Source organism: Manis javanica, chromosome 6 (assembly GCF_040802235.1).
Source record: "Manis javanica isolate MJ-LG chromosome 6, MJ_LKY, whole genome shotgun sequence".
Classification (NCBI taxonomy): domain Eukaryota; kingdom Metazoa; phylum Chordata; class Mammalia; order Pholidota; family Manidae; genus Manis; species Manis javanica.
The window spans coordinates 148085399-148156989 of NC_133161.1; the positions used below are offsets into that span (position 1 = coordinate 148085399).

Here is a 71591-nt window from a genome sequence, read left to right on the forward strand (position 1 = left end):
TTACTCTATGAACTTTCTTTTGTTCCTCTTGTCTGCAATATTGGAGGACTCACACCGGGGTGGCAGGCCGAGCATGCTCCCCACAAACCTCCGTTCACCTCCTCCTAAACGGATCTCCTGCCCATGCAGCTCAGAGTTGGGGGGGGCAGGAAATCTCCGTCCCGCATCATGCCCTTAAAGTGTAAGGAGCTGACAACCCTTTCATCTTGCCAGAGGTATTTGCAAATTTAAAATAGGGCTTTATTATTCCCACTTCCACTTTCGTCTCCCTTAATCCATTCTCCATACTGCTGTCAAAGCGATCTTTTGGAAACATGAGCCTCATCATTTCTCTCCCCTATTTAAAACTCTTTTTTAACTATTTCCCGTTGCTCTTAGGATAATGTCAAAATTCCTTATCCAGGTTTACGAGGCCCTCAGTAGTGACGCCTGCCAAGCCCGGCAGCCCTGCTGCCTCCGGTGTGCCCCCAGCTCAGCCCGTCTCCCACCATACTCCTCATTTCTCTTCCTGGACCATCCCAGGATCCTTCCAACTTGCGGTTTGCACGTTCAATGCTCTCTCGTCAGAATGCTCTCCACTTACCTGTCTCTTATTCATTCTTTAAATGCCCTTCCTTCAGAAGGGCCTCCCCAGTTCCCTAGACTGGCTTTTTGCTCCTGTAGCATCAGTAAAGGCAAGCTATTTCCTCAGCTCTAAGAATATTAAATGTGTAAATAGCGTCTCTCTGGAGAAGCTTAGCAGGCCCTGTGGTAGAGAAAGAGCAAGATGGCTTTGGTACATCCCTCCCTGTATCCTTGCGCTTGAAAGGCGTCTTGGAGCTGTTCCTGCCAAAAGGCAGAGTCCGTGTTCCTACTCCTTAATTTCAGGCTGGGCCTGTGACTTGCTTTGGCTACGGATGCAGCGGAAGTGGTGATGCGTCCATTTGAGCCCAGGCTTCAGCAGACTGCATGTGTCCACTGGTTCTCTAAGAACTCTGCCAAGGTGAACAAAGTCCGGCCCAACCCGCCAGGAAGTTACAGCCCACGGTGCCCCGTCGCCTCTCACGTCCTACTCAGAATCCACAGACCCACCAGAAGCACAGCTGCTGGCCGACTGGCATCCGACCATGAGTGAACCCACCCAAGGCCAGAAGAGCCACCCAGCTGAGCCCCACCCAAATCTCCACCCTCGGAATCATGAACTAAATAAATGGTGGCTGCTTTAAGTCAGAGTTTTGCAGTATATTAAGTAACATAACTGACCCAAGCCTTTTGTAGGAAAAGATAAATAGATGCATAAGCAGATAAGCAACCATCCAAGACACTGCGACCTAAGTCTGCTAGGAGAGGACAGACACCAGCGTCCAGAGGCACAGAAAGATCACCGAGGGCAAGTTACTCAGACAGGACGATTCACTCAGGTACATTATTTTCCCAGGCAGCCTGTAAGCTCTCTGAGAATATGGAATACTCTTAAAATTATTCTGTACTTTCTGCAACACCTAGCTTAGTGTAAGCCTCAGCTTTGAACTCAAAAAGTACTTGATGGGTGCCTTACAACAAGGCCAGAAACTGTACCTATCTTGTTCATTTTTATGATGCCAATAACTGCACAGTACCTGGAATATACAGCACTCATTAAACACGAATAAGTAAGTCAGTGACAGACATGATGAGCATCTTTCCAGGTGACCCCAGGCATTTATAGATACAGAAGGTGAGAAGAAAAGGGCAGAAACCTGGGTGATGGTGAGTCAGCCGGCTCACCAACGTCCGTGCTGCCGTTTGTACCTGCCCCACACAGTACAGGGTACGTCTCCCATTGTCCTCTTCTTACGTCTCTTTCTGCTTCTCACCATCTTTCTTTCTGTCCACCTGCTCTTTCCTTCTTCCAGTCTCTTGTGCTGCCTGTCCCGATCCCTTCTGAGTTGGCCACTCCAGTGCACAGTGGTGATTGAGTTTAAGGTCATGGCTCTCTGTTGGAAGGGACTGGGCAGAGGCAGGGCCTCTGGGGCAGGTGTAGTGTGTTGTGCAGTCTCAATGCCCATCCGCTTCCCCTCCCAGAAACCCAGATAAGGATAAGATGTGGGGACAGGATGAAAAGGAAAGGGCATATGTGTGCAGTCTGTGACTGGATCAGTTCTGAGCTCTTCCTCCAGATCTAAAATTGCCACCTGAGAGCCACCTCCTTATACACTGTGCGCACCTGCACCTTTGCACAGTCTTGATAACTGCCTCCCTTCTCTGTGGCACGGAGCCAAACTTTGGGGTCAGGACGCAGTGCCGTTTGCAGGTCACTGCGCGAGTCCACCCTTTAGCCATACACCCTGGCCTGCGGCGTCATTTGTATATGTCCTCTTCCCCTCAGCCCTCTGCCGGCTCTTCCCTCTCGAGACCACCTCCTCCTTCTCAGATCGGTCCGTCCCTGCCTCTTGGAAGCTTCCTGGGCTTGCCCCAAGGCTTCTTGTGCTCACTGCATGCTGCCATGCAATAAATAATCTTACGACACTTCTCACTGTAAGCATCGCCCTAACTCAGCTCCTGAAAGGAACTGTCTTTCATTGCTCACAGAACGAGAGCAGCCGTAGATACACAGGAGGACCTCAGAATTCTTTTTCCAGTGAGCGTACAAGTGCCTGTCACCCTGGGAATGGCTGGTGTGTTTTGAAAGCCTTATACCTTTAAAAACAGTTACTTTTTAATATGCACCCACTATGTGCCAGATATTGAACTAAGCACTTTCTACGGGCTCTGTGACGTACTCCTCATGAGCGCACAGTGAGGTAGCTCCTGTCACTATCTCCAGAGCTGGGACACCAGAGCACAGACACCCATCCCAGCCCGCCAGGTTCTGAAGAGCCACTTCAGTCCCCCAGTTGAAGATTACTTCCTAGAGGAATCAATCGCATGAAGGTTGTAGCAACAGCAAAACATGTAGTGTGCCTTCTTCGTGAAGATAAATGGGACATACTTCAAGGGAAAATGTTTTCCTTTATGAGGCTCTAGGCCTAACAGGTCACCTGGTTACTAGACATCTGCAATTATTTCATGTGCATTCATTTTGTTTACCCAAAAAATAATTATTATTATTATTATATAATAATAGCTACCACATATTACCATATATCAGGCACTACACTAAACACTTTACATTCAATATTTCATTTACTCTATGCAACAGCCCTAAACATTGATATTATTGTTATTATTATTCTCTAGGTGGGAAACTGAGGATTGGAGGTTGGGCGGCTTCCCAGTTACGCAGTCAATGCATCTGAGGCTTCTATTGAAACCTCAGTCCCTCCTGCCCCAAACTGTGTCCTGAATACTAAACAGCTGAATTCCAAATTTCAGTGTCATAAGACTCTCCTGGGAAGCTAGTGGAGGGCAGATGCCGGGCTCCACCTCGGGGATTCTCGAGAATAGCAGCTGTGTAGTGGTGTCTAGAATGTACCTTTTCAACAACTATTTATAAGAACCTAGTGCACTTTGTCCGTGGTGCACTTCACCACGCCACCTGCCCTCCAAGGGGCTGGAAGTAAAGTCCCCTGCAGGCTGTTCCCAGATGTCTGGTTTCATCATGCCGCCCGTGAGAGATGCAGGCACACGTAGTGTCCAGGAGCTTGCTCTGAGCCCACCTGCACGACCAGGGATTCAGAGGGTGGAGGCTCCTTCTCAGGCACCCATTCTGCCCTCCACGCTCCCTTGCTCCCTGTTTTGGGTGGCCGGGCTGGAAACCTTAAACACCCTGCTACCCTTATTCTTGAAGGCGTAGCTGATGTGAATCTCCAGCTGGAAGCTTCCTTCTCCCTGGATCCCGCGTTGACCCCTGTCCCGCCTCTCCAAGTTGCGCCGCACCCAGAGGCGTCCCCAGTCCCAGGAGCAGGCACAAGGCTCTCCCACCATGTGCACTTCCGCCCCAAGACAATACCCCTCCCTTCTGAGAAAGGCATGAGCGGGGAATTCACGTAACGGCCCTATAGTTTTCTTTTCTTCACTGGAAATTAAAGGTTGTTTGCAAGAGTTCCATATTGGGTCTATCGTTTCAGTAATTTAATTAATTTAAGCAACTATTGCTGCCTCTCTTGCCCCAAGAGACATCGTTGAATTTTGGGGAGTCCTGCCTGCTCAGTCACAGGGCTGCCTCTCCCACCCTCGCCTGTGTGGCCTCTGGGGCCCCATGAGGCAGGCGGCTCCTTCCTGAATGGGTTTCACGAACAGTGAGATGCCTGCAGAAGCGATGCTGAGCAGCCCAGAGTGGCCAGACTCCTGTGAGCGGCAGGCCCAGGTCCAAGGTGCTGTGTGACGTCCAGCCGGCCCGAAGCAGGTGCACACATTCATTGGAACGTGAGCCCCCTGCCTCTCCAGGGAGAGCCGTCCTAATAGGAAATGTTCCTCCTCCAGCAGGGCGCACTGCAGGGCCTTCCTCACTTGTGTAATGGTGCCGAGACACGTTTGAGCTGCAGCAGGGGCTGCAGAATTAGTGTGTGGTGACTGATTCAATGCTATGTTGCGTAAATTTAATTCCTCAAAATACAGATGCCTGTGCCATCCCCAGGCCCCGTATAGAAACATGAAGCGGTGGAGCACCTCTGGATTTCATTCACAGTTCTGTAGACCGTTCCTTTATCCATTCATTCAGAAATATTTGTTTCACATTTATTGTGTAACAGGCACTGTGCTAGAAACGAAGGCCAAGTATTTGAGTAAAACAGGGATCTTCCCCGTAAGGTCCTTGCAGTGTGGTGGAGGAGATGGAAAGATTATCATGTAACGTGCTCAGGGCAGTTTTTAAAATGTGCACGGTGTGCACGGTGTGCTATACGACCCCCAGAAGAGAGGGTCGTATCCTCACGGAAGCAGGAAGAAGAGGTCAGGGGAAGTTTTGTAGAAGGTGCACTGGAAATGAGTATTCAGAGACCAAGGGTATTTGGTAAGAAGGAGGTGGAGAGATACAAGGGGGTGGGGGGAGGATTAATGGCTTCATCTTCTCCAACTGTCAGTCAGTCCTTGCCTGTTGTCCAGGTTTTACTACCTGTCAGCTAAAACTTAATTGAGAGAAATCTCTCATCAAGAGGTTAATTGGGACATGGAGTCCCGTACCCAAGGGCAAAATGCATCACCTGGAACAGTCCTGTCTGTTAGCAAAATGAAGATACTTTCCATAGTTATTTCCAGTCCCCAGGTTCTTGCTAAGCTTCTTACCTTCCCTAGAATATACTCACTCTGTGTGTAAAACCTCTTGGCATTCCTTCCCAAATGGATTGAGATCATCTCCACCTCCCTTGGACCCATTTCCCTGGCACCCCAACCCTGAATTGAAAGTGTTCTCAAGGACACAGTATCCAGAAGAATTTTCAACCCAGGAAACTGGAAATTCACCAGGCTACATCCATGGCCTCCCTCCCGCCGGCAGTCGCAACCTTCTCTTCTTCCTGTGTTTCTCCAACGCCAGAAGGACCCCAAAGGCCCTTTCTCTCTTTCCCAACAGTCTAGCCACTGTTCTGGCCTCTGCTCAGGGAGTCCTTCAATCTGTAGCTTCACCCAGTATCTCCCTCCTGGCCTCTCTCCTGCCCACCCTGCTCTTCCATTCCCGTCCCTAATGTTGTTCCTGTTTGCTGAACCTCTATTCTCAGATGATACGTGTAAATTATGTCCACTGACTTTTGAGATCCACAGGGAAAAATGTCAGGCTGCCTGGTGCCTAAAGAAAGTGTGAACAGAAATAGTTCCTTGATGAGTGCAAACTTAACATGACTCTTAATCATAGATATAATTTTTATAAGAAGAAAAGAAAAAATTTCCTTGTGATGAGAACTCTTAAGATTTACTCTCCCTTTTTTTTACTCAAGTATAATTGACTTACAACATTATATTCATTTCAGGAGTACAACATAATGATTTGACAATTATATACAATGCAAAGGATCACAATAAGTCTAGTTACCATTTGTCACCATACAAAAATACAGAAAAATTTTATTTTCCTTGAGATGAAACTTTAAAAGTTTACTTTCTTAGCAACTTTCAAATTTATAATACGCTATTACTACTGTAGTCACCGTGATGTACATGATTTATTTATTTTGTGACTGGAAGGTTTATACATCCTGATCCCCTTCACCTATTCCGCCCACTCCCCACTCCCTTCCCCTCTCACAACCACCAGTCTATTTTCTTTATCATAACCTCTGTTTTGTTTGGTTTGTTCATTCACTTTGTTTTTTAAATTCCACAAACAATTGAAACCATATGGTATTTGTCTTTGACTTATTTCACTTAGCATTATACCTTCTAGGTTCATCCATGTTGTCTTAAATAGCAAGATTTTATTCTTTTTTCTTTTTTCTGGTTGAATAATATTCCACTGTGTGTGTGTGTGTGTGTGTGTACACACCACATCATTATCCATTCACCTACTGATGGACACTTAGGTTGTTTCCATATCTTGGCCACTGTAAATAATGCTGCAATGAACCTAGGAGTATCTGTATCTTCTCAAACTGGTGTTTTCATTTTCTTTGGATAAATATACAGAAGTGGGATTGCTGGATCATACGGTAGCTCTATTTTTAATTTTTTGAGGACCCTCCATTCTACTTTCCATAATGGCTGTACCAATAACCATTCCCGTCTTCTGTGTACGAGGGTTCCCTTTCTCCACAATCTTGTCAACACATGTTGTTTCTTGTCCTTCTGAGAACAGCCATTCTGTCAGGTGTGAGGCGATTTCTCATTGTTTCCACTTGCACCTCCCTGATGGTTAGCGATGGGGAGCATCTTCTCATGTGTCTGTTGGCCATCGTGTGTCTTAGGAAAAGTGTGTATTCAGACTCCCGAGCTATTTTCTTAATAGGATTGTTTGGGGGTTTTTTGTTCTGGTTATCAAGCTGTGTGAGTTCTTGGTACAGGCAAACGTGTAACATCACGGGTTTAGTTCCAGACCACCACAGTAAGGCAGGTATTGTAATACGGAGTCAAACGAATGCTTTTGCTCCCCAGGGCATATAACCGCTATGTTCATACTATGTGGAAGTTATTAAGTATGTGATAGCATCATGTCTAAAAAAATCTGTATATACCTTAATTTTAAAAATACTTTATTGCTAAAAAATACTAACCATTATCTGAGCTTCCAGCAAGTCTTAATCTTTTTGCTGGTACAGGTCTGGCCTGGATGCTGAGGGCTGCTGACTGATTGAGGGGCAGCTGTTGAAGGTTAGGGAGGCTGCAGTGATTTCTTAAAATAAGACAATGAAGTTTATCACATCGACTGACTTTTCCTCTCCTGAATGATTTCTCTGTAGCATGTGATGCTGTTTGACAGCGTTTTACCCACAGGAGAACTTCTTTCAACGTTGGGGTCCGTCCTCTCAAACCCCACTGCTGCTTCATCTACTGCTCATGGAATATTCTAGATCCTCTTCACAGCATCTTCACCAGGAGCAGAGTCCATTTCAAAAAACCATTTTCTTTGCTCATCCATAAGCAACAGCTGCTCATCGCCCACATTTTATCATGAGATTGAGAAAAACTCAGTCACATCTGCAGTGACTAATCCCAGTTCTCTTGCTGTTTCCACCACACCCGTAGTTACTCCCTCCTCTGAATTTCTGTATAAATAAAAGTCACCCATGAGGGTTGGAATCAACTTTTTCCAAACCCCTATTCATGTTAATACTTTGACCCTCCCCATGAATCACACATGTCCTTAATGGCATCTAGAATGATGAATCCTTTTCAGAGGGTTTTTAATTAACTTTGCCCAGATCCATTGGAGGAATCGCTATCTATGGCATCTTTAGCCTTGTGAGATGTATTTCTTAAATAATTAGGCTTGAAAGTCAAAATGACTCCTTGATCCATGACTGCAGAATGGACTGTGTTATCAGACATGAAGACAACATTCACCTCATTGTCTGTTTCCATCAGAGCTCTTCGGTGACCAGGTGCCTTGTCAATGAGCAGTAATACTCTGAAAGGAATCATTTTTCTAAGCAGCAGGTCTCAACAGTGGGCTTAAGACATTTAGTAAGCCGTATTGTAAGGAGATGTGCTGTCACTCCAGGCCTTGCACAGGCAGAGCACATTCAGCCTCGTTCTTAAGGGCCCTGGGAGCTTTGGAATGGCAAATGAGCACGGATCCCGCTTAGAGTCACCAGCTGCATTAGCCCCTCCCAGGAGAGTCGGCCTGTCCTTTGAAGCCGGGCATTGACTCTCCTGTCCAGCTATGACAGTCCTAGACGGCATCTTCCTCCAGTACAGAGCTGTTCGTCTACCCTGGGAATCTGCTGTCCAGTGTAGCCGCCTTCGGGAATGATGTCGGCCAGATCTCCTGGGGAACCTGCTGCAGATTCTCCGTCAGCACCTGCGGCTGCACCTGCCCTTTTCTGTGGTGGAGACGCCTTCTTCCCTCAAACTCATGAACCAGCCTCTGGCAGCTCCCGACTTTCCTTCTGCAGCCTCCTCACCTCTCAGCCTCCATACGACAGAAGAGGAGGGCCTTGCTCTGCCCTAGGCTTTTGCTTAAGGGAATGTTGCGGCTGGTTTGATCTTCTCTCCAGATAACAAAAGCTTCCACCATATCAGCGATAAGGCTGTTTCACTTTCTTATCATTTGTGTGTTCACCGGAGGGGCTCTATTAATCTCCTTGGGAAACTTTTCCTTTGCTTCACCACTTGGCTGACCATGTGGTGCCTGAGACCCAGCCTTCAACCTATCCTGGCTCTTGATGTGCCTCCCCCGTAAGCTTACTCATTCCCAGCTTTTGATTTAAAGTGAGAGATGTGAGACTCTCCCTTGCACTTGAACTTTTAGAGGCCGTTGTAGGGTCACTGATTGGCCAAAGTGCAACATTGCTGTGTCTCGGGGGAAGGGAAGCCTGAGGAGAGGGAGGGAGAGAGGGAGACGGCTGGGCAGTGACGCAGCGCAGAACACACAGAATACTTATTGATTAAGCTCCCCATCACTGTGGGCATGGTTCACAGAGACTCAAAACAATTCCAGTAGTGACATCAAAGATCACTGATCACAGACACCAATATAATAATAATGAAAACATTTTTGAAACATTGCAAGAATTCCTAAAATGTGACACAGAGACATGAAGTGAGAAAATGTTGTTAGAAAAATGGCACTGACAGACTTGCTTAATACAGAGCTGCCACATGCCTTGTTTGTAAAAAAAAAAAAAAACAACAACAACAAACAGTATTTGCAAAGCACAATAATGCAAAATGCAATAAAATGAGGTTTACCCACGCTTACTGCCATTTTGCTAATTATTTTCTGGCTGTTGTGTAGGTCCTCTCTGTTCTTTTCTTCTCTTTTCTCTTCCTTGGTGGTTTGATGACTGACTGTAGTGTTGTGCTTAGATTCCTTTATGTATTTGTCTTTGCCAGTGAGATTTTACTTTCATATGTTTCTTGTTACTAATTTGTGCCCTTCTTTTTAGCTTAAATAAGTCCCTTTGACATTTCTTGTAGGGATGGTTTAGTAGTGATTAACTGATTTAGCTTTTGCTTTTCTGGAAAACTATCTCTCTTTCAATTCTGAATGATAATCTCACAGGGCAGAGAATTCTTGGTTCACAGTTTTTCCCTTCAGCGCTTTGAGTATATTATGCCACTCCTTTCCAGCCTGCAAAGTTTCTGCAGAGAAATTTGCTGATGGTCTTATAGAGAGCAGCATGTTGTTTTACCCTTGCTACTTTAAGATTCTCTTTATTGTTAACCTTTGATATTTTAATTATAACTAGCCTTGGTGTGGGTCTCTTTGGGTTCATCTTCTTTAGTACTCTCTGGGTTTCCTGGATCTGCATGTTTGTTTCCTTCTCCCAATTTGGGAAATTTTCAACCATTATTTCTTCAAACAGGTTTTCTGCCCCTTCCTCTCTCTCTTCTCCTTCTGCTTGATGTTGTCCTATAGGTCCCTTAAGATATTCTCACTTTAAAGTTCTTTTCTCTTTCTGTCGTTCTGTTTGGGTGAGTTCCACTGCTCTGTTTTCTAGATCATTAATCCTTTCTTCCGCTTCATCAAGTCTGATGTTGAACACCTGTAGTGTATTTTTCAGTTCAGTTACTGTGTTCCTCAGCTCTGTGACTTCCTTTTAGCACTTTCTTATATTTTCTCTCTCTCTGTTGAAGTGCTGTCTGTGTTCATCCACTCTTCTGAGTTCAGTGAGCATCTTTAAGACCATTACTTTGAACTCTTTATTGATAAATTACTTATCTGCCTCATTAAGGCTTTTTTCTAGGGTTTTATCTTGTTCTTTTGTTTGGAACATGTTCCTCTGTTTCCTCATTTTGCTTGACTCAGTGTTTGTGTCTATGTGTTAAACAAAACAGATATCTCTCCCAGTCGTGAAGGGATGGCTTTGTGTAGAAGATGAACATTTTCATTTAACTTTGCCCTAGTTCTTGGTTGTCTCTCAAGCTGTCTTTCCAATTGCTTCAGATCCCTGGGGCCCAGAAGACCCTTTTGGCACCAGAGCCCAGTGCTCAAGGGCTATCCCCTGTGGGCTGTGCATGCCCACTGGCTTTGGGAATTTGTGGGAATGAGGGGTAGAGTGCTCAACTGCCACCTCTGGTGGGGTCATGGTAGTCACAAGGGGCACAGGTGTTAGAAGTTTAGAGCAAGAATGCAGAAATAGCACCTGCCAGCACTGGCACTAGCAAGGTGGAAAGAGAACATAGAAATGTCACTTGCCAGAATCTCTGTTCCTGGAAAGAGTCCCAGTGGGCTTTTGCCCCTCTGGTAGATGCTTTGAGATTAGCAGATGAATCTCCACATATGGTCTCGGCTCTTTTCAAACTGCTGGGCCCAGGGGTGAGGCGGTCTGCATGTGAGCCCTTTAAGAGCAGAACCTCCATTCCCTACAGTCCTATGGTTCTCCTGGATGTAAGCCCTGTTGCCTTTCAAAGCCAGACTTTGGGGGGCTTGTCTCTCCAGTGCAGGTCCCAAGGGTTGGGGTGACTGATGCGGGGCACAAACCCTTCATTCCTCAAGGAGAAGTTCTGTATTTGTGAGAGATCTTCTGATTGGGGTTGCTGCATTGAGGGTGGAGAGCTCCGTCTCTCCTACCCATCTCCATGTGGTCTTTTCATTCTTTGTTATGGAGTAGCTTTTCATCTAATTCTTATGTTTTGTTTCATAGGGAATTGTTCCATTTGTAGCTGTATATTTTTTGTGCCTGTGGGAGGAGGTGAGTTCAGAATCTTCTTAGCCCCCATCTTGAACCACTCCTAATTCTATAAACTTTTCAAAGAGAAAGTTGAAATAAATTAAGTAGTCAGTAGGAAGTAGGTAAATCAAAGTACCCAGGAATTGTATGAGCCACACAGGTAAAACCTCCTATTTGCTCTCTAGGGAGGGAAAGGAACGGAAGGGAACGGAAGGGAGGGGGGAGGGGGAGGGGGAGGGGAGGGAAGGGGAGAGGAGGGGAGGGCTGTGTGAAACCCTGCAGAGCAGTCCGGGCACGTTGAGCAGGGATGGTATGGCTCATCTGAGAGTGGAGCTTTTAAAACAGAGAAGGTGCAGATGTCACCAGGAAATGAACTTGTTAAGTCCAGGATAGGTGTCAGGTGACTTTACAGCATCCCAGAAAATCAGAGCATTCTCACTGCAACAGGAAAGCAGTGACATTCTCAAACAGCAGGTGCTTGTAAGCAGAGCAAGCTGGGTCAGCAAAGGCAGGGTGTCAGGCATGGAGAAGCAGCGGCTGTGCTCTAATCCAGCTTCTGCCCTGGATGGCTGTGGAAAGGTAGACCAGTTGCTTAACTCCTCTGAATCCCATTTTCCTCAAATGAAGATGAGATCATAAAGCCTGCCCCAGAGGTTTATGATGTTGCGTGTGGAAACCCCTGGCTCAATACCTCGCTATCCAGTGGCACCTATTCTAGCCTTACAGAACAAATCCAGGTGAAACATTAGAACTTTAGAAACAGGGAATTGACTTGAATTTTACTTTGATTTCAACACACTCATTAAGTAACTACTGTGCACCAGACTTGTGCAAGTGCCCAGGATACAAAGATCAAGACAGCACCGGCTCTTTCTCAGGAAGCTGTCAGGCTGGTGGGGGGAAGGCACAGGGACAGAGTGGCAGTGCCAGGTGGTGAGTGCTGTGAGAGAGAGGTGCAGGTTTGGTAGCATGGAGACTGGGCAGGGGGGCGAGGGAAGGCATCACAGAGGAGGTCACAACTAAGCTGGCCTGGAGCCAGCAGGGGACAGTTGTGAGTGAGCTGTCAGCCCAGTCATCTGCCGTGGGAATACAGAGCAGCGAGTGGACTGAGCCAAGGGTGTCAGGGCGGCAGTGACCCAGTGTGACAGCCCTAGGAAAGAATGTCATGTCCCTTAAGGCCGCTCGCAAAATTAAGACCCCAACCATGTGCAGCTCCTTCGCACTCACCTCATCTGTCATTGACAGACCATTGGCAACCCTTTCCACTGAGACAAGGCAGTATGAGAGGGTAATTAGACTGACTAATTCCTCAGCCAGGGGAGCACTCCCAGGCTCCAATTTCCCCATGGTCTTTGCACTCAAATTGCTTCAGAAGTGAGAATCAGAGGGGACCTGGAACAAAGGGAAGGCAGTGGAATAGAGGATGGACACGAGTCAGGGAGGCGACCAGAGGGCCTTGTACTGAACACAGCTCATCCTAAGCAACTGCCCTTGGCTCCCTACCCCCGTCTCTACCAGCCCATCTGTTGGATTAATTTAGTAACCAGCTTTAGTACATCTTCTGGCCTAAATGTTAACAAGCCACACATGAGTCATCATGCTAGTTTCTGCAGAAAAGCCTTGGACAGGTCATTTCTTCCTTTCTGCATCCAGTTTCTCTGTCTTTGGGATGGGGAATTTGACTGACAACAATCTCTCTGTATCTGTCCAGCTTTTGTGTCTAGAGCTACAGGTCCTGGGGGAACACAGGTCCCGGAGGGAAGCTGGGGAGTGAAGAGAAAGGGCTTTTCATTCAGGGGAACTCACACACCAGGGGAGCGGCGAAGCGCGTTTGCAGCCGGGACACCGGTCAGTGGCAGCCCTAGAGAAGGGTGGCTGCTTCCCAGGGTTACAGGGTGCTCTGTGTAACCCAGGCTCGGTGTGGGCAGTACTGACCCTTCTGAGTCACATCTGTGTCCCTAGCATCTGGCACGATGCTTGGCACATCGTCTAATCAATAAACGCTTATTTTTGAGCTGAGCTGAATGTCCTAATCGCCAGGGATCCAGGGGAAAGACAGGGAGTGGAGACAAAGGACAATCTAGTCCTGCCCGTGGATTTCCCTGCAGGTGACAGTATAGAATCCTCGTGGCCAGTGCTTAGCTTTCCTCTTAGAGGTGAGACTGATTTCCAGTCCCTTTCCCCTGTGTGCTGAACACCTTTGCTCTTGGCTTGGGGTGGAGGTCTTCCCCCTACACCCTGCCTTCCTTGTGGTGGAGGCAGAACAGAGCAGGGGGCTCACAGGACAGGTCAGTTTGTTAGCATTTATTACATTATGTTATATTTTGTGATTATATATTATATTTTGTTATATATAATGTATTATATATGTAATTATAAATTATTTTTATTACAGAACATATTACCTTATCTATTGTATTTAAGGTAAGTATTTTACTTTCAGCAGTTTATGTCCATGCATCTTAAGTTCAGGCAGGCCAGGCGCCAGAGCTTTCGAAAGTGTTGGGTGGTTGACAAATCTATTTAGATAGTAAGATGCAAAAGTCAGCATGGGTCAGCCTCTCTGAGGAGGCTATTCTTGACCATCTGCTTCTGGGAAGGAGATTCCTCTCTCCTAAGCTGAGAAATGGAGTGATAAAAGTCCCCTGTTCCCTCCCTCCCCGTCTAAGAAGAGAAACAACTTGGCCCGAGCTCCCCACCTGAGGTGCTTGAATTCAGGTGACCCTAGCAGCAAACAGCACCATAGCCCTGTCCTCGTGGCGGTGTTGACAGGGGACCCTCTTGTTTGGAAAGTCCCTAACCTCTGTTACACTGAGGTACCCTTTGATAAACTTCACATACGATATACATCAGACTATATTTTGTTGAAAGGCAGCCAGATCTAGTGAGAAGAGGATAGAATTTGAAGACAAAAATTTAACTTCTAGTTCTGATACTTCTGAATTCCAAAGCTCTTATCTGTCAAGAGGAAATAACCACATATACTTTAAAGTAATTGGGGGAATTAAAGGAGAATATTCATTTATTAGTTCCACAAACATTCATTAAGTACTACACTTATTGGTCAGGATAAATAACTCTGAGGCCTCCATATGTAAGCCCCTAATTCTCAGTGGTGCCACATGACAGAAGGCTGAAGGGTTTGCTGTAGGCTGCTTGGGGGACCCCCTCATCGAGTGACTCAGGGATCCAGGCTCCCCCGTCTTCCCATAACTCACTGGCCAAGGGTGCTGTGGCAGGGAAGACAGGTGAATGTGAGGTGAATCGTCTCTTCTGAGCCTTGGGGCAAAGTCACATGTCACATCTACTCGTGTCCCTATTTGCCAAAACTTAGTCATATGCTTCTAGTTCAGCTCCAAGGGGAACTGGGAAATGTTTCTCCATTCTGGCCACGGAAGAGGAAGCTGTGTGCAGAGCAAAGAGCATCTAGTACGTGCCAGGAACTGTACGGAGTGATGGGGACACAGATATGGGCAACCAAGCCCCCGTCCTCAAGAAGAGCACAGGCCCGAAGTGGCTGTGTCAGCACTAGTAGCTCTTAGGATGGCTCAACTCCGCCCTTTAATTCTGCAATTATATCCATTCAATTCAATCCTGAATTAAATTAATTTCTGCTAGAACAATCACTTATATCCTAAATATTCTGTATTCTTAAAACTGTTTGCCATGCCTGTTGGTTTCCTGTGAGTCATTCCCACCTCCCTCCATACATGGTGAATCCCTAGGGCTGGATTGTGTCCTGGTCACCTCTCACCCACGTCCTGTACCACACACATGGCAGAACCTCCTGCCCCTGATTTTGTTAAATTTCAGTCTCACATTTGTTTCTTCGTTTCTTTGTATCTCCCTTCTACCTCTGCACATGGCTTTGCCAAGGTGCCCGTCTTCCCCAGACAGACAGGTGCAGGCTCAAAGAGGAGAAGCCTAGTCTCTCAAGCCAGCTCCTGTCTGGCATCGGCTGTCTCCAGGGCATAAGAGGTGCCAGGAGCTCCCACCCTCCCTCTGCCCCTGGCTGCCTGCGGACTCTCCCCCAGGACTAGGTTTGAGCTCACCCTGCCTCTTGCTGTTGGCAGGGGCACTTACAGTGGACGAGTCAAGGAGCTGGCAGGAGATGCAGACGGACACTGTGGTCACTCAGGGAGCTGCCCCAGCCTACCTCACTGGGGTCCTTCCCTCGGAGGTCGCCTTCCCGCACCCCCTGCCAGGGTTGGGGTGGGCAGCCCCCCAGAAGCTGGTCACGCTCCGCTCCTCCCCGCCAGCGCCTGGTCCAGCCAAGCTCAGTGCCCTTATCGTGATGGCAGCCGGGTCCTGCGGTGTTGGGGAACAATAACGGATTCGGCCCCCGTGTCCATCATTACCCCGCACCTTTAATCAGGAATGTTATCTCCAGCTCCTGCCCAGGCCTCATTTATATTTCTTGTTTGCAGCAATAATACCCTCTTAATATGCTAAATGAGTGAGCAAATGAGCCTTCCTCCACTGGCGAGGCTTTTAAATACCTCCCTTCTTTCGAGGGTGAAGGGCATTCTCTGGGCAGATTATACTTAACTAGGAGGCCCTGTTTATTGTCTGGGGTCACTGCTGCGGCTGTCGCCGCATATTAAAGAGCCCAGGATTGCTGGGGCCAGAACAATGCTGCGAGGTGGGCACCGTAGGAGGGGTAGCCCTCGCCTGGTCGCCTTCCCTGGCTCCGCTTTAAACTCCGCAGCCGTTATTAATACTTTAATTTGTAGTGCATTAATGAATTCTAATCCCCATGATGTGTTGAGCAGATGGGCCTTCACCAGGCTCCATGCAAGCCCACGAGTCTCAACTGCAGGTTAGGCAGACTCACAAACGTCCTGAGCCAGCAGCAGGGGGGCAGCAGGGGTGCTGGCTTTCCACCACTCAGTCCCGGAGGGGCAAGCGGATGCAGTGAGACCGTCCCGATGGCCTGGCCTGACACTGGCCCCCCTGTGCCAGCTCCGCCTCTCGACTTCCCAGTGAGGGGAACCGATTCTCCCTACTCCCCTGCTTCACATCCGCAGTCGGCAAATGGGGTAACAGATACAGTCAGCGCCAAGCGCCCAGGACACTGAAAAAATGTTCGTTGTCGGTTCCTCCCCTGACCAAGCCTCCCCAGTCCCCTCCCAGCAGGACAAGCAGCAGACGGCAGCTCCTCCTTTCTGGCACTTCTCATTTGCCTCTAGCAGCCCTTCTCCACCTGCAGAGGCCTTGGCTCCTGAGGCTGACTTCTCCCTGAGAGCAGACGCCCTGAGGGCAGGGACTGTCCTTAGGGATACACCCCCCACCTTCCCATGTCGAAAAGCAGGGGCCCCACAAAGCTTGCTGTGCAGGGTATTGAATAAATGGAGGATGCTGGGCGGGGCTCCCACCTCCCTGGCTCAGGACCACAGTCCTTCCACCTGTCCTGGAGGACAGCCTGCCGAAGCCACAAATCTCTTTCCTTGGTGAGTCTGTTCTTACCCATCCTGAGTGCCTGGCTCAGTCCTCCTGCCCCAGGAAGCCTTCCTGGGTTACTCCCGCCCACCGTTCCCTCTTCTGATCCCTAATCCTGTTCCCGGGGCACCGTTTGATCCTGCCCTTCTCTTAGGCTGCACAGTAAGCCTGAAGCCAAGCCCTGGGTCTCACACTTCACTCATGGTGCCTTGTACAAAACTGTTCAAAAGTCAACTGACTGGAGGGTAGCCTGGAAAGGGGGGCCTGTGCCCAGGGACCTTTGCTCCTCTTAGACAGTGAGCAGTCTGTTGGCAGGGAGCCTGTCAGACTTGTTTATCTCTCTCATTCTAACCCTCTCCCAGTGCCTTGTTCAATTTAGGAGACATAGTAATGGCTTTTTATCAGCCTTACCCTGGGTCAGGCACGGTGCTCAGCGCCTTACTTATGTGATGCCACTTGATCTTCAAAGGAAGACTGTGCTTTGCAGGCATTGTCATTCCCAGCTAAGAGGTGACATGTCCTCACTCCGTGGCCTTGCTCTGTCACAAGCCTCCTAGAGTCTCTTGCTGCCAAAACGTTGAAGTTCCTTTGGAACAGACACGTCATCTTCAGTTAAGGTACCTGACACTCAGAGAGGTTTAGGATTTTCCAGGGTCTCAGCCAGTCTGTAACGCAGCCAGTCCTCACATTCTTTCCCCCTCCCGCCTTTCCCTGACAGGGCTGGTGATTGCACAGGGTGGGTCATCTTGCTCTAGGAACGGAACCAGGTGGAGCTAGCAGGGACGCAGGGGCCCCAGCTGCGCTGGCCAGGACTTCAGGGCCGAGAGGAGTGGAGCCAGGTCTGGTCAAGGTGCTCTGCTTTCTGCATTTCCTGGGAGATGAACGCCTTCACGGGGTCTGCACGGGCCTTGACACAATTTGGCAAGTCCTTGCTGAACACGTGCTTCGAGGAAAACCCCCAGCTGGAAATCGGAAAGCCTGGTTCCAGCACCTGCTCAGTGACCAAGCATGTGTGGGCTCTCAGTCGTGAGCTGTGAGTTCCCGGCCTGCACCACGATGGTTTGGCCCAGCGGGTACCGATACTCGACATGGAGGCCTCACGTGGCACCCTGACCAGCCCCAGCTCACCTGTGGCTGCAGCCCCACCTTGCCCCACTGCCTACAGACTCCATCACATGCCCCTCTCCTGCCTGCTTTGTGTCCTCTCAGGACCCAGGGCCCCATTACGGGAAGAGAAGAGACACGCCTGCTATGTAAACACTCCCAAGGCGTTACATGCCTCCTCGAGCCTCCAAACTGTGAGAAACACTGAGCCTCTTTCTTCCATGAATGTGGAAATTTTCTTAGAGTCAGACTTGGCTGTCAATGGCAATGGACAAATGACTTCCGTGGTCCTCTCTGCCACCTGCCGCACAGCCCAGTGTGTCCCAGCGCTTCTGCGGGCAGAGCTTTAATGGATGTGCAGTTCGGGGCATCAGTGGTCAAAAGACAAAAGCAGTGACCCTGATGGATTGCACTCTGCAGAGTCAGTGGGCCCCCTGGCCAACTTGCTGTCCTGCTCTCTCCTGATGGATCAGCCTGAGGTCACCCAGCCAGCCTCGGTCTCTGCCAGTGCAACCTTCCCTTGGAGAGGGACCAGCTTCTGTCCCCTGTGCTTGGGTGGGCGGTTGGAGGAGTGCAGATGGGTGTGACAACATGGAGAACATGTGAGTGGTGTGTATAGGTGACACGTGGGGGAGCTGTATGCAGGAGGCCATAGGAATAATAGATGTGGTTGGTAGGTACATATGCACAGATGGAGGTTAGTTGCGTGTTTATTACTGGGGACATAGGAAGACCATGGGCTTCTGAATATGTGTGCAATGAAGTCACCTTTACTGTTACATGAGTGCTTGAGGTCATTGAATGAGATGGACGTACTCATTGACAGGTTTGGGAATCTGGGTATGGATGTGAACAACAGCAGGGTGTTGGTGTGTATGTCTGAATGAGAAGGGATTTAGGGTGTGTGAACATGGTGTGTGTGAGTGAGTGTATTATAACTGAGGTATATGTTTGTATTTACACACTTGGCATCATATGAGTTTGAGGGCATCTATGAATTGGAATGTGAATGTTTATATGATGTAGCAACATGTGCTGTAGACCAGGGGTGTGCACAGACAGCTAACTGTGTGTGAACATGGGCAGATAGGAGTGTTGTGGGTACATGCTAGAGTGAGGGTCACGTGGAGAGGCTGTTCGGGGACATGTGAATAAGTGGGTGACTGGATATGTACAGAAGTAGAAAATAACCTGGGGGGTTGCTGTGTACAAGAATATACAGGAATATCAGAAGCATGCTGGAACAGTGTGTGAGAGCTGATTGTTACGTTTAGGAATTTTGCAAGATGGCTATTAAAATCAGCCCTTACTAAAAACAAAATTGCATATTCTTACAACAAAGTAAATTATATAAAAAATAAAAGTAATAATTAAAGCTCATCCCTTCCTGGTTATTGTACATTTTACTCTCATCTATGCCATCTTGTATCTGTCTGGCGGGAAGGTGGGGTACGGCTCATCCCTTCCCAGCTTCACATTCAGTGACCTCTCCTGGTAACTTGGAACTGGCTGTGCTGGTAGTATTCACTCCTCAGAACTTAGCAACGGCTGCAAATCAGGGCCTTTCGTAACCTGGAGAGCCGATGTTAAACACATACCCTCACTCAACTGTATATGAGAACATTGGCTGGGTATTTCTGAGGTGGGATTTAGAAGTGTGTGTCTGTGTGTGTGTGTGAACTAGTGGATAAGTGTGAGTGTAATAAATGCATGTGCATACTGCTATATGAGTACATGTCCTAGGTAAACTGAGGCAACTGCTAACCTGGCACTCCCTGAATCTCCAAGTGCCCATCGAAGGAATTCAGAGGGTTCAGGAACTTGAATGGGGAAAAAGTTTAAATCTTTATATTTTACTGACTTTTAATTGAAATATGCCTTTTTCTCCAATATGCAACAATCCACGGTGGTATCAACAGTTTCTGTGGTTTTGTTATCAATTAGCAATCACAAATATTTTCATATTATTTCATAGCTCCCTGCCCAAAGGGGGTGGCCCCTCATGAAGGCTCTCAGCGCCAGATCCCCTGGCAGGCTGCCCCTGCCCTGAAATTAAATTATTTCATAAAATTGAATTATAGCTCCCAAAATGTCATATATAGTCACTAGAACATGAGTTATAAGGTCCTTCATTAGATATTATTTAAAGCGTTGATAAGGAAGCACACATATTACCAAGCTACAGATTTGTTTTAAAGATATTTTGAAAACTGAACTTTGGTCTAATTGTTTTCCTTTGTTATTGCATATATTTTATTTTACATGCTTAAAAACAGTTTTCTGTGGTTCATGGTTTCATCAGCCTGCCAAACGGTCCATAGCTAAAAAACCCATTCTTCAGATGTTTTATGGAGGTTGCGGTCCGCGGATCAACAGGCAGGTGCCTGTGTGTGCGTGGTTATGCCCTGGGACGTGGGCGTGGGCGTGACTTGCAGGCATTAGGAGTGCCGGTGACTGCGGGCAGAGATGTGATCCGCTCCCCAGAAGCGGATTCCTCTTTTTCCCTAAGGAGACCCTGGGAGCCTGGGGTCGGGGGGGGAGGGGGGGGCGGGTAGAGGTTGGGAACGTTGCACCAAGGGTGGGCGCAGGCTGAATCCTAAACCTCTTTCTGCTAAGACAGACTTATTCCAAAGTCCTTTTATACAACTATTTTTTGCAGAAAATAAATTTGTTTTCTGAATGCTGGCTGCTTTGCTGAGCAGGGTCGGGGTGGCATCTCTCACCTGATTGACGGAAGCCTCCCTTGTCCCCGCAGACAGCGTCAGATCTCTGGTCACGGGCACGTCAGCCTCAGCACGGGCCTGGCACTTCACTTGTTCTGCTCCAGACACACTGAAGCCCACCCTGGCCTGCCACACCCAGCCCTCACTGGCGTAGCTGACGCACCCCACTCTCCACCCCACACCTTGCACACGCCCCGGGCCTTCCCTCACGTGGCATCGCCCCCCAGCTCTGCTTCCTGCCTGGGGTGTGTGCCAACCCGGCTCAGCCGGGACAGCATTAGGGGTCCCAAGGAATCGCTTTGCCAGCAGGGGAGGAGGAGGAGGGGCTGGGATGGCACTCTAGGGCTCCCTGCCCGAAGGGGGTGGCCCCGCGTGAGGGCTCTCGGCGCCAGATCCCCTGGCAGGCTGCCCCTGCCCTGAAATTTAAAAAGTTAATTCCTGACACTGACTGGGCTTTGATCGTGTTATCTATTTGTCGCGGCCTCCTGGCTGAAGGGAGGGGCAGAGATGTGCTCTTTTTCTGGGCTTGCAGTCCACCCCCTTCCTCCAGGTAATATGCTCTCAGTTTCTCCCAAAGGACAAGCCCATGGACATGCCCAAAGAGGAAGCTCTTTGCCTTGTGTAAATCAGCTCTCACAAGACTGCCTCAAAGCTGCCCTGACCCCAGGTCCCTCCGGCGGCAGCACGGCCTCCTGAGCAGCCCCCGGAGGACACAGAGCAGAGCTGTGTGGTGTTTGAGTTGGAGACATAGCAGCCAGCCTCTTCCAGAACGAGCCAGGAAGCCAGACTGCCTGAGAGCGGTGCTGGGCGCGACCTGGAGGTGGTCACGTGCTCACCTGGGCGGGGTGGGGAAGGGTCTCTGAATAGACCCACGGTTCGGCTGCCGCTGTCTGTGCCCTTCATAAGAATGGGTGCCCGATGATCCCGGCCTGGGCGAGGGTCCCATCGGAGGCCAAGTGCACAGCAATGCTTCAGGCCTCTGGACATCACTTGTATAGGAGCCATAACCAGAAATGAACCAAAAAGGACCTCAAACACTGACTGTGAGAAGCATGGTGTTACATTGTTCCTTACTGCATACAAAACTCCCCTGAGATTGAGGTTATTTCTGGAATCATAAAAGGAGCTTCTCTTGGGGGTAAATACTACAACCCAGCTTTGTCCTCTAAGCAGCTCGTGTGGACTGCGACCTCCCCGGAGGCACTGGTCTGACTCACACGCCCCTCGGTCCATGCTGCACACACAGGCTGGTGTGCTCTGCGTGAGTCACTAGAAGCCGGGCCAGGGTCCTCACCCTGCATGTCTAATTCAGGGCTGAGCTAGAGAAGTTCCGACTTCCGCTGACAACGCCTTTGTCCTCGGCAGGTGCTGCTGGCTGGAAAGGATTCCCTTTGCTCTGGTTCTGAACAATCCCATCTAGAAATCCTGGTGAATCCCTGAGACCCCGTCTCAGGATGGGGAGGGCGAGTCTGCTGAGCGGTCCTCGTTCGAAGTCGGACTCTCAGGGAGCCGGGACGTGAGGCTCCCATCTCTGCTTGTTCCCCTTTGGGCGGAGGGAAGTGGTGGGGAGGTCACAGGAGAGGCTGGCATGGCGAAGGATGGGCGTTCAGCTGCCCAGGGCCAAGGAGGGGCGCCTGGGGGCCTTGGTGCTTTCCCACGGGAAGCTTGTTGGTATTCGTGTGCCCCTTGCTCACTGAGAATAAACACAACCTTGTATTTTGAACATGAGATTCTTCAAGTGTTCAACCACCCCCATCCTGCTGGGCTGGGAGCCCCCCAGACCTCTTAAAAATGAGCTGCAGTTTGTTTATGTTGATATTTTGGGACCTACTGCCCACACCTTGCTAACTGGAAGTGCTTCTTTTGAGATAGTATGTACTTGCTTTCTCTTAAGAGTATTTGTGCCAATCACCATTGATTTTGGGGTGTTTTGTGGGGTGTTTTGTGTATGTGTATATTTTATGTTTGCTAATGTATCTCTGCAGATTTTTCATATTTAGCCCAACTTTTTCATTCATCTGATAAAACCATTATTTTTGTATGCAAATGGTAGGTTGAAATATTAAATTGTAGAATAAAAATTCTGAAAAAAAAAAGTAAAAAAAAAAAAATGAGCTGCAGCTGCAGAGTGCTTATGCACCCCTCCTCTTGGAGGAGAAGCTAGGTAGACTTTGTAGGCAGAGGGGAAACTCCTCGTCTTATTTGTCCAGGTCCTCATTCCTACAGCTGGGCTGTGGGCAAGTCATCTCCCGGCTGGGGGTAAGCGGTGCTTACCTACCCACCACCTCTGCACCTCCATGCTGTCTGTAGGGAAAATGGAAGCTCCTATGGCCAGGATCCTCGCCTGACCCTAATCTACTCGAGATGTAATTGGCCCACTGCTGGGCTAATGCTTCCACACCCACAGGCAATAAGCCCTAATGTTGGTGTCACTATACAGAGAGCTCCACCCTGGGCTCTGTCCCGAGGCAGAGACAGAGACAGATGCAGAACTTGCTAGAGGCAGACATGATTCCAGGACTGACCTGCCACTGTGAGAATAAAGCTTGGCATAAACCCTTCTATGCACAGCATTCTGTTGCTGTTTGGTCTCACTGAATCCAGAGTGAACTTCCCCAGGAGCCCCCCCCCTCAGGTGGGACTCTGTCCCTTTCCTGCTTATGAAGTGTTCAGGTCGCTTAGTTAAGGACATAGGCTTATGGGCCTCTAATACCAGGATCAACAGTTATTACTCTTGTCACTTTGCAAATTACCCAACCTTTCCATGCTTCAGCTCCACCTTTTCTACAGTGGGGATGACGACATTCGTCTGTCCCATAGTTGTTATCAAAGCTGAACTAAGGCCACATAAGACAATCAGCCGGAACCTGGAAGTATTAATAATCTATAAGCATCATCAGAGGTGGTGTTATGGTCCTCCACTCTCCTGGACCCCAATCCTTTGTCATGGTGACTGTGTGCATTTCCATGGGGCTTTTGTTCCATTCTCTGAACCCACATTCTTCGGGGGAAGTTGGTGGAGACAGGGCGTGGTGGGATAGCACCCCAGTGGGTGGTCTGTGCAGATTGCTACAGGGTCCCAGGAGATATTTGCTTTGTCGGCACTTGCGGGGGTCGGGGAGGCCCGAGCGGCCACCCCCATCTTGGGCAGCCTGTGGCGGGCCCCTCAGAATGCTGCCAGAGAGACATGCAGCACGAACAGGCTGGGCAGCACCTGGGTTAGAGAGCGTTGGCTTAGAACAAAAATACGGTCCATGCAGCCTAAGCAGAGCTCAGTGCCTCAGGAGAGGGGCCTTTCTGTTGTTGTGGAGGTGCATACAGTGAAATACACGAGCCTTAGTGTACAACCTGATGCATTTTGACATGTGTACACACTCATGTAACCATCACCCAGATCAAGATATCAAGCATTCTCACTAATCTGTTTCCCCTTCACCAATTTCCATCTGTTGTGAGAAATGAAATCAAGGGATGTGGGTAGAGAGGGGCCTTCTGTACCCACGGGAGGCACATGGGTATGTTGGTGAAGTGGGAGGGGGAAGACACTTCCCACCCCAGGCAGGACGCGGCCACTTTCCTCTGGTCACGGTGCCCCCACGCCAGCTATTTCTTTGCCTAGGGTCCTGCGTGTCCTCCCCTCCATTTTTATCCCATTCTTATTCCACCAAAGCTTCCTTGGGGATAAACCATCCTTTCTTGGTTGTTACAAACATGGGGACTGCTGATTCTAAGCAGCTTATTTCCTCTCAGATTACTTAGCAGCCTATGCGGGTGGCTCCAGGTTCCTGAGGAACACGGCTCATGACAAGCCTCTTCAGGATTCTGCGAGAGCATCCCTAATGTCGGCAGCAACCCCTGCCGAGGGTTCTTAACCTCGTCTGAAAAGAGATGTCAAACAAATCTCTCTCTAGTCACACACAATTTGGTGGGAGTAAAGAAACCACAGAGTAATCCTCCTCCTTGGCCTGGGGTGTGCCTCTCTCTAAGCTGGCCTGGGGGGTGGGGTGCGGTCAGGGACCCTGCACCTTACAGCTCACTTCCCTTTACACAGTGTCTTCATGGAAGGTGTTCTGGGGTGAAGACTCACTGAAGGAAAACAGGACCCCCAGATCTCCATCTCACAGCCATTTGGAAAGCAGGACTTTGCAAATTTTTTTTTAAAAAGGCAAATTGAATAACAAACAGAGAAACCACCCATAATGTAAGAACTAATCACCAAATTGGAGTGAGGGAGGAAGAGGTTTGGGTATAACTTTATGGGAAAATTTTAAAGACATTTTATGTTTAAAGAAAGAGGCAGGACTTTGCACAGCTGGTGAGGACCTTCTGGAACTCCTTATCCCATGGGTGGGCTCGAATTGAAAATTTAAAGACATTGCAGAAGTCAGTGAATTTTACAAGGTCATTAAGCAGAGCTGTGTCAAAGCCAACATTTATTTAGTATCTAACATGTCAGGGACTTTACTAGGCATGTGATAGTCTTTGATTTCATTTTCACAATAGCTCTGAAATGAGGTATTATTGCTATTCCCATTTTATAGATAAGACTCATCTGGGTTAAGGAACACACCTAATTGAGATGCAACCTGGGAATCAAATTTATATTTCTCCATCTCCAAAGCCTGTGATATGCCAACTATTCTACATTATTTTTCTAAAGCAGGTGGAAACATGTGGAGCAGTCAGTGGCTTAGCTTTGTACAGGATAAGATTGCCATGCATTTATTCATGCTGTCATGCATCCCTGTGTTCATCCCTTTAACAAGCATGCAGGGAGTGGCCACTCTGTCCCAGGCACTGTGTGCTTGGTCAAACAGGTCCCTTGCATCTGTGATGTAAAACAAGCCAGTGGTTAATACCTAGTATAAGGAAATATTTTGCTGTCCTGACTCATATCAGATTAGTAGGAAGAGATAGATACGAACAGCCAGAAATCCCTGTGTGCTAGGCTTATTTCTGTCTACCCAAGTCATTCAAATTGCCTCATCAGCATGTTTTCTAACCAGGGATGCACCCCTCCGCCCCATGGGTCCTGGTGTGGTGGGCATGGTTTCTCAGCGGCCAAAGACTTCTAAGTTTCTATCCCGGGAGCTGATGTCTCTCTTTGCCGAGCCTTCCTGTGGGCAAAAAGTCATCTGCATATAAACGCACAAACTCTGCCCTTTGTCTAGTAAGGAGCGTGGAGTACCTGCGACCCCGGGCCGAAAGCTGCCTCCCCGTGCTGGGACCCAGGGAGCTGGGACTCTGCCCGTGCTCACTCCCACCCAGAGCATCCTCGCCTCCTCTCCAAGCATCATCTTTCTCCTCTCTTCTAATTCATTGTTATTGGCATTCATACATGCCATGATTTCTCTTGTATTTTTAGAAAAAAACCTCCCTTGACCCCCCTCCTTTTACAGTCACCTCCACTGTTCTCTCCCCCTTTACATCAAAACTCCCTCGAAGCGTTGTCTGTTCATGTTCTCTCATCTCTCTCCTCCCATCTCTATTTAACACGCCCCAATCAGGATGATTTTTCTCCTGCCACTTCATCAAAACCTCTTACTGAGATGGTCCTGAACCTTACAGCCGTTTCTCACACCTCACACTATTTGCCCTGAGAACAGCAACATCTGAGCCGACCAGTCCCTCCTCCTTGAACCACTTCCTTCACGTGGTTTCCAGGATACCAGTGATTTTCCTGTAAATTTCCCATCTGCTTTGTCTAACGTCACTGCTGTAGATTCCTTCCATCTGGCCAGTCTAACTGCTGGGGCACGTCGGGGCTCAGCCTCCAGAGTTCTTCTCTCTTCTGCCCACACACACATTGCCCAGGGGAACTCACCCAGTCTTGTGGCTTTGAATATCACCCCGATGCCCTCCTTGCCCTCTGTGCCAGAGCCACACGCCCGCCGCCTGCCTGGCCTACTGGACAGGCCTCAGAGCCAGTGGGTGCAGACACGAGCACCCGGTCTTCTGAACCTTCCCTTCTGCACCGCCAGCAGCTCCGTTCTTCCCTGGGTTCTGGCTTCAGGTCTTGGTGGGACCTTTGACTCTCCCCTTTCCCTCACTCACCACATTTGCTCTGCCCAAAGAAAAAAATCTCCTCACTGCTACTTTCAAAATATACCCAGAATTCAACCACTTCTCATCACCCCCACTCCCCCCACGTTGGTCCAAGCCACCGAATGCGTTGCCTGAATTACTGCATTAGCTTCCTGATTGTTTTCCCTGATTTGTTCTCCATCCCTCCCGCTCTACTGTCGGTACTGCAGTCAGCGTGACCCTGCTCGGAACCCTCTGATGCTCCCGTGCCCCTCAGGGTAAGAGACCAAGTCCTTGCATCGGCCCAGGGAGCCCAGCGTGACCTGACTCCCCATTTCCTTTGGGACTTCATGTCCCTCTGCGTGCTCCTCATCTCTGCTCCCGCCACACCCATCTCCTTGCTGTCGCTCAGATGCACATTCCACTCCAGGACCTTTGCACTTGCTTATCTTTCTATATAGAATGCTCTTCCCCCAGGGAGCCCCATGGCCAGCTTCCTTCCTTCCTTTCAGGTCGTTACTCAAATGCCACTTTTTCCATAAGGATTTTTTAGACCAACATCTCAGTTTTTATCCTCTGCCCCCACATTTTTGTATCTCCACTCCCGCCTTTATTTTTCCCCCAAATAACATGACGCCATCCACTACAAGACACTTTACTTCCTTATCTTGTTTGTGTTTGGTCTCTACCCATAGAACAAAAGCCCGGTGAGGGCAGGGAATGTCGGTGGTTCTATTTATTACTGTAGTTCACACGTGGAAGGGTACCTTCTGTGGAGCATATTCTTGAAAGTAGCAAGTAAATAAATTGGACATTGAGAAAAGGAAGGAAGCCTAGACTGGAGAAATTGCCAAGGTTGAAAAAGAAACCTGAAGAACACAAACATATGCAAAAAGCCACTTCTAAAACCCTAACGCTGAAAACTTACTAGATACCAGGTCTTGAACCTCTGAATCTTGTCTGTAAAGTGCTTAATAAAGTAAGATATTTGCTATTCTCTTCTGGGCACTGGGACAGGTAAAATTGCAAATATTGCAAAAGTGCAAGGTGAAGGCCAATGATAAATTAACTAGGATACTGCTTATAGGGCTTTAATATCGGCAACAGTAAAACACAGTACAAGCCTTGAGTCAAGTGTCATCATGGGCTTTCGAAAGGAGGTGATAAAGCATGAGGCTGCTCCCCAGTATGGGGGCCGTTTCTCTTCTTCAGGTCAGTTCCACATCAAGCAATAGGCACATTCGCCAGGTGGATCTGAGCAGTGGGCGCTGCCTGTGAAGACTGCCAGCAGCCAGTGGCATCTTGTGTGAGGCTGTGGGCGCGGGGATAGTGAGAGCCAGAGAGCCAGAACTTTACGTGAGGGGTTCCCAGGGTGCCGAAGGGGGCTGACACCCAGGCTCTGCTCCGTAACCCACCCTTACCCGACTGCACACCTTGCAGCTGGCAGTCAGTAAAGGCAAGGCTTCTGTTGTGGGTCCTTAACCAGCCGTCGTCCACACTTCCTACCTCTGCTGTCCACACAGCTCTACTCAGCTGCTGGTTCTCATCGCCCACCATTTGTTTCACTGGCCCTACACTTCACACTTACTGGCTGCCCTTGATTTCCCCGGTTTCTACCCAGGTGCCATATAAGGACTTTAGGGTCAGGATCTTCCCACTCCCACCCCCTAAACAAAAGACACCTAACTCCCTCCCTCCGCAGCCCTGGAGCCCAGGTCCCTACAAGGGAAAGGAGAGGGAAGCCCACACCGGGTGGTCCTCCAGCAGGGCTCCGCGCACACACCTGCGGCAGGGAGGGTGTGTAACTCGGGCCGCAAGGGCTCCTCATCTCATCGGCATCTCCGCGTTCTGTGTCTAATCCAACAACCCCCTGCAATGCAGGTTTGCCCAGCCCGCTCAGCCTCCCGACCTCACTGTGACAGCCCTCTCACTCGGCTGGGGGTGCTGGGAGCTCCCCCCTCTCCCAGGAGCTTCCTGCAATGCCCCCATCTCGCTGCAGCAGGTGAGGGAGCCCCTCTGGGACAACAGAGTGGGAGATTCAGGCCTGTGGGGGGAGCAGTGGGGCCAAGTCTGCTCTTACGGGAACACTGCCCTAGAGGCGGGTGAACTGTTCAAGTGGAAGAACTGAGTGTCTGTGGACTCTTGCTTTCAATGAGAATCTAACATAACGGGTAATCTAAAACTTATTTAGTTTGGGGGCAATGGATGCTCACGTCACTAGGGAACCTCCTGACAGCTAAGTGTGAGGATGCAACCCCTGTTCGCCCTGACTCATAACCCGACAGAAGTTTACATGTGGGTTTTTGGGACCTTTCTCCCCAGACTAAGGTTTCTCTGGCATGACAAATAGCCATAGTGGGTATTAGGAAGATAGTAATCGGCCATTTCACAGGCCCACTGATTTATGCTGAACCTTTTATCATTATTCTTTTTATGATAAATATTCTTTGTATTGTTTTACTATCTTTTTTATATTTCTAGGGCTCTAGACACCTGTGAGGCAGTTTCTCGTGCACCATCCCTTTTGGTGCTCACGGAGTCCTGGAAGGCGGGCAGAGAAGGTACTGGGGGTAATGAGTCTCCCCCAAAGCGTCACACCATCCTGCTGAGAGGCCAGTGGTCCCTGGCTAAGTGCCAGGACCCAAGTGGACCCAGGCCTCAGACTCCAGGGCCAGTGTTGTCCCACCAGCCGTGCCATCTCCTTCTGACTGGGTGTCCTGTGGTTCAGGAGGAGGTGGGGCCTGTAGAACATGTGAATGTGAACAATAATGAGACGGGTGATAACAGAGCCCTGCACTGCCATGCACGCTGCTCAGGGACATCAGAAGGCATGAGTCTCACCACACCTCTGCTCCTTTCTCTTCAACAACCTCCCCTAGACGCACTCAGTCTCTCCTGCCCCTGTTCTCGTGCACCATGGGTTCAAAAGTGCTCAGAAAACACCTATAAGATGATAGGGTGGATTGGTGTTAAAGGGTGGCCTGGCTGAGACTAGACAACTTAGAGGTTCAGCAGCAGCCCCCTGGCGGCCTTCCTGTGCTCTGGGCAGAGAGAACCACTGCAGCTGTCATGAAATGTCCAGGGACCCATTTACAGATGTCAGCAACACCCTGATTTCCCTGGGGCCTGGGCGCTCCATGGGAAGTAGTCTGACCTTCTACTTTATCTGGAATTCGGAGCTTCGTAGAGCCACCTGACGGACTGGATGGGGAGGGAGAATGAGCAAAGGAGAGAGAGTGGGCAAAGAAACCCCTGAGTGAGTAATGAGTCTGGTAAGGAGCCAGGCTCAGCCACAGACTCTGAGGGCTGAAGGGACAGGAGACCCCGGCACAGAGCAAGGCCGCCCTGGAAGCCACCTCCACCTAGTTACCCCCAACCTCCTCCAGTGAGTCTATGGTGCTCGCAGGAGAAGGGAGCAGACAGGAGCCCTGTGAGACTGCATGTCCTGTCCCTCTGCTGTGGGCCCGCTCGGAAGGGTCTGGGCCCTGAAAGGGTGCCCCTTCCCCACCACCTACAGGGAGAGGCAACCAGCAGAGTTCGACTGGAGGAAACCTTGTGGAGCTCCTGACTGCACCACGGAAGAACATGCAGCTGCCCCAGGGCCATCCCAGCCTGTGCGAGCTGGCCACTCGCTTGGTGGGCATCGCAGTGAGACACTGTTAGAGGCATCCTAGTCCCAGAGACCTCCAGAGAAGTAAGGACAGGCCTGCTCGGCCCAGGAGAGTCCGCGGCATGGCTCACCTGTCAGACGGCCCAGCTCTGTGGCCTCATTCGTGTAGAGACACCAAAATAAAGAAGACAGAGGCCAGTGGGTCGGAGGCAAAGCCCGGCACCAGGAGATCAGAGGACCTCTGAGGACAGCGAGCCACGATGGGGCCAAGGAGCTCCGCCAGGGGGCTTACAGGGTTTCTCCCTCGTCGGCGGAGGCTCCCAGGCAGAAGGCAGGTCCTACTCCCTGCACAGATGGAAGGTGCTCAGCAATGATCACAGATCCTGTGTCCAGAGGGACGAGTCTCTTCCAAGCCTCTGTGTGTGGCAGGGGTGGGGGTCAGGCGCCTAATTAATCAATTTTTACTGTGGTAAAATATTTAAAATAAAAATTTACCATCTTCACCATTGAGGAGTATACAGGCCAGTGGCCTGAAGTCCATTCACATTGTGTGTGGCCCACCCAGTACCCGTCTACAGGACTCTCTGTATTTTGCAAAACTGAGATTCTGTGCCCATTAAACAACAACCCTCTGGCCTTCCTCCCCACAGCTCCCAGCAACCTCTGTTGCACCTTCTGTCTACATGAATTTGACATTCCTTCGGCACCTCCTGTGAGTGGAATCCTGCAGCATTTGTCCTTTTTGTGGTGGCTTATTCCGCTTGGCGTAATAGCCTCAAGCTTTGCCCAGGTCATAGCAGGTGTGAGAAGTACACCACCTTTTGTTTATCCATTCATATGTCAACGGACACTTAGGTTGCTTCCGCCTTTTGGCTGTTGTGAACAATGCCGCTGTGAACACAGGCGTGCAAGTATCTTCCTCTGTGTTGTTTTGCCCATTATGCCCCCATCCCTTCACCCTCTCAGTTCCCTCCACTGGCTAACTTACCCGTCCGTCTGATCACACCTTCAATGCCACTTCCTCCAGGGAGCATTCCTTGACTCTACAGACCAACTGAGCTGCCTCTGCTGGGTTCCCATGGCCCAGGTCACTGTTACTGCCTGTCTGTCTGTCCCACTGGCCTTTAAGCTTCTGTAAAACAGACCCTCCCAGTTCAGCCCCCCGTTGCATCCCCTAAGACCTAGCGAGCACAGTGCCTGGACCATAGAAGCCCTAAGAAAACTCCTGGATGTAAGGACACCGTCAGCCAGCCAGGTGGGGATGGAGTGGGTCCCAGCAGGTCCCCCCACCCAGCCCTGGGGCGCTGCTCTTACACACGCTCCTCTGCATCCCACTGTGGTCCTATCTCCAGGCTTTTGCAGTGCACACGTGTGCCAAGCCCTCCTGAGGATGTACGAAGCTAAGCAAGCTGTGTCCCCGAATTCCTGGGGGTGTCGGCCATCGAGGAGACAAGAACTGGGCCTGCAACAGCATGCAACTGGCAGCAGCGCATCTGGAAAAGGGAGAAGAGAGGGCTGGTTTCCTGCAGCCGTGGCAACAAACCCTCACAGATTTGGTGGCTTCAAACGGCACCACGGTCCCTGTTAGGTCCCTGGGGGTCAGGGCTCTGAAGTCAAGGTGCTGATGCAGCGTCACCCCTCCTGAAGGCACCAGGAGCAAATCTGTGCCCTCCCTCATTGTATGGAAGAGGCCGCCTGCTTTCCTGACCGTGTGGCCCCCACCCCATCTTCAAAGCATGTCGTGCCAACCTCTGGCTCTGGCCTCACATCTCACTTCTCGAGTTTTCACTCTCCTGCGTCCCTCTAACAAGGACATGTGGGACTACTCTGGGCCCGTGCAGGCAATCCAGAATCATCTCCCCGTCCCAAGGTCCTTAACGTGGAGTCATATCTGCAAAGTCCCTTTTGCCGTGAAAGGAGCGTAGCCACAGGTTGAAGGGAGTAGGATGTGGTCCCTGTGCGCGGCGTTTTTGTGTCTGCCAGAGGAAGTGTTCTGTGGGCCGGCCCAGGGAAGGCGGGCTTCGTGAAGGTGGGCCCAAGTGTGCACCGAGCAGGGGCTGAGGGGCCCTTCAGGTGGGCCAGGCGTGCAGGAAATGAACATGGCTGGGGCAGTAGGGCGTCGAGGCCACGGGAGAAAAGGGATTTGGCAAAGGAGGTGTGTGAGGTGAGGTGGGGCGATGCCGGGGCCGCTGTCCAGTGTCCTGAGAGCCTGGGCTGCTAGGCAGAGCCATGTGGCCTCTGACCCGCATCGGTACCCCCTGGCAGTTTCCGTGTGGACATCTGCACTCTCTCAGTCAGGTTTGCTCAGGATCACCTCCCGGCATCCTTTTTTACGTGCTTTTTAACGAGCACTAGGATGGCAGTGGAAGGAGTCTCCTCAGGTCCTTACGTGAGCATTCTAGTTGCCATTCCCAGCAGCCCTCAGTGACAGCAAGTAAATAAAAGTGGCGCCCAGGAGCTGGGGGTCTCGGCTCAGGGAGGGGCGCTCAGCCCCGAGGTTTGGTTCTTCCACGAGAAAACTGTGCAGGCAGCTATTTGTAGAGAGCCCAGGACACAGCAGGTGTCCTATCTCCCCAGGGAGGTACCTCCGCGTTCCTGCCCCCATCCGGTCAGCTCGCTGGAGAACAAGGCCTGGCCTGGGAGGGGAGGCATAGTTATGCTACAGTTTCCTTCCGCACCCTGGGCCTGGGCACAGGGTCAGTGGGGAGGCAGCGGCTGCCAAGTGATGGTGAGCGTCCCAGAGCTTTTTGCTGCCAGGACCCCAGGTGGGTCAGGGTAGGTCCTGGGCTCCAGCACCCAGCCTCCACTGTCCTCCCCATCCCGCCTCGAGGGGCAGCCAGATGCCCCCACCTGCCTGTCTGCCATTTGTTCCTTGCCCAGATTTCCATGGTAATGCTGGGAACTGGCCATCCATGCTCCCGGCCCTAAACTCTTTTCTAGCGAAGGGCCTGCTTACCCCTGCAGCCTAAAATCAGGAATTCAAACGTGTCCTGCACCTGAGCACATTGCGAGCCTCCGCGGGCCAGGGCAGGGCCATCCAGCCTGAATCCCCGACGTCACCTTGTTCTAACGGGCCCTGCTCACGGCCTCCACCCTTCATGCTCTCCATTAGTCCTCACGTGGCAGTTTATCAGACCACAGCATTCCCCTGCTCAAGGCCCTGCAACAGCCTGTCCCCTCCCTCAGAATAGAAGCCAGGGTCCTCTCCATAGCCTGCAAGGAAGGCCCTGATCAGAATCAGAGGGCTCCTGGGGGTCCCTTTAGCCCAGCCTCCCACCGCCTCCCACTCCCCCTTGCATCCTTCCTGGCCCCGGGACAGGCAGGGTTCCTCCACCTCAGAGCTGCCCTTCCCCTTACTCTCTCTACCGACAGCACGCCGCCTCCAGATCTCAGAACGGCTCTCACTCCCCTCAGCCTCTGTGCCAATGCGACCACCCCACGGGGGTGTTCCCAGCCCCTACCTCTGAAACAGCGCCCCCTCCACCTGCCTTCAGGGCCTCTGTGCATGGTCGACTTCACCACGTGACGATGTGCCAGGGTGCCCGTGGAGGGTGGCTTTTGCCTTATTCATGACTGTGTCCCCAAAGCCGTGTACAGTCCTGGCCCAGAGCAGATATGGAATAAATACTTGTTGAATGAACAGATAAAGGAATCATTACTTCATAAACAGTGGCTGAGGCTGTTACATGCAAGGCTCTAAGATCGGCGGACAGTGATTTTTCCCCGTTCCCTGGGGGCTCACACTCTTCTGAGCAAAGATAAGGAAACCAGTCAATCTATCGCTACAGTATAGATGACTTATATTTACATATATTTATATAGTATTATCTTGCATTATATATATTTGTAATACATAAATGTAAGTTATAGATACATGAAACTTTTACAGAGTGTAATAAATGCTATAAATGAAGTATGCACGAAGTAACATGGAAATGCAAGTGAGGTGACAATTTTTCTCCAAGATCCAAGGAACTGTTAGACAAAGGAGCAGGACTTGAGCTTGAACTGAGCTGCTCACCCATGAGTTGAAGGTCTCGGAATCATCCTCCGGACCAGCTGGTTGCTTCTAAGGCCTTAACGCTAGCTGACCTTAGTGGATACAGTGGCCCAGCATCCTGAGCAATGCCCGCATCTCACAAGGTTGGCTGAAAAATATCAGGGTCCGATCCTGGCCCCCAGAGGCTTGCCCCTGTAAGGCTGAACCCCAAAGTAGGGGGCCATGGCTCCTAGGAGCCCCCCAGGGCAAAGAGTGACCCTCTAGTTGCCAAGCCTGGGAGACTGACCATGAGGCCCCTTGCAGTGGCTGGTGCTGACTGAGAGGGCCTGGCGCCATCATGCAAAGAACTGTCCCAGCTATGCCACCCCGGACGCAGGCAGCAGGTGTTCTGGACTCCAGAGAAGCCTGTCCTGACTGTGAGTGGCTGCCGGAGGCTTCTCTAGGCTGCCACAGTCCCTCCAGAGTTGGTAGGAGCCCTCTGCTATTTGTCCCGCAGGTACATCGGTATTCAGGGAAGAAGCCCCTACCTGTTAGCACCACAACAGCTCCCCAGGAAGCAGTAATCCTGCTGAGAACGGGGAGCCCATCAGAGCTGCCACTGCCCAGTGGCACATGTAACCCCACCAGCAAAATATCTACTACTGACATGCTGGATTATCTCCCACCAGGCCTTTCTCCTAAGGTGTAAATGTGTAAGTAGACATCAACATATGGACCATTGTGTCCCTTAAAAAGTCTAGCCAAGATTGTCTCCGCTGCCCATCCCATGGCCCAGGGAAGTATGTCCTAAAATTCTTAGACAGGCTTACAGTTTCATGGTTAATCTGCCTCTAAGCTACCATCATCTTTGAATTTATCTCTCAGCCCCACACAGGTTATTTCACACCATGACAGTGAGGAACTCTATCCCTTTTCCCAATTACATTGCTCCCCCGACACACACTCAGACAGAAAAACTATTCACACTCAGTATTTTTGCATGTAGAAAAATGCTCCAGGGAGGAATGTTTAGGGAGACAGGTGGTCGTCTTTGTACCAGTACAGACAACTTCACCATGCTGTTCATCTGAATTTTCCCCATTTCTCTTCTGTTCGGCCCTAATTTTCCAATGCTATGTTTACTTTAATGTAGACTGGTTCAGCAATAACTTTTGTTTACTGACCTCCTTTTACCAATGCCCTTTGGCCTGCATTTCACTTCAATCTGCTATCAAAGAATTTTTCCTAGCAAAATATCTCCCTCCTATATCCATTTCCCAGAATGCTCTGTAGTGCAGTTCGGATGTGACTTGGGGTCACCCAGTCAGGTTTCTTGAAACTTGAGCTCTCCAGTGAGTTAGGCAGGGTAATGAGGAGAGGGCGGTGAACCATCTGCTTTCCCAGTGCGATCCAGTTGACCCTGGAGTCAGCCACTGGGACAATAGTTTCCGGACGGCTGAGTGCAGCAGAAGGTTTAAGGCCAACAATTCATGTGGCTCCTGACCCTTGGATTACTGATTTCCACAGCTGAGACAGCAACCTCCTGTTTCCCCAGCAGATGTAGGGGTTCTCTTAGGGGGTCAGTCCTGTAGTGGGACTTACTTGTAGAGCCTGACCCTGGAGCCTGCTCCTCCCATCATTCAACAATTTTGTAGGCAATATTGAGTCTCTATAGTCAATCCTTTTCTGCTAAAAATACCTGCAGTGTTTTATATTATCTGCAGCTAAACCCTGACTAAGCCAAGTGTTATTGTGCCCATTTCACAGATAAGAAGACTGAGGCAGAGAAGAGAAAGGTTACATAGTAAGTGTGGAACTGTGTTTTGAACTCAGGAAGTTTGCCTGGGTCCAGTACCTATTCATTACCATGCTGTTCATTCATGCTTTCATCCACAATTATTTATTGGAGACCTTTTATGTGCTGTGCAATATGTTATTCTCTGGGGATGTTATAATAAGAAACAAAGTGGAAACTTCTTAGTTCTAGCTCTCCTGACTTGTAATAGGAAGTAAGATAGTTATAAGTACATCAAACAGTGATATATTTTGCTACAGGCTTGCATTGGAAAGAGGCATGTAGCTTTTAAAAGCAGATAGCCTGTATCAAAAGCAAGTTGTGAAAGAACTGGTTGCTAAAGGGATTCAATTCAAATTCTGGTTTACACATAATTTAGTCAAAATACTGATAAGAATGAAAGAAGGAAGCTGGGGGGAAGGGAGGAAAGAGTGGGTGAGTAACAGGCCAGCATCCTTTCATTCCAGGAGGCCCTCCAAGCTCCCCACGGGCCCCCCACCACCCGAGACCAGCGGCATTAAGGGGCTCGAGGACTCCTTGCTGCCATCTGGGATTCTGCCCTATGGGTAGAGAATAAGGTGAGTTACAAGTAGGGGACTTGGAAGGAGAGAGCTTCCCCCTGGAAATTTCTTCCTGGTGCTGAGACAGAAGAACTTGGGGCTTAGGGCGCGAGTGATGTCTGATCCCTGCCAACCGAGAGAGAAAACTCTTGAGAAGCAAAACACTCTCCCCGCAGAGGTTTAATTCGCTGCGGGCAGAAGACTCCAGAGACGTTACTGTCTGGTGAAACCCCAGAAGCCCGCCAACCATAAACAAGCCCCGGAAGGAATTCTGATTCCAAGTTTTAAGACTGAGAGTGACTTGAAAGAAATGTATGCAAGGCTGGGGACAAAACCAGGGCCAAGGTGATCAATGATAATGAATAATTAGTTAGATACTCCAAATTTCCTGGGGGATTAGGTTTTCTTTTCTTTAACGACTTGGATTTTTGGACTATCTACATCTCTTTTGGACATTTAGTTATTTACCTAAAGAATCATCTTTTATAAAGCACGAAACTAAGTCTATGGGTGCCCCAGATGCCCAGGCCGCATGTTCATTCCCAAGATCAGTTGAAGGCGTAGGGTCCTAATTGTGGCCAGCGCCCAGGAAGAAGTGAAATTTGTGAGCGCTGGGCTTGTGGATCTAAACATAAAAGTGACAGCAACATCATAGAGTTTGTAGAAAACTAAGAAAAAAATTACTCTAAGAAGAAATCTTGGGGCAGACGTGGACGTGGAAGATGCCCAAGGTAAGCATATGTGCCAGGTGGATGGCTTCATTTGTTGCGAGGGAACAGGGATCTGTGATCCTTTGCTGTCAATTCATCATGGACGTTTGTCATTTTCAGACACTTGCTGTGCATCACTGAGGAATTTCTCCTTTAATCACTCAACTCAACTCAAAATGTGGAGACGTGACGAGGGCCTACTACCCATCAATAAAATGTGGCTCTGCTTCCTACTATGTGCTACGTTCTGAGGGATACAAAAGATACACCAGTCAAATAACTGATGTTGGAAAACTGAAATAAATGAAAGACTGAAAGACTAACAAGGTAAACCATTCCTTTCCGTCCTCTTCCTGGGGAAGAATTACTCTTTTTTGTCCCACTGAAGTCAGACTCTGTCTTGTGACTTCGACCAAGAAATGTAAGAGCACGTGGTGTGTGTCGCCTGCAGCAGAAGGTTTAAGAGCCAGCTCTGGCTTCACCATCATCTGCTTCCCCTTTGCTGCGGCGACTCGTGGTGTTCTGACGACAGCTCCTGTTGGTCAGCCTGGCCTCACAGTGGAACAAGATTCCTACCTGTGGAGACATGCAGCACGAGTGAGAAATGACCCCTTGTTTCTGTAGGAAGCCATGTTCTGAGGTTCCTTGTTACCAGAGCGTAACTTGGCCTAATCTCACATATATAAGACAGACATGTCTATAAAACTAACTTTTCCTGAGTGTACTCTATCCTGAGCATATGCTCAGGGCTTTATATGCATTATCTGACTGAATGCTCATAAAAATACCATTAAGTACATGTTATATTACTTTTATTGTTATATTCAGTGTGTTGAATGGAGTCCCAGGGCTAAGTTCAGGCCGTGCTGTTATGCAGTGTTGGAGCTGAAGAATCTTGTTTGCTTGGCCCCAGAGCCATGAACTTACACGTTGTGCCATACTATCATATGTAGTAGACTGAATATAATCACAGGTCAATAAGGAATTTGGGGGATAGATTTTAAGTGATCTCGGTAGTTCAGAAAGTGAGAGATCAGTTTACACTGGAATTTTCTGGAAAGAGCTTCATGGAAGAATTGAAGTTGAAAAATGTGTAGGTTGTAGATAGGAGGAAAGAAGCTCCAATATTCTTTGACCCTTCGGGAATGCAGAGGAAGAGGGGAGAGACCTCATCTGTCTAGGTGAAATAAGGCAATGCAGTGGACACGCCAAACCCAGAAACTGGCTTAGCCTACCTTTAAGAACATCCCAGTCAGAGAAGTACAATAAGGCATTGACCCAAATTGCTATCATAACTCAGACAGGCTCCTCAGGGGACAAGCTGGGATTCCCTATGAAGTGTGTTAAGATGCATCAAACCAAGACTGAGCAGAAACCTCTCCACCAGTGCAGGACAGGAGTGTGGAAGAACCAGTCGCTGTGCAGAAAGCAGCCCAGGGACTCGGATGCAATCCCTCCTTGCACACTGCACTCTCTGTCCCAAATCCCGAAGGTGCTGGTGTAGAAGTATCCAAGGAAACCCCTGTGGAAGACGGCAGGAGACATTATTCTCTCATTGCCCATTACAGTCGTGCCACACCAGACCAAAAGGGCTAAGGGCACCCGCGGCTGTTTGTCTATCTCCCGCTTCCATGGTACTGGCTCAGGCCTGGGGCTGAGAGACCAAGATTTGGGGGCACCTCAGTGATGGAGGCATGTAGAGAAGTGTTTCCAGGTCCCTTGCACCATCACCTGGAGCTTCTGGTTTAGGAAGCCTGGAATCGCATCCACTCTGTAAACTCAGAGCGCTCATGAGATCCTACTGTTGACGGTCACTGAACCTCATCATAAAAAATACGTTAACAATAACAACACCAAAGGAAACATTTTTCTGGAAGCTCACTGCAGCGACACTAACTGACAAGTGCTTGGAAAGAGATATGTAATGATTTAAGAATTTGGTGATTTTAAAAAATAAGATAAAATCTAAAACTAAAAAAGAATTCAGTAATGGGCCAAAAGGGAATGGTTGGGGGCCCCGGGGGTGGGGGGTTGTCCATGAGCCTCTGAAATCAGGTGCAAATACTGTGTTGACTCACTTGTATCTTTCCTGAAGAAAATCTCCATTTTCATCAGATTTTCAAAGAGACTGTAACTCAAAGTGTTTAAGATTCTCTAAGTCAGAGTCAATGCCACTTTTCACTTGGACTTTAAAGGAATTTTAGTAACCAGAAATCACAGTGTTGGTGGTAAGGACATCGTGAGGAAAGACACAGGGTCGGATGAGCAAAGCTACCGTCTGCGACCATAGTTCGGGCAGAGTTTGAGATACTCAGAGGACAGTTATGGGAAATGACGCCGGGAAAGCTGGTAAGGACGGGATCATGGGGAGGCTTGAATAGCAATTATTTATAATATAATAAGAAACCACTGAAGGTTTAGAGGCAGAAAAATGATACCTGGGATCTGTGCTACAGAAAGATAAAACCCGTAGGCATCCCTTTGCCAGTTCCTTTTTCACATTTATCCAAAGTCTACTTGACTCTCAACTAGTCTTTTCCAAGTCTTTATTTGAATATCTTAATGAAATACTTTACCTCTTATCTACCTCCTTCACTTCTTCTAAATCAGAGTTTCCTGTGTTTTTACTTGCGAAGTTGCTTGTTCACTGATGAAGAAACTACTAGAAAACTAGGTCTTCAAAAAATTCTGATATAATCCAGGCTAGTGTGTTCCTACTAGAACTACTGGGAATGTCGTTCATGTGTCTAGGGACATACTGCAAGGCTACGCATAGGCAGGCATGTGTTCAACAGGGAGTGACAGACATGTTCAGAGACTTTAAATTCTGTGATGGAGTGACTGAAAAAGTAAGGGTAGCTCAGGCTAGGGTAAAAAATAATAACCCATTCAGGAGGTGGGCATGGTCAGTGAGTTTGAAATCACTGTTACTCAGTGGGGGAGCCTAGAAAGAGCAGAGAATGTTAGTGTGTTCAGGCTCCGGGGGCAAAACCAGGGCCGGCGAATGGAAAGACAGACAGATTATAACTCTGAGGAAAGACCTCCTAATAGTAGAAATGTCAGAAGATAAAACTAACAGTTGTAAAAAGAAGTGAATTTCCCATCCCTGGAGGTGTTGAAGCAAGGACCAGATGCCTACTTGATAAGAATACTGTAGAGAAAATTCGTGTGTTGAAGAGGAGGAAGGAGAGGGTGGGGAACGCCGGAGGAGGTGACCTTTATGACCTTCCAAGCCTGGGATTCTATGAATACCTTGTTTTAGGTTCAATGGAAAACTGGCAACATACATGCATAGAGCCACTGGCGTCAGCAGCGGTTTCTGCCGCAGGCCCCGAGCCTTTGTGGAATGGTCAGACTTCGGGGGCTGAGCGAGCTGGCCGATTTCGGGGAGAGGGCCCACCGAGCGGGAAGAACAGCAGATGGTGATTCGAGGAGACGCGCCTTCGGAGGCGGCCGCCAAGCATAACGAAGCCACGCTTTGATTTGGGTTGGAAGGTGAGCAGAAGGTGATGTTCCGGGCAGTTTGCAATAAGGAAACGTGACGGCATCAGGAGGACGGGATAAGGGCCTCTGAGTCAGCAACGCTGCTCTGGCCAGGAAGGGGTGCCAGGCTTTGCCTGGAGTCACTGCCCCCTCAGGCTCGTTAACAGGACGGAAAGGCCAGGATGACGCTGGCTCTGAGGTCACAGGCAGACAGTCCACACCCCTGTGAGGAGACCTGTTTTTGCCCAGAAAGAGGTAGAAGCGGAGACGGGTGAGCCTGCGTGTTTGCTTCCTGGGCTGCCCGGCAAAGAACCTCAGGTTGTGCAGTTAAAATGACAGAAGCTGGTTATCCCGTGGTCCCGGGGTAGAAGCCTGAAGTCAAGGAGCCGGTGGCACCGTGCCCCCTCCAGGGCTCAGGGTAGACCCCTCGCTGCCCCGCCCAGCTCCCCGACCTGCAGCGGCACTGCTCCCTTCTCTGCCCCCGTCTCCCCTTGGCAGCCTCCCCTCAGTGCGTCTGTCTCTTCAATAGCCTTCATAGAGGGACACGTCATTGGGTCAGGCCACCCTGATCCAGTATGACCTCATCTTAACACATCACATCTGCAAAAAATCTGATTTCCCAAAAAGATCACATTCTGAGTTTCTGGGGAGACGTGAACATTGGGTACCCAATACAGTTGGGAACCCAAGATTTTGTTCCATGGTGCTTGAAAATGGAAAGAAATGGACACTAATCTGGCCTGCATGTTAGTCTTATTTAAAAAGTTTGGACTTAGATTTTGCTCTTCAGCAGCCATGACAGTGGACACTTGCTGAATCTCCCATTGTGCCTCCTATTGTACCAAGTCCTTCACGCGGCTTATCCCACTCGCTCCTCACCGGATGGCATGGGGTGCTAGCCCCACCTTATGGGAGAGGTACTGAGACTTAGGGCAGGTGACATGCTGAAAGTCACACCAGTAGAAAACGCCAGAGCGAGGCCTCAAGCCAAGGTCTGCATGACTGAAAGACGGATAGCGATACGAAAGCGATTACTGACTTATACATATTTATATTGTTATCTTCCTGAAGTCATGTTTATATTAACATCATAATTGGGTAGAATATATATGCATTAATCGCAAGATTCTCAGTTATCTCCACTTGGAAAGGAACTTAACTCTGGTCAATTGGAGGCCGAGAGCCTGGCAGGGGCGGAGGTGGTCCTGCAGGAGGGCGTCTCCGGTGGGGCAGAAGGGGAGTATTTTAAGCATCTGCATATACCCGCAGCCCATGTAAGATGTCCTCCCATCCAGTCGGAAGGGAAATTGCCATTGACGAGGAGGCGATTCCTCACGCGTGGTTAGTTTTACAATCACTAATGCTCTTTATGGCTATTAAGACAGTAGTTTTCACCCAGGGTGACTTTGCCTCCCAGGGGACACTGGGCAATGTCTGGAGACACTGGCTGTCACAGCTGGGGACACAGTGCTCTTGCATGTAGTAGACAGAAGCCCGGATGCTGCAAAACGTGGTGCCCTGCCCAGGAGAGCCCCCCCCAACTGAGAATGGCCTGACCCTGAACATGAACAATGCCGGCACTGAGAAACGCTGCTCAGTGGCTGGTGGTAAAAGAGGGTGCTCCTGAGGGGGTCTCATTCCTGAGGTATAGGGTCTCACTGCTTCCCTCCCAGCCTTTGGCACATAACAGAATTTTCCACGATTTGCAAACTAGTGACTCTGCGCTCAGTAGTGGTGACAGTTGATAACGATGGTCAAGATGCACTGGGCTCTTACTATGTGCCAGGCACTGTCCTAGATGCTTTTCATGTATTGACTCAGTCCATCCTCACTGCGACCCTTTAATCAAGTGCTGATAATGTTCTTTTTGTACGAATGAGGGAAGAAGGCATGGAGGTGGAGACGCTCGCAGAGCCAGAATGCTGCTGCTCTAACCCTCATCCCACCCCTCCCCTCTCCCTCCTCCGGTATCTGGGTGTGTATCTTACCGAGCAACACCACAGATGGGAGGAGGACCCCATTTAACAGATGGGGAATTAGAAGCAGTAAGGACAGGGAAACTGGCACACTGCCCATCAGCATTCCCCAAACACCCACCCACAGACCCTTAGCCCATGTTTCTTCCAGTTCATATGCCACACATGAATTTTTTTCCCTCCCAAGAAGTCTTATCTGAGAGTGAGGTGTGCCCTGCAGAGCTGGCTGGCTGGGCAGACAGATGGCCAGGCAGCCGAATCTTGAGCTACCAGGAGGGTTCCAGGAACGGCATGCTTGGTGAGATAAGCTTCATTCCTGAGACTGCAACCAGTATCAACAATCCCAAGTTCTCCTGCGGAGCTGGGAGCCTGCAGAGCTGGACAGAGCCGGAGGCCAAGGAGAGAAGCAAGACCCACATTTCACCTGACCCCAGCGCCCTGGTACGTTTCAGGACTGTTCCCCACACGGCATGGCAGCGAGTCACCTTTTAATGTGTTTGTATTTTATTTCTCCTTGTAGACCAACCTCAGCACTATTGACGATTAGGGCCAGATAATTCTGTGTCCAGGGGCTTTCCTTTGTATTTCAGGGAGCTCCTCAGTATCCCTCAGCTCTACTCACTAACTCCAGTAACTTCCACCCCAAGCTGTGACAATCAAAAATGTCTCTAGACATTGTCAAATGACTCCTGGAGGGGCAAAATTGCCCCTAGTTAGAAAACCTGCTCCGGACTGGGGTCTTGGAGCTCCTACAGGGACAAAGGGCAGGGCTTTTCCACCTGACTGGTGAATGCAGGTGGCCAGCATACATGTCCACGGATTGAAAGACTGCCCGTCTCCATCAGCAGGAATAAGTCAAATTCAGGAGAGAGCAGTGCAGGAGAAATGAGGGGGGGAGAGAGGGCGGGAAGGGGGGAAGAAGGGGAAGGGGGGGAGGAAGAAAGGGAAGGAGGTGCTCTCAGGAGCCAGCGAAGCCCCACCTGGCCCGCCCTGCGCTGCTGGCTCAGCGATGGGCATGCAGCGAACCCTCAAACGGAGCAGGAGCCTCAGGTGACCTCCCCTCTGCTGGAACCAGAAAACCCACACGGATTTTGCATTCATGGTGCTTTGAGGGGACCAGGGTTATCTCCGTGTGTGAGTGTGTGTGTGTGGATGAGTGTGTGCGGATGAAAGTGTAATCACCCATCGCTGATTAATCTTCAGACTGAGTCAAGCATTCATCGCAAATCCTTGAAACAAACAAGTCTATTTATATTTTAATTATTTTTTTGGATTTCAGGTTGATTTGTCTTTCTTCTGCATATTTATGAAGCTGTTGATCTTATGGTAACCGTATCCTTACCTCCTGTGGAACAAGAGGAAAGCAGAACAAGGGAAACACAAGAAACACAGAGGAACTGGCTGTCCCCCTTCTTCCCCAGGATGCACGACGTTCCCTCAGTCTAGAGGACAGTCAGGATGACACAGAGAACAGAGACTGTGTTTAAAAATTAAGGTGTCATCAATTAATTTGCACCCCCTGCCCTGTCTGTCATTCTTATTTAAGGTGACCTCAGCGCTTCTGCTGGCGTCTGATTTCAGTCCTGGCTCATTTTGCCTCCTGCATCTTTATTACGTGTGTTTTCCAAGAGATCCAAGTTTATTTTTAAATAATACACTTTCTTCTGTACATTGTCATGAATGAATTTGGGTTTCTGGAGGAATCGTGCAGTTTCCCTTACTTGACAGTCTATTGCCTTTGGACGTGACAAAATGCAAAGGTGAGGTCAAGGGCAGCAGTTCACCAGACTGGCAAGCAGACCTCCGGCCACACCTCCAGCGATGGCCCATGAACATGGAAGCGGCGGCTCACACCAGATCCAGTGTCGGGGCTACACTACACACCGCCCGGCTAATGTTTTGGCTTCTGTGGTAAGTTATTTGTCAGCAAATATTCACTCCCTCCAACAGACCTCCGTGGAGGGGTACAGACCCCACCCACTGATGGGGCTGGGCTGTTTGACTTGCGTTGGCCCAATGGTGAGAAGAGTATGATTTCTGCTCCTTGCCGTGCCCAGTGGGTGTTAGCCGATGCGGGTGGAGCAGAGGCTTGGGCTCACGTGCACCTGTCTCAGTGAAAAGAACCTGCCTTGGGAAGCCACTGGTGCAAAGTGGAGGATGCCCCCTCTTTGAATCAGGCACACCGGAGCCGAGCCTGGCGGAGCCTGTTCCAGATGGGCTGAGCTGCAGCTGACCCCAGGGGTATAAGCACAGAATCAATGCTTGTGATTTTATGCCACTGGGTTTTGGAATGCGTGTTACATAGTTTCAAAGTTTGATTTCCTTAACAATCAAATGAACAATCATCTCCATTTCACAAGTGGAAAGACTGGGGCTTAATTAAACTGAGTGATTTGATTAAGATGGACAATCAGTAAATGGAAGATCTTGGAGCTGAATCTTCTCCGTGGAAACCTCATCCTGGCATCGTGCTGCCTTGTTTGTTATACATGCAAATTAAACCAGGTGATGACACCCGGTTAGGGGACAGAGGGGTCTTCAGGTCCCATGCCTCGATTGCAGCCACCCTGTGGACACAGGGTGGACACACTGCGTCTCCTTCTCTTAGAATCTGTTCCCAGACTGAGAAGGTAGACGTTCAGCAGCTCGCCCCCCTCCATCCCTCTCTCCTGCTGCTGTCACCTGCCCTCTCAGAGGCACTTGTTTTGACTGAAGGGTCTCGGAACATCATGCAGGTGGGAAGTTCTCTCTGAAAAAGCCAGTCCCCCTCAGCACGTCTTAAGATCAAATCAAGCAGGAGGCCTGCTCTGAAGAGATGATGACAAAGGTCGGCAAACTTTTTCCGTAAGGACCACAGGGTCGGCGTTCGGGCTTTGGGAGCCATAGAATCTGTGGCAGCCACTCACGCCTGCGCGTGTAGCGTGAAAGCAGCTACCTAAAGGCAGCATGTGAATGTCTGGGCACTTTTCGTGCAAAACCAGGTGGTAGGCGGGCCCGAGCCCCGCGGCTGTAGCTTGCCTGCCCCAACTTCCACTCTCTTCTTTCTTTCTCTATTGCTTTCAGTCTTCTTTCCTTCGCCTCTTTCTCTTTATTATCTATTTCTCCTTTCCTGTCTCCATCTTCCTTCCCTCCTTCCCTCCTTTCACCCAATCAGCAGGCATCTATGGAGCCCTGCCGGTGTGCCGGGCGCTGGCACACAGGTCAGGAGTCTCAGCCTCTGCCCCTGCGCTGGGCGGGCTCGCCCCACCCCTGCAAGCTGGAGGCCGTGCTCCCGGCAGGGTCCGGGGAGCCAGGAGGGAGGGGGCGGGGGGCGGGGAGGCAGCCTGCAGGGCAGGGAGGGCTGCAGCGTGTCACCCCAGGCACGAGGCCCAAGGGTACAGTCTCCATTTCAGCGCTCCTTTCATCTGGAGTAAGGCTCTTTAATTTGTAAACATTAATAACCATTATTATTATTAAAAAGGAAAGAAAGAGAGTAGCCCTGTAACTAATTACTTTAAGTGTTCTCAACAAGGCGCAGTTCAACTCCTTTATAAAATCTCCTGCTGTGAAGACCAGATTGTCATTATGATCAGATCCTTCCTTAGACCTATTAATTTTACCCAGAATAACAGCAGAACAGATGCAAGAAGAAGGCTAGTCTGATTAACATAATTCTTTTCAAAGACCATTTCCTCCCTAAGGGCCACCGTACTGAGCCTTCTATCTTGTCTCAGATCTAATTACATTCAGGAGAATTCAGACACTGACGGGCGATCTCAGCAGATGTCACTTCTCAGATTTGAAGCACACTTCAGGATATGAAACCTTATCAGAAAATCAATTGAAATTAACAATTCCCTCTCTCTGTCTCTCTCCTCCCTCTGGGTCGCTCCCTCTCCATGTCTTGCCTCCCTCTTTCCCTTTTCTTTGGCCAGATTAAAGTTGTTTCCAAGCACTAACCTTTCTCCAGAGGAGGCACAGCATTTCCAGGAATTCAATAAACCTGAAACTCAAGCCTATGCTTACCTTTTGAAGTGTTTCTCTACTTGCCCTGTCTCGGCATAATGAGTGTGTGTATGTGTGTGTGTGTGTGTGTGTGTGTGTGTGTGTGGTGACCAGCAGTTCTTGAGGGTCTCTATAGGGTATAAAAATAAGGCAAAAACAGGAGAAACGGGCTTTCTGCAGCACACTGAAAAGATACACACCGCCAGCTACCTCTTAAGTATCTGATCTCTGATTGAAACCAGAACCGATTTGGATCCCAGTGTCTGATCTTTGATGGGCAAGAGCCGTGGCTGTACAATGGAGTCTCTTGCTGCTTTTAATGAAGTATTTGCCTTTCTGCCTGCCGCTTCCCCTTGAACTCTGGGAGCTTTGGACAGAAGCTCTTGGGGGAGCCGCAGATGAGGGGGGGCTGGGATCTCGGCGCCTGGTGCCTGTCTCTATCTAGGTCAAGACAGGCAACCCTGGCGTTCCAGCAGCGACGGAAACTCCTCTCCTCACTCAGCCACACCCCTGGACGACTGCCTTCTGCTCAGGGATCTCGGAATGTGCAACACAAGCCTGAAAAGCCAGCCACGCCTTTTCTGCTGCCGTGCTTGCGCCCCACTGTGCCTGGCGTTGGTCTGCCTCTCAGAAGTTGCCAGGGTGTGGGGAAATAACGTCCTAGACAGGAGTGTTTGAGGACAGGACTGCAGGCAGAAACCACAGACAGGCCATCTATTTTGCATATCCTGGGAAAACAAGAAGAAGCAGGTGGGGAGTGCGAACAGGCCGCTCTGCGTCATGCGCTTGCCTTTTGCGGTTTGCAGATGCTGCTCGGTGCCTGGCTGGCACGGAGCGCACGCCGGTCTCCACTCCCCAAAGCCTCATGGCAGCAGCTGCTCTTGCCTGGCTGGGCCTGGCTCTGCGTCTCCGTGGTGGCGCCCTCCAGGGCAGCCAGCTGGGTGATCTCCCCAGACAGCCCCTGGCACCGGCGCTGGCCCTCCAGGAAGCTGCCAAAACAAGAGCTTTGGAGGGGGACGGGCGTGAGGCACCCCCTTACAGGGACCCTCGGAAACATCCTGGTATTCACGCTGTTGGGTGGAGCCGGAGAGGAAAGCACCTTGGTGGGAGGTGGGCGGGAGAGGATCGTGTAGACCAGGGCCTCTTTGTCCCGCCCCGGTTTGCACTGTTCGTGTTGCCTACTGTTCTGGAAGAACCTGACTCCGAAATACCTGTCCGTGCTACACGGCCGTCCCATGGTACAGCCTGGAGGTGGCGCCCGCACGTACAGAACTGATGAGCGAGGGGGCCGACTGGCTCCTAAGAGATTGCTCTGCCACAGGCTTTACACTCGGGATTGCTGAGAAGGCTCAGACTTACGCAGTAGTCAAGACAATAAAACAGGAGGGAAACAACCCTATTGTCTTCCAGGGTTCGTCAAGTGTAATGTCATCATTACCCGTCTGCACTCTGGGGAGAGAGAAGAAGCTCATTATGGCAGGAGACACACTATGGTACGCTGGGTCCTTAGCAGTGGCCGGTTTCTCATGCCATCTGCCATCACAAAGCCTGTAGGCAAATAGGTGTATTAAGGTCAGTGCCACTTGAGCGTGGACCTACGAGGCACCCCCACACCACTCAGCTTTCTGACTGTTGCCTTTGGGAGAATGAGGCCCACATGGGGCTCCAAGGGAAGGGACGGCAGTGAGCCCCAGAAGCCCAGCCCCCACCGTGCCTTCTCAGGAGGAGAAAAGCTCTGTCCAGTACAGGTGGTCTGAATGGGAAACATGATGGTCGGTGATGCCCTATGGCCGGTCTGATTCAGGGTTCAATGAGAAAAATACCTGCTGAGTGTCATCTATGTGTAAACACTTTGATTTACTCAGCATTTATTATGTGCACAGCAGTATGATAGCAACTTGGAAGAAGTGATAATAAATAAATCACACATGGATCTCTGACTCTAAAATATTTTATAACAGACATACACACACACACTCACACAATACAGAGAAGTGCAGAGGGGAATGTTAAAATGGAGGTAAACAGTTTCAAGTTTCAGAAGGAATTAGAGATTTTGTGATAAACAGGGTCTGGTATTATTTTTAAATAACATTTTTCCTTAAAAACAAATTCAATACCTGCTTAGAGGGAGAATGTGAAAAAAAGAAAAGAAAAATCCCTCCTAATCCTACTACCCAGAAATAGTCATTATTAATGATGATACTCGGATGTCTCATAAAGCTCAAGCATTATGAGCTTATAACAGGACTCTTAATCACACACACAAACACACACACACACACACACACACACACAGAACCCCTGAACCCTACTTGCATGGCCTCTTCTGTCCTACCCAGCAACCCCTCAATGGCACCACCATCTACAGCATTGTTTCAGGTGGAAACTTGAGAGTCATCTTGGGTGTCTCCATCTACTCCTTCCCCATCATCCTCTTATCCCCAATTTCTTTCTATTCTAACTTACAAAATATACTCCAACCTATCCATATAAGTTATATACAACTTAACTGCGCGCTTCACTGCGGCAGCCCAGCTCCACACCTCCTCACCTAGGTCGCTCAGCAGCCCTTCACACGGCCTACCGACGTCCACCGTCCTCTGCTAGGCCAGGCTCCGCATTTGGAGCTTTCTTTAATGTGAATTGGATCAAATTGTTCTGCATGATAGCTTCAGCGGTTTCCAACTACACTTAGATTTCTGTTTCTGACAATCAGGTGCTTAGACAGCCCTTTTGAAAATAACCATGATGAATACTTTTTTAAAACATTCCTAAAAGCATCAAAAGATTGACCCTATGGTAAGATATTACTGCATTAAAATCAATGTGAAATTAGGAACCCAGAGAGTCAAGGAGGACATTTTTCCCCAATGTCATTTTCTGAACTGGATAAACTGACTGTAGTCTCATGGATCAAAAAGAGTCGAACCCCAACCCTTCCTAAAGTGGGACACGTAACACAGTACCTCCCGCCATAAAGTGGGGACGCCAAGGCTCTGCGCTTTCAGCTGCAGTCACGCTATTCCAGGGACTTCAAGGAAGATTTCCTAGCCTTGAGAAGACTGGAGGAGAGAGAAGACCACTCCTTGGAAGCAGTAAACACAAAGTGACCTAGTAAATTTGTGGGGTGAATTCACATGGACTGACAGGCACATAAAAAGCTGTGAATTTGGTTTGCTGTGGCTACACTCTGGGAGAAAACATGGGCAAAACTAAGACAAAACAAAACAAAAACATTAATTTTCTTTGTAGGAAATAATCCTAGGCTTCAAAAAAATCCCAGAAATAATTTTCCAATGGTAATTAATAGCACACAGTAGAAAATACCAATACACGAAGAAAAAGAACATTGTGTAGAAGAATCAGCATAAAAAAAGACCAGAAATTCAGACCCATAATGATGTTAGATTAAATTAACTGAGACATTTTACAATTTACTATGTTTGTGTATTTTGAGAAAAAATAATAAACTTAAAAATATCTTCATGGAACAGAAAACAATTTTTTTAGAAAGCCTAGAATATTTGAAACAGAAGAAAATAGAACATCTAGAAATGAAAAATTCAGTAAAAGAGACTCAATTGATGATTTAACAACAGACACTCTAATAAAAAAATTTGTGGATTAGAAGATAAGTCAGATATTACTCAGAAAGGAGCACACAAAGAATAGAAATGAAAATATGGAAGAGATTAAGAAGATAGGATGAGATCTGTGTCATTCACAGATCTGAGATTTGTGGGGTTCAAGTTCCAGATGGAGAGGAGAAGCAAAATGAAGCAAAGACAATGTTTGAAGAGACAATGGCTGAGAATTTCCCACAACTACTTCAGGACACATTTAAGAGTTGTACAAATTCAAACAACGAAAAGAAATCTACACTTACATCCGTCACAGTGAATGTCATGACGCCAAAGACGGTGGGGAAGACCCTAAAAGCAGTAGGAGGGAAAAGTAGAAGGTAAGTTCAAAGGAGAGGCAGTTATTGGCGGCTAAACTCTCAAAAACATTGCACTTCGTAATAAAAACTTAGTTCATTACTGTAGCTCCCAGGCCGTCTGATGCGCGGCACTCTCCTTTCCTGCCGTCAGTGTGCTGATCTCTCCCCACCCCTTGCTCTGACTCACTGGACGTCTCCCATTTGACCACATCACACTTTTCCCCGCCTCCGCACGCTCTGCCCCATCTGCCTAGAACGTTCACCTTCCTCTTTCACGTGACCGGCTCCTCATCATGTTGCACGTCTGTCTAAATGTCACTTCTCCAATGACACTTCTTCTTCCCTGATCAGCCAGGCTAGAGCGCTTCTTACTAACCTTCCCCACTTCATTTTGTTTCCTTCTTCATTTTGCATGTTCTTACTAGACTCTGCACCGTGACTACCGGAGCCAGACCCATTTTGTTCAATTCTCTGTACCCAGCATCCTGAAGAACTTCTCCATTACAGTAAGAGTTCAGTAAATAATTGAGAAAAGAATATTTTAGTGTGGATAATTCTGGTCTTCACAGAGGTACATTTGCTTATATGGCTCTGTATCATTGTTGCTTTTTAATTGTTACAAATATAGCAACATTCTATTTTCTGGTCTACTTTTTAAATTTAGCAATGTAACAATTCTATTTTCCATGCTCAGAAAAATTCTTCTGTAACCTGATTTCTGATAACTGCATGATCGTTTATCATAGAAATATCATAATTTATTTAACTAACCCACCATTGTTGGATATTTAGATTGTTTATCTAAATCATGATGTGAATAAAGCATCTTTTACTATTTCCTTAGCAATAGCTTGTGGGTTAAAAGGGGGCAAAAGAGAAAGTATGAGAAGTCTTTCTCATATTTCTGTATTCTAGTCACCCTGTTTCTCTACTCAGAGATAAACACTGTTACCTGTAAAAATGGCAATTTTGTCAAATTTTCCTTTCCCCTCTCACAAGCTGTATCACACTAAACCCAATTTACTGAATCTTGGGTTTTTTTTCACTCAACAGTATACCTTGGGTATTGCTTTATATCTGTTCATAAAGATCTATCACATTCTTTTCAATTATTATGTAATATACTGTATATCATGTCATAATTATTTAATTGGTGTCCTATTATTGGGCATGTGTAAAATAAATTGCTAGATGTAGAATTGCATATTTAATTTAATTTTTATTGATCTTGTTAGATAGCTCTGTTTAGAAGTTGTAGTAAAATAAAACGTGCCTACCAACAACATACAAAAGTGTGTGTTTTCTTACACTCTCAACACCAATGCATAATAAGCCTTTCATGATGCATGAAAAATGGCATCGTACAGCATTATTTTGCATTTCTCTTAGAAGGAATGAGGTTGATAACTTTTCAGTCATCAAAGAGCCATTTGTGTTTGCTTTTCTATGAATTTCTGTTTATTTCATTGTCTATTTTCTAATGGATTGTTGTTTTCTCTTTATTGATTTGTACAGGCCTTTAGATAGGCCCTCAGTGTCTTAACCACAACACTCTGAAAACAAAACAAGTCTTCATAAATGTAATGCCAAAGCTCATGTGGAAGTAAAACTTGACGTGGACTAATGAGAAGCTTTGTCAGCCTCACGTACTGTGAATATTCACTTGTTTGCTACAGAAATAGCGGTGTATTTGATTATAGGATGCTTCCCCACACTGCAGTGGTAGTGGTTCATAATAGTCTGTACTCACAGTATTAGCCTCTCAAAAAAATTAAGAACTCCATGGCTTCAGATAAGGAACTGTGGGAAGTATTGAGGAAAAAACAATTTTTTTCAGATGAATGCTTTCCCCTCCATAAGATCTTTGGAACCAAGGAATTCAGGAAAGGGGCACAGTAAAATTTTCGCTGCATTAAGTGCCTAACCCAGATTTTGCACCATGAGGTCAGCCTGCCCAGGCTATGGCCGTGTTTCTACGTGGAAGCCGTTTCGGAACACACGATGGGATCAAAGCAGCCCATTGAAAGTTGTTTGTTTACAGATCCGAACTACGTGAGTCTGCTTGCAGAAAAGTCGGTCCTTGCCGTCACAAATATGGGCTGAATCTCACACAGTAGTATTTTTTCCTGTCTATCACCTTACAATTAAATATTTATGGAAACAAGTTTTGAGACAACTTAGGAGAAAGGTCTTCCTCACTCTGAGATGATAAATGATGCTCCCATGTTTTCTCATAGTACCTCCAGGGATTCCTTTTTCACATTGCATATTTGGTCCACCGGGAATTTATTTCGGCACAAGCCATGAGGTAGAGCTCCTAGTATTTCACCAGACAGCTATGCTGTTTCCCAGCAAGGTCCATTGATAATCCATCTGTACTCCATTAATTTGAAATGTAATCCTCACGTGACATTCAATTTTTACGTGTATTTGATCCATCTCTGGGTTCTCCTGTCCGTTCCTATACTAAGTTGGTGGAGCACAGAGGCTGGGCTATGGCTTCATGCTGCTACCTGCTGTATGGAAAGGGTTGATCAGTCCACATGCCCAGCCTCAGTGTAGGAGCCCTTCCACTCCATGCCTTGAAACCCTCATGGCATCACATTTTAAACCCTTCTCATTCTGGAAGATAAAGAGTGTAGTTCAATGGTTTTTATTTGCATTTTTATTACTATCAAGGCTGAAGTGGGCCTTTTGCATTTATTGAACACTTACAGATCTTCTTTCATAAATGAGCTGTTTGTGACTTTGCCCTTATTTCTAAGGGGACGTTCAAGGTTTTCTTGATGCTGAGAAACTCTCTGTCAGAGATGCAGTTGACGCCAAGAACTGAGGTCAGAGGAGTAGGCTGGGTGGAGGAAGCCATCCTACAACATATCTTCAACAGTGTGTCCAAAAGCCGAGTCTTAGCGATGGGGAGTGGAGAGGAGACAGATGGTAACGTGCTGCCGTGGACTGACTGTCTGTGTCCCCGTGACACTCATATGGGTGAGCCCAGTCCCCAGTGCGATGATATGCAAGGTAGGGCCTTTGGGAGCTACCCACAACCTGAGAGGGAGACCCCATAAGTGGGATGGGTGCCCTTAAAGGGAGAGACACGAGAGTGCTTTCCCCCCTCTCTGATTGCTGCCCTGTGAGGACACGGTGAGAGGGCGTCCTCCTCCGACCAGGGCGAGGGCCCCACCAGCACCTGGTGCACAGGAGCCCTGAGCTCAGACTTCCTGGCCTCCAGAACTGCCATAAATAAGTTTCTGCTGTTTAAGCCACACAGTCTATGGTATTCGGTATAATAGCCCCAAATGATTGAGATAATGCTAAACATTTGCTAACCACATCTATGGTTTTTTCACATTTCCAGTTTGAAGCTTTTCAGGTTTCTGTCCATGTCTCATCAGAACAACCTGACGCAGTAGCTACGGTCACTGCGTCCATTTCTCAGGAGGGGACCCAGCTTGGTGACTCAGTGACACATTCAAAGGCACATGGCAGAACATGACAGGGTCACACCTAAACTCCAGCTCTCTGACACCAGAAGGGGCTCTTGTGACGGCCGTATATACAGAATTCCAGGAGCTCCAGGTTGGTGGAAAAGTTAAATCGATTCATTCACAGAACCATGAGGTAGACAGAGCCCGTCTTCAGTTGGCGGGTTTCTTCCTATCACAAGATGGCAGGGGTCCTGGCCACCATGCTTTCCTGCCCTGTCACCCGCTGCCCCTCGGTGATCGGAGCTCCTCACCACAGCACTGCTGGGCCTGATCCCCACAGGTCGTGCCCAGGCCGTGGGCATGTCCCTGAACCCTTCCTTCTTTTTCTCATCAAAATGTACCTGGCCAGTGAACTAAAAGCCATAGTTTCTGCTAATTTGCTCATCCCAATTGGGCAGAGGTTTTAATGAATGCTGAAGAATTAATGTATTATTCACACACCAAGCAGGAAAGAGAAAAGGAAAAAGAAAACACAGAGCGAAGTGTACCAGGTGACAAATGTGACTTCCTAGGCAGTGTGGGCTCTCCTTCCCTGGGATTCTCCCAAGGAGAAAGGAAGCGAGGGTCCAGGGCTCACCCGGAGGAAGACAACCCGGGGTCCCGGGGACCCGCTGCCAGGCACTGCATCCCCAGGCTGGCTCCGTGCAGACCTTGGTCTCCGAGGCTTGCAAACCCCCTCGCAGCACCAGGTCTTCCACTCAGGGGTCCAGCTGGGCAAGCAGAGTGGTGGTCGTGGGGACGGGGTGAGGGAGGCTGTCCCAAGAGAGCCGGGCCTTCCCAAGGACGCTCTCACAAGCATGTCAGAGAGCATTCCATTCCGCCAGCCTCTCAAACTTTCCCCTGATGGACCCAGAGCTCTGCAAAGGGTAAGAGAAGCCTTGACCCGTGAGTTCATGTCTGACTCTTCCAACCTTTCAAACTTGAAGGCAGCTCCTCTGGCAGAAGATCTACCTTATTTGCCTCCCTGAGGGCAGTTCCTGCAGCTTTGACATGAGAGACCAAGGAGAGGAGGGTGGACACAGAGCTTGGGAGGACCTTTGCCCCTTCCACCTTGCGTTGTTCAAACAGTTCTATTTCCATCGGACAAGGGGTGGGCAAATGGGAAGTGATCTATATATATTTTGCAATTAACAAGGATAATGAAATATCTTCAGAAGTGTTTGCTTGAGGCTCTAGGATTTCACTCCAGACTTTTTCCTTTGATGGTGAGCCCTGCTTGAGAGGGACGCCTGGTGCCGAGGCCTGACTCCCTCGCACAGTCACCCACTCTTGAAGCCATGCACTCTCAGGCGCCCTCCAGCCAGATGCCCTGTGGGGGTGTCTGGCTTTATCTGAGGGGATGAACTGCTTTCAGAATAGGCGACAAGGAAGGATTAATTATAGTCGATTGAATAGAAACATTATTAAGAATAACCCCTTGCATTTTTCTTATGACTGTGCCTTTTTTTCTAGAGGAATTATGACATTTCAAAGCTACCATGAGTTTAAAATAACCTCACCATGAGCCCTTTGAAATGGATAAGATGTGCCTTATCCTCCCCCCCTCATGGGCCAGGGCACGGAGGCCTGGGGAGGTCGCGGGGTGGTCCAGAATCCCACCAGGAGCCCAGGTCCCTCTCCGCCAGGCCGAGCTGTTTCTGGCTCTGCCTGCAAGACTCGGTCTGCCGATGAGAGTGGTTTCTTTTCCCAAACCCCGTTGCATTGGACAGATGCGTTAAAAGCCTCCCCGGGTAGACAAATTCTGGGGCCGACAGGTAGCTTTCCATTAATAAAGCAAAAATACAAATTAAGCAGTCCTCTCAGTGAGGCTAGAACGGGACTCGCCCCACTTCCCCCGCTGCCCAGGAATCCACAGACACATTTTTAAATAACAAAAGAAAATTGAGTGCCTGATGCAGTTAGCAGCGGCCCATGGGGGCTGGGGCGACCAGAAAAAGAGGCTATTATTTTGCACCTGTCCTGCCCAGTAGCTCATTGTGCAGCAGTATTTACTTAAAAAGCAGAGGAGGAAATCATTATTTGCTCTTAGTCCTGTGATTCCCGTGGCTACACTCTTCGGAGGAAGTGTTTTATTTTCTTTTTTCCCCTTCTCTCACGCCTGAGTTGCAAGAGGTAAATGGCAATGCCTGGCGCATACCACGCGGAAATCAACACAGAGGCCGCGGGGCTTAGCCGGTGCCCGCCTGGCTTCCTTTCATGGCCTGGCTTCCTTTCATGGCCGGCTGTGGTGGAAAGAACCACTCAAAGCCAGCCCAAAGGGAGGTTCCCCCCACCCCGCACTTCTCTCTCCCTCCCTCTCTTTTCCCCTCATATGATCTCTTTCTCTCTCCCCATTTACAAAAGCTGCATATACATTATATATGCACACTATATATGCATGCATATACATACATAGCTCATAACATGTACACTTGGTATGATACACGTTATATACCTGTATAGATGTGTTATACACATATTATCTAAACATATATATATGCATATATTAAATACACACACACACAGAAATACATTCCACTTCCCTCCTCCCACAAAGAAATGCTGGTGGAACACTGGAAAAATAAAAAATACACAACCTAGAGCCGCAAAAAGGAAAAGCAAAGGCCCCACTTTAATGTTAGAATTATCTTCTGGTTACTAATGTCTCCCCCTCTTAATGGCTGTGTTTCTCGGGCTGGAAATTGGCAGCAATCAGCTTTACAAGTGCTGGGGAAAGATTTACTTGGACAGATGAAAGAAAATCATTTCCTCCTGAATGCCGGCACCCACCTCGGATAATGTGGCGCTCCCCGGCTTGGCAGAGGGCAGCGTGTTTGAAGGAGCTTGTTTTCTTGGAAAATATAGTCATTGCGCAGGGAAGATAAACATATGACCAGGCTGGTAAAAATGCTATTGTTAGAGGTAATAAGGTGTTAAGGGCAGTGCTTTCCGAGTAGAGAGCATTTCCTAGAGCTTTGAGACCAGGGTAGACAGAGGGATAAATGGCCCTGGGGGAGAGGGGGGCCCAGCAGCTCGGGCTGACCTCTCTTTAGCAGTCTGTGCTTGCAGGAGGGGCTGGCAGACTGTCATGTCCCGCCCCTCATCTCCCGTGCCCAGGGGGACAGAGCCGCTTGCCCAGGTCCTGAAGTGGTTCCCCAGGCACTGGAGCTGGCGATCCCCAGCTGCACGTAGCTCCCGTCCCATTAATTGCAGGAAGGCCAGTGTTCTTCACACTACACGGCAGGATGCAATTTCCTGCGTTTCAGAGGAGGGAGAAGGCCAGGAGGCCCCTAGGTTCCATCAAAGCGGCCCTGTTTATGCTTGTTTTTGTCATTAGTCATCTATGAGACAGAATTGCGAGAGGTCCTGCGACTGGAAGGAGCACGAGAACCAGTGTTTCCTCAGTGGTCCACCCCTGGCCACCTGATACTTTCTAGGGTTCCCTGTTTGCTGCTCTTGGCCCCGGATCTGAATCTCCTTGCCTTAGTTTTTGCTCCAGATCATGAATGTGTCACACTTTGACCTTTTTGCTTGTCCCCCATTCCTGCCCCAAACCTCCAGCCTGCCTTTGCCCCTTGGGAATCACATTCAGGGGTGTGTCCCCCAGGGTGACCTCAGTTCCCCTGAACTACTGCTCCAATGCCTGCCCCACTCGTGGGCAGCTGGCCTAGGCTGTCTGAGTGTCCGCCCTTGCGCTTGGCTCATGGGGGCCCCCCTGTAACCTTCCTTCCGCTGAATCCCAAATCTATTTCTCCAGCCAAGATCACTGGCCTAGGCTTTAAGCTTACATGTCCCAGGATGTTCCGGACGCCTTCACATGGATGCGCCGTGTCTCAGCCTTTCTGTGCAAACCCATCCCTACATCTGTGTTCACGTCTCCCTCGGGGTGACCAGCACGTGAGCCAGCATCTAAGCCAGAGGGGAGGGGCAGAGGGCGAGCTTCTCCCAAGCCAGTCTGTTCCAAATCTTACCACTTCCACCTTTCTCTCGGCAATCCCACTTCCTCTCCATTTCCCCTGCCCCACCCTGGGTCCTGGTCAGCTCGCACCTGGCCCCCCATCCCGTAACCTCCAAACTGTGGTTCTTAGCTCACCCTGTCTTCCCCGCGTTTGCTCTCTTCACAGACACAAGAATGACCTACTCGGAAGGCAGAGTCCACTGCGCCAGGGACCAAGTGGAGCCCCTCGCCTGGCCTGCTGGGTGCCAGCTCCCTGCGACGTCACCCCTGCCTGCCTCCCCTGCCTCAGCTCTTCCCCCTGACCTCAGCCTCGCACCTCTCACCCCAGCAAGCAAGCCCGCGGGCCGTTTCTCTCCTCCCAGCCTGAGCTGGGGGGCTCCTCTGCCCTGAGCCTTCGCTGTGGGCCGCTCCCACTCCAGGCTGCCTGAGACGCCCTGTGCGGCGGCTCTCCAGGCGCCCTGGGCCTCCCGGTCCTGATTTGTTCATTCCACCAATATTTGTGGATCACCTGCTTTTGCAGCAGACCCGGCACTAGGGACCTGACTGCAACTCCAACCATCACAAACTCCCAGGGCAAGAGGGAGGGAAACAAGACGTCTGCACGACGTGCCTCCTGCGCTGGAGGTGTGGGTGCTGAGGAGAAAAATAAGGCAGTGTAGGGGGCGGGGCTGCAACTTAGGTAAGGTGACCGAGGAAAGCCTGGTGGAGGAGGTGACATCTCGGAAACACCCGAGGCCTGGCAGGGTGGGGCCACGCGAGGAGTCTTCAGGGCAGCGGCCACAGCGAATGCTGCGGCCCCGAGTGGGGGGCGCGCCTGGCCTGCTTGAGAAGGAGCAGCGCCATGGGGTGGCGGCCAGGAAACAAGCAGGAGATGCTCTAGAGTAACGGGGGCAGGGCGGGCGGCGCACGCGCAGTTTGTCGGCCTGAGGAAGATGAGCGCCACTTAAATTCAAGTCGAGGAGGGATGCCTGCGCCTGTGGACCAGACCTGACCGTCTGCTGTGCCGGAAATAGAGCAGAGGGCAGCAAGGCGACAGACGAGGAGGCAGCGACAGCGACCTGGGCAACGGGTGGTGGCAGCTTGTCGCAAGGATTTGGCAGGTGAAGTGGTGAAAAGTGATCATATTATATGTGTATTTTGAGATAAGACATGAGAGGGTTTATTGAATTAATAAAGGAATTAATTACTGAATTCATCACGGACTGTCTAAAAGGTAAAGACTGTGTGTGGGGAGGGTGGAGCCAAGTCAAGACAGTCCACAGCTCCTTGTCTTCTACAACCCCACGGTTTAAGTGAGGAAATACAGCTAGTGCACAAAAAAATGTCGAATAGCCATGCAGAAATAGTGGGGTAAGCCTGGAGCGACAGCCTCCCAGGAATCAGGACCGGCTCGCCGGTGTCCCAGCGAAGCCCCTCCTGCAGGACCCGCGTGCCAGAGGCCCCGTCCTCACACCCGTGTGCACGAGCTCCGGCACTGTGGTCCATCGGCCTTGACTGGCTCTGCCATCCTCCAAGTCCCAGACTCCCTCTCTGCACCCTCCTCGTACTTTACCCCTTATCTTAACGTTTAAAAATCCTTTCTTATTTTTCTCCAGTTCCCTGGCTACTCGTCAGCTCCAATGGAATATGAGTGGCCGAGAATGCATTGGGTCTGGGCTAAAGCCGGTAAGAATGCTTATGACTCCCTGCCATTCTCTTTCCTCAACTCCGGACCAAGTGTCGGGTGCAAAGGAGGCTGAGAAACACAGCGATCAGTGTGTCACGGCCTCCCCGCTGGCCACCTGGAGTCCTTCCTACACTATGTCCAGCCCATTCTTTTGTTTTCTTTTTTTAAGTATTGTTGATATTCAATGTTATTACATTGGTTTCAAGTATACAGCATGGTGGTTCAAGTCACCCACATGATAAAATCCTCACCCCCGCTAGTGCAGTTACTCTGTCAACATGGGAAGATGCTGCAGAACCATCGGCCATATTCTCCATGCTGTACTACTGCCCCTGTGACAGACTTACATTATGATTAGGAACTTTTGTGACCCTTTATCCCCCTCACCCACCCATCTCAACCCCTCCTCCCCTGTGGTCACCAGTAGGCACTTCTCAGTGTTTATGAGACTGCTGCTGTTTTGTTCTTTCTGTTGTGCTTTGTTTTTATATTCCACAAATAAGTGAAATCATGTGGCATTTGTCTTTCTCCTCCTGGCTTATTTCACTGAGCGTGATACCCTCTAGATCCATGCATGCTGTTGGAATGATGTCCAGCCTGTTCTTCACCCAGTTGCCAAGATCTCTCTAAGTCACCGAGCGGATCAGGTGATCGCCTGGTTACATGCCTCCACTGCTCCCTATTTCTTTCATGTTCTCAGGGTGGACACATGAAGCCTCCTTTCCAAGCCTACTTCTGACCTTCCTTACTATGTGTCTGCCTTATACCATCTCATGCTTCTCGGGGTGCACCATTCTCTGGCTTTTCCATGGGTTTTTCCCCTTGTCTGGAAAGCTTCCCCCTTTCTCCACCAGATGAGCCCCACTAATCCAACAAGACCCTGGGACGCCTCCGTGACCCCTGGGCTAGCCGTGTCACTTCCTTTCGTGTGGTGTCTTCAGTTATTCATGCTTTGTTTGTCTCCGTGCCACCCCCTATGGAAGCCACTAGCCACATGTGGCTCTTGTGTGCTTGAAAGGTACCTAGGGCCACAGTTTGAAATGATATTTTGTGTTTATTGAAGTAAACAAAATTTGTTAAAATTAATTTCACCAGCTTCTTTTTACCTTTTTAAAATGTGGCTACTAGAAAATGTTAAATTACATCTGGGGGCTCACTTTCTATTGCCAGACAACACTGGCAATAGTATTTTTCATAATATAATGTAACTGTTTGAATGCATGTCTGTCTCCAGCACTAGAATATGAGCTCCTCCACTGTAGGGAAAACTCTCACTCATCTTTGCATCCAAAGGAGCCTTGTCCAAGGGAGAACCCTCGCTCCCCCTCCCCCCACCTACGCAATGTGCGCTGAATGAATGAATGAGTTTTGTAGGAGGAAAGAGCTGGCCGGGGACGCAGAAGATTATGGCTGATAAAAAAGAGGAAGATGGAAGGAAGTAGTTTCCCAGAAAAAGCAAGTGAGAATAATGCAGGGATTTCCAAAAGCACGGGAAGCAGGTAGAGAATGGGAGTGAATGATTAGTCTGGAATGCAGAGCAATGGAAAATAGAAGTAGAAAGATCTGCGATGGGAAAATCATGAAGGACCTCCCAGTGCCTGTGTGAAGGGTGGGCCTTCCTTCTAAAAGGACTGGGAGTCGGCGTGGATGGGTGGGCTGGAAGGGGCGGCCCTCACCGTCCGCACTGGGATGGTCCTGAACAGCCGGGGGGTGTCACACTGTTTGTCGGTATGAATTACTTGCATTTAGGCCCTTGGTTTGTTCTTTTCATCTGAATGCTTGAGGTTTAGAGCCCCGATTTCAGAATCACCAGGGCAAAACCCGTCCTTGAATTCCCAGTCTCCATCTCAGACCCCCCGGGGCCCCACACTCTGTCAGGGCAGGGAGAGAGCTTGGTTCCCTTGAGGGTCCTCCTGCCCGAGTTCACTTTTTGTTCCCTGGTCGCTGACTGGCAGGGTCCCGAGGAGCCAGGCTGGAGGATTTGAGAGTTTTTTCAGGCTGTGGACTGAGAGCTTTTGTTCTTTGAACAAAACAGCTTTGGAAACAAGCGAGGAGTCGGCCACAGCCCCCAGCGCCCGGCTTTGATGCGGGGCTGCTGGGCCCTTTGATGAGTATGTGCCAGAGCCAGCCCTGGGGATAATTAAGGCTTTTTTTCCATAATGAGGTCCAATTGGCTCCTTAATTATATTTTTCCCCATCTTTTATTAAAAAAAAATGTGAACCACCTAGATGGTTGCTCAAAACTTGTGTAATATGTGGTGGGAAGAAGGAAAGGATCGGATTTAGATCTGAGCTCTGGCCTTAATTAGCTGGTGAGAGGGGAAGCCTGGGCGGTGAGGCTGAACCCGGGACGGGGTCCCAGCAGCGGCTGGGCAGCAGACGGACGCAGCGGATAAACAAGTGTCCTCGGGGCCACATGGAGCCTTGGACCGGGACATCAAATCCCAGGAGGTAAACACTAGGAGGGGTTTGAGATTTTGTCCCGAACTGTCATTCTGTTGAGGGAAGGTCTCAGGTCCAGGAGAAACAAGTGACTTGTCCGAGATCACACGTTCCATGGTACCTCAGACTCCAGCCAAAATCATGCTGTAACAGCAGCTCCCCTTTGCCTGTTATTATACTTTAAGCAGCTCTTTTCTAGCCTCTGCCTCACGTGATCCTCATGAAATTCCTGCGAGCTAAGTCAAACAGCATCAAGCATTGCCTTGTTTCAGAAACCGAATTTCAGAGTGGGTCAGCACTGGCCACACAGCAGCCCTTCCATATTCTCATCACCGGTTTACTCATTCCTCAAACACGAGTGGAGAGCCCAGAGCCAGGCCCCGTGACAGGCAGTTTTCTTGGACACCCCCCAGCCTCTTTCTGCCAAGCCTTATCTGCCTTCATGGAGTAATTAGATGTTCCACTATAGGAAGAAGATGATCTGCTTTGAGTTATAGGAAAATCCCTATCCTAGAGTGTGAAGATGACCCGGTGAGGGTAGAGCCTGCAGGCAGAGAAGCCAGCAGGCTAGCAGAGAGAGGAGCAGGCCGGGCTGCAGAACAGGCCATGGGAACCCACAGGGGGAAAGGAGGCTCTGAGAGAGATTTCAAAGGAGAATGTGGGTGCTGAGGAAAGGAGAGCACTTGGAAGAAGCCTGAGATTTTATTGTTCGCTTACTTGGTAGGTCCAGACAGTGGCAACCAGAATGGGCTGCAAAATAAAGAGCCTGGTGTCTGCGGGTCGTCCAGGTAGAAATGCCTCACCATCAATGTCATGCACCTACGAGTATGGGGCTGAGCAGAAAAGGGAGGTCTGGACTCATCAGAGTGCTGGGGACAGTGGCCCATGGGAGTGGGTGCGGCCACCTCGGGAAAGTGTGGCTCGGGCTGGGCTCTGCTCCGGCTCTGCTAACTCTCCTGAGCTGAGTCATGAACCTCAGTCCTCATGCGGAAGAGCGGGAGCAGATGCCCTGCACTGCCCACCAGCACCACCATCCGTTGCATCTGTTGGGTGAGGGTATCGCAGTCATGCAGAGTCCCACAGCTACTAGATCTGCCAGCCAGCGCCGAGGAAGCCTGGTGGCCCCATGAAGCCCCAGGGCCCTTCTTTCCCAGCATCCCTTGCTCTTGCACGCGGTGTGTTGTTGAGCAACAGCTGCCTCTCCAGCTCTCCTTCTCAGCATTGCTCTGCCCTCCACCCCAGCTTTTATTCCTCCGCGAGGGATATTTGCCCAGAAACACTTTCTTGATGACTTACTAATAAAAGGCGAGAAGGGAGGCATGGAAGAAACATGTGGTAGGAGAGCAGGATGGTATCTAAGTAGAACACTTTTCAACATATTGAAAGGTCTTGGGGGAAATAGGAAAAATAAGTGAGTCCAAGTGTGCAGTGAGTGAGAGGCGTGACACTCTGGCATCAGGAAAGACGTCCAGCAGCAGAATGTGAACTAAAAACAAAATAAAACCCGACAAAACACAAACTACTGATCACCATTGCCATATTCCTCACCACGGTCGCCCTCGCCACAACAGCCCGTGTGGACACGTTATCCTGAGACTGGATTGATTGAAAAATGACCAGGTCGTGAGGAAGAAATACAAGAAAGCTGACAATGGTGGCAGGTGAACCCAGAAGACCAGAGAGCTGGGAGCTGGCCCTACCCTCCCCGGGCTCCAGCCAACTGTGGCTTGAGTCCCTTGGGGTGGGGGGATGTCTCAGGGTGGGGTGACACCTTGAATTGGGCTCTGCTGCAGAATGCAGGATCCCCGGAGCCCCCAAACCTGCCCTAGAATTGTCTGCTCGTTGAAACGTGGAAGGTAGCCCCCAAGATTGTAAATCTAACCTTGTAGGTGAAGTGGGGGGCAGGTGGCTGCACACTCGTGAATCTTTGAGATGCTTCGTGAGGTGTGAGGAGCAGGGCCTGCCAGAGGCCCCCCAAAACTCAGACTACTCAGTGGCGGCTCCTGGGCTGAGCCTTGAGAAAGACTCTTCTGAGAACAAAGCAATACTGCTCGTCTGCCCTTTACTCCCCCGGTTCTCCCAGTTCCCAGTTTCAGGAGATTTCCCATTCCTTCCCACTGCCCACCGCCCTCATGTCCAGGACACTGGCCAACCTAAAAGGCATTTCCCCCAGTTACTTGGCTCTGTGAATATCCACCCCCACGGCTTTGCCCCTGTGGTCCGTCTACCCAGAGCCCCTCCCCACTTTCAATCCTAAAATTCTCCCTCTTGAAATCCGACGTATCTCCTGAGGCAAAGCCCTTGATGCCTCCAAACGCAAGTAATTTCTCTTTCGTTGCTCTACTTTTTATTGTACATATCCCATACATGCATATTTTATGAATATCTGTACACATTCAGGACTTATCTTCCCTACTAAACCACAAACTCCCTTGAAGATAGGATTTTGTCTTATTTATCTGAATAATGTTCAGAACAGGGAGCCTAGGAAATCTTGCAGCTACAGGTGTAGTGAGTGGACATGAAGAAAGCTAGATGTTCGCCCAGCAGGTGCGATCTGAGCTCAGCAAACTGCACTGAATGGCTAATCCCAACTCATCCTTCAAGGCCCAAGTCAAATACCACTCTGTTCTGAAAGCCCATCCAGATATTTTCATCTGGAAGTGAACTCTCTCTTCCTGGACTTCCTATGAAAGGTATTAATGCTGTTCCCCTAATATTTCCAGTTCTCCCTCTGGGTTCATGGTCAGATTGTATTTCCCTGGCCCCTTTGAAGTTCAGTGTTGTCACATGACTTGTTTTGGCCACAAAAAAAGAGCAGAAATTTTTTGTGTCACTTTCAGAGCCGGAAGATTCATCGTGTCCTCTTTCTCCTGTACCAGCCACTGGGGAGGCACAGATGTGGAGCTTCCCTTCTTAAGTGGGAACATCACAGGGCAGAACATCTCTGCAGAGCCCTGATAGAAACATGGTAGCAACAGGAAATAAGCCTTTAGTTTTTTAAGCTACTGAGAATCAGGAGTCGTTTATCACTGCAGCATAACATGACTTATCCTGTCTGATAAACACATACTAGTACCTTCCAATATGATATTATTGGAGGACATGTCATCTGATACGCGGAGCATGCGTTCACCTGTCCGTTCACTGACTGTCCTTCACTTACTTATCCAACGGTTGTTCATAGAGCACCACCGTATATGAGGCCCTGTGCCAGTTGCCTGAGAAGGTATAGGAAGTGAAGAATGGTATCTGTCCTCATAGGCTTTTGATTTGGGCGGAGGGTGGAAAGCGATCAGGCAGCGTCGGCGAGGCCTGATTCGGACCGTGGAGGCAGCCTCAGATCACAGAGGGAGAGAAGAGGCCAGGCACCTAAACTCACCGACGCTTGGAAGGATCAGGGGAGGATTGCTGGAGAAATTCCCAACTAGGCTGAGATCTGAACGACTGGTGGGAGTCACGCAGGTGGAGAAGAGGAAGGGGGAGTCCAGGCAAAGGGGTGGGCGTGCGGGAAGGCAAGCCGGGCAATAAAGAACCGCGGGGCATCAGAGAACAGCGCGTCATGCAGTGGGGCCCAAGGGTACAGTCTGCGCGGCAGGAATGGCGACGAGGGAGATGAGGCTGGCCGGTCGAGCTGGGCTCAGACCTGGAGGAGCCCTGGATGCCAACTTAAGGACTTAGCGTGGACTTTATTGTGAATGCAGTAGGGAACCGTTGAAGGGTTTAAAGTGAGTGAGTGATACATTATCTGCGGTGTTCTGTTTAAAGGCCACCCTGGCTGCAGCAAGAAGAAGGGGCAGTAACATGAGCCCCACAGGGAGCCGGTCTGATCACCCCGGGGCCCTTCCCCACCCTCTCATCCTTTCACCCCAAGCCCCAAGTACCACTACTCATTCCAGAAATGCTAACTGGATGTAGAGATAACAAGAGGCCTGTGCATCCTGACCCACGAAGCCTCTGTCAGTGACTCCCGGATGCTGAGCAGTCACTCTCGAGTGGCAGCCACGTGGAGTTTGGAGGGGTGATGGTCTGAGATGCCACATTCTCCAGGAGCAAACCTGGGCAAGCCCCCACCTCTCAACATCAGCAAGCTTGGGCTGGGCAGTGCGGAGCTGCCCTCTTGCCCGGGAGATGCCAGCATCTCGGCTGTCCCAGAGGGAGACCCGCCAAGTAGCTGTCTGTGTGTGGGCTGGGGGTCAAGTGCATCCCGGGGCTTTCCCACAGCAGCCCCCAATCTGCCTGCAGACCTGCTGGGCCGTGCGCCTCCAGACCTCCAAACCTCGGAGGCAGGTGGGGCCAGTGGAGGCTCCTCCGGGTCACAGCAGAGAAGGAAGTGCTCAAACCCTCTGCTCTCCAGGGCGGGGGTGGGGAGGTGCCCAGGCTCGGCTGTTTCAGGCAGGAGAGCTACGCTCTGCCCTGGGAGCTGGGCTGTGGGCCGAGCCAGGTGCTGCGCGGCAGGAGGCCTGCACGCTCCAAGAACCAGGCCGGCAAGTCCAGAAGGCAAAACTTCAGTGTATTCCAATTTTCCAAAATAGAGAGAATAAAACAAATCAGAGCAGATGTTCCAACATGTAATTATCAACTAATCAGTTTGGACTTTTTTAAAAAAAGGGAAATTTCAAAATAGCTACCAGATTTCATCAACTGCAGCCCTGGTGGAGGGCTGGCTGTGCTGGGAAGGAGTTACTGCACAGGCTGCAGGTGCCCAGGTTGTGGGGGGAGCCGTGGCTGGCGGTGCTGCTGCCTCTGGTCCTGAGGCTGCTCGTGCAGCAAGGGGGAAGCACTGCCAGGCTGCAGGTGCCAGGTGGAGGCAGCTGGGCCTCCAGACAAGCCGTCTCCCTCACAGGAGCAGCGCCACAAGCCGGGATAGTCAGCACTGCGCCTCATCCCACCCCACATAGTGTCTCCAGCAGACTCGGGGAGGGGCCAGCCTGGAAGAGCACACGTTGACCGCTTTCTCGTCAAGCTTAAGGCTACCCCCTAATACCTGCTCTTTCCTTTGAAGCCAGTAAGATGCAGGTAAGAAACAGGCATGTTCTCAGATGGCCGGCAGTCCTTGAGCTGTGTGAACTCGGACCCCTGAGTTTAGTTTTAGACTTGGTTCTGAAATTGGGGAGGCTAAAGTTCCCCTTAAATGCTTTTGGGAACTTTGAGCAATTGCCTAGCAGCTAACAATAAGAGGGGGGCAGCAGAGGAAAGGAAGGAAGGGAGGGAAAAGAGAGGGACGTGGCCCACTAAGACCTCAGGGTGGAACCTGTAATACTATTAGATATTTACAGTAGAGTTCTAAGATTTTAGGTGTTACTTAGAAATGGGCACTATCTTCCTGCTGTTGGCTGGATATGCATGTGTGACTAGAGCTCTACAGATAATCTGCACCTTGAGCATGTTTGTTTTGCTGGAATGAACACTCTGCAACCCTAGAAACCTTTGGGAACAAAGTGTTATTAACACACATACATATTTCACGGCATCCTGCAGGAAGTGCTGAATCCCAGGTTTCCTGACTCGGTGAGTAGCCCGCAGCCTCTTCCTTCCTGCTGTGATTCAGTTTCCACTTGTTCCCAGGTGAGGGCTGGGCTGAACCCCCTCCTGAGTACCAGCCCTCTGGGAACCCATTTCCAAAGGCCACACAGGCGGCCCAGTGAGCAGAGACCTGGAGAGTGAGCTCTGCTGTCAGAATGCCTGGGGTCAAGTCCCAGCCTCACCCCAAGCTCGCTGTGTGTCTTTGTTAAGATGCTTAACCTTTCTGGCATCTGTGTCCTCATCTGTAAAGTGAGCATTATGAAGTGCTTGATGCACAGGGTGGCTGTGAAGTTTACAAGAGGGAGCCCACCTGAAAGTTGGCACATTCTCAGTAAAGTGCTGGCCCCCCTAAGTAGAGCGTGCCACCCAAAGGCTGTGCATGCTGGTCCATTCCAGGGGAAAGTCGGCCCAGCCCTGGGAGCCCCGAGAGAGTCTCCCTATTTCTTTTGATTCAGTCTTTGCACAAGCATTCTTTCCACGGTCAGGGCCATTTGATCACCTTCCTATCTTCGCAGGGCCAGGCTGGCTTGATTCCTCATGGCCCAGCTCAATGTTCACTTCTTGCATGAAGTCCTCCAAGACCACATCCCAAAACACTTCTTGCCCCCCTGAATTCTCGTAGTGCTACATCATTTCTTGGTGTGACTTAGTCCCTCTGGCTTGTGTACAGCCTTGTGTTCACATATCTTAGCTCCCCTGAGAGACCAAGAAACCCTTGAGGGAAGGATCTGTACTGGGTCCATCCTGCTGAGGCCCGTGCCTCCAACGCCTACCCCAGGGCCCACCACGGGTAGGTGCTCAACCCATGCATTTCAGCACGTCCACAAAGCCAGCAGGAACCCTGCATGAAACCTGACGTGCCACAGCGCAAGAGAGAAGGAAGCCATGGACCAGCCTTCCAGCAGCGTTAGCAAGACCTGTAGTCTGGGGGGAGGCAAACGCGGGAGGAGGTACCGGGGAGCCACAGCATTCTCTCCACTGCCGTACTTCAGGGGCTTTGGCAGGCTGGAAAGAGAATGGTCCGTCCTTGTCCTTTGGATGAGAATAATTGCATGAACGTTGTTCACCTTCCCTTTAATTCACTATGGAAAGGGGGCTTAGCAGCGTGGGTAAAAATAAGCACTTGAATCAGATGGTCTGAGTTTGTCTTTCAGCTCCATCCACTTACCCGCTGTGCAACCTTGTGCAGTTTGTTTGACCCCTCTGTGCTTTTTCCTCAACTCTGAAATGTAGATAATAATAGTACCTGCCTTTTAGGACTGCTGTTGAGATAAAAAGGTAGCATATGCAAAGTAGGCAGTGCTTGGGAAGCACTACGTGATAATTATTAACCACCCACCAGTCACGCCGCAGGAACTGCTGTGTTAGGCACCAGAGGAGAAAGTCAAGGGAGCTAGGTTCCAATCCTCACGTTCACCTCCACGTTCTGTGAGTAAGCGACGGATTTAACTTCCTTGAGCATCAGTGTGTCAGTTCTTGCATCTGCAAAATGCGAGTTGGGTTTGTCCAATCTTAAAAGCTTCTTTCAAAATCTAATGTGTTTATGAATATCGAGGATATAAGGTACAGGTGACAAACCTCATATACCCTCAAATGCTAGCTTTGCACACATTTTACATCAGCTCTAACTGTACCCTCCTGTCCTGCACCCACATACATGCACACTTTCTTCCCTTTATGTATTCTCTCACTTAATCTCACTAACCTGGGACCCTGCCTCTGGCACACATCAGTTCCTCGGGCAACCTCAGGGTTCAGGGGCCTGGGCAGGAGGGGCAGGAGGGCCTGGGTGGCCTGCTGCCCGGTGCCCGGTCACCTGCAGAGCTGAGGAGCCTGCCGGCGGATCAGGCTTCATGAGATGCCCACACCCTGGCTTTACAGGGCCAGCCTTGCCGTGATGCCTCACCAACTGTGGGCTTGACAAGCAGCCAGAGCACTGGAGGAAAATGAAAAAGGATTTTTTTTTTAACTTTTTAAATAAATGATAAAGAAGGAAGAGAAAATTAATAAGCTCCAGACCGCTCCCCCTGCTCATGTCTCACCCTGGGGCAGAGGAAGGTGCAGCCACGAGCGGAAGGCGGCTGGCCTGCATGCTGGCCTCTCTGCCCCGGGGAAGCCCGAAGTCTGTGCCCAGGGGGAGCGGCCCTGAGGTGCCATGGGGACGCTTTGGGGGTTCCTCCTGCATAAGGTCTCGCAGCCTCTTTTTCTCCCTCTGAGGGGTCTCTGTCTCCTCGGTGGCTGCCTCTCTCTGCCTGCCTCTCCCAGCACTCACCTCCCATCCCTCCCCAGCCTTCACAGAGAGGCTCCAATTAAAGCAGAAATGGCAGGCTGGCTCCCGAGCTGACATCTCTGTTGCTGCAGAAGCTCTCCAAGTGGCAGAAATCCTGGGTTTTCTGACCTCCTGTGCACTGTGTGGAGAGGACAAACATGGCGCAGCCCCACGGACCCCTCCTCTCTCCAGTGCTGTCCCTCCCTGGCGCCCCTCCCCAGACCCAGGGCAGGATGGCCTGTGGACGGGAGGGTATTATGGCTGCTCTGTGCTCTGTCCCCAGCCCTTCAGCGCATCCTGGCTCCTACCGGGTGGGGGTACCAGCAGAGGCGCCGGCCTGATCTGGGGAAACCCTGGCCTGCCTGCCCGCTACTCAGATGTCAAGTTCTGTAGTTTGGCGTTTCCCGACATTGCTCACTAATGATCACATTTTGTGAACATTGCAAGGGAAGGTTGGGCTGAGCGCCCTTGGGTGCCGCGTCCTCCCCGGCACCCCTCCCTGCACCGGAGGCCCTAGGGGGAGCTGCTCTTCACAGCTCCCTCCCTGGGAGCCTGGACTCCCGCTGCCCACCACGCAATGCTCCCCAAGCTGCTCGCCCCCCACCCCAACGTCCAGAGGCCAGTCATTACTTGCTCCGCGTGTCCTAACTGCCCCCAGCCAACCCGGCAACCTGCTCTTCCTCCAAAGTGATAGTGTCAGGCCTCTGAGGCCCCAGGGTTACACCCTCGCCATCAAAGCCCTTGCCGTCCTTAGCACCCGCTGAGCCCCGAAGCTACAGCCTCTTGAGTGCCTGGGAGCCCCTCTCCACCCCTGTGTTCCCACCAACCTGTCTATCACAGCTGCCTTTGCGGCTGTTTGGTCTCCCTGCTCAACCCCCATTCTTCTCTGCCCTTGAGGCGTTCCTATTCCTAAACCTAGTCTGCTTATCTCTCCCATCCTCAAGGACTTGCGATGGCTCCCTACTGCTTGTAGATTAGAGTCCAATCCCTTTTCACTCTAATGGCCCACTCCACCCACCCCAGCTGCCTTCCTACCATCCCCCAAGCCTCCATGCTCCTTTGCAGCCCTCCGTCTGTCTCCACGCTGTGCCCTCAGCCTGGAATTTCCTCTCCCCCAGCCTGTCATTATGTCTGTCCTGGCGATTTATGCTAACAGCGTATCTCGCCTGGGAAAGGCATGTAATAAATATTTGTAGATTGATAGATGCAAATCAAAAGATCAAAATGTCGTTTATTTATTTTAAAACTATGCATTGAGTACATTCTGCAGGTCTGGCTGCAGTAGACACTGGCGATATAAACGTAAGTCAGAAGAAGCCACGGTCCTTACACTTGCTGTGCTCACAGCCTAGAGGAAAGGCAGAAATGAAAACAGAGGAACAATAATGTTGCATTAATTGATAGATACATCATTCGCTAAATGTCTATTCTAAGTCAGGAACTGTGATAGTCACTGAAGACAGAAAAATGAAAAAGATACAGTCTTTACCGTGGAAGACTTTCAATGCTAGTGGGAAAGGCTGACCCGGAAAAGGGGAATAGGGACCAGTAGGGGTTCATCCACATGTGCTCTAAGAACACGAGCATGTGCAATGTCAGGGACAGAAGATGAGCAGGAGATGGCCAAGAAGCAGAGGGACAGGGCGGAAGGAAGATAGCTGCGTGCGCACAAAGACCCGAGGGACACAAAGCATTTCTGAGGAGAGTGGTCGGCAGGGCTCGGCTGGAAGCCGCGTGTGCGGATGGAGAGGGGCAGCTGCAGAACGGAAGG

At 49.8% G+C, this 71591-nt stretch overlaps 1 long non-coding RNA gene across 1 annotated transcript; it reads right to left on the reverse strand.

The window, feature by feature from the left end:
* Window positions 1–33948: 33948 nt before the first annotated feature.
* On the reverse strand, window positions 33949–56915 carry LOC140850244 (uncharacterized). Its single transcript, XR_012132928.1, has 3 exons — window positions 56750–56915; window positions 50439–50484; window positions 33949–37682 (listed from the first exon to the last, which is right to left on the reverse strand). It is a non-coding gene; the product is annotated as an uncharacterized lncRNA (long non-coding RNA).
* Between the last annotated feature and the right edge of the window lie 14676 nt (window positions 56916–71591).